The 72,089-nt window shown below is 42.0% G+C and overlaps 4 protein-coding genes across 4 annotated transcripts in view; 3 read left to right on the top strand and 1 right to left on the bottom strand.

Moving 5' to 3' along the window:
• meis2b (Meis homeobox 2b) overlaps positions 1 to 4,406 on the top strand; it is a 29,153-nt gene extending 24,747 nt beyond the window's left edge. Inside the window, exons 11-13 of the mRNA XM_080453772.1 lie at positions 122 to 211; positions 1,360 to 1,471; positions 3,319 to 4,406. Coding sequence (XP_080309898.1) covers positions 122 to 211; positions 1,360 to 1,418 — 149 coding nt within the window. The 3' untranslated portion in view covers positions 1,419 to 1,471; positions 3,319 to 4,406. The remainder of the gene's footprint in view (positions 1 to 121; positions 212 to 1,359; positions 1,472 to 3,318) is intronic.
• A 28,263-nt stretch (positions 4,407 to 32,669) lies between these two features.
• Positions 32,670 to 35,403, bottom strand: LOC308103410 (E3 ubiquitin-protein ligase TRIM21-like). The gene is made up of 2 exons (XM_080453368.1): positions 35,382 to 35,403; positions 32,670 to 34,996 (listed from the first exon to the last, which is right to left on the bottom strand). The coding sequence occupies exon 2, from the start codon at positions 34,992 to 34,994 to the stop codon at positions 33,354 to 33,356; it is 1,641 nt and encodes a 546-aa protein (XP_080309494.1). The 5' UTR covers positions 34,995 to 34,996; positions 35,382 to 35,403; the 3' UTR covers positions 32,670 to 33,353.
• A 13,389-nt stretch (positions 35,404 to 48,792) lies between these two features.
• Positions 48,793 to 53,887, top strand: actc2 (actin, alpha, cardiac muscle 2). Its single transcript, XM_080453878.1, has 8 exons — positions 48,793 to 48,841; positions 49,736 to 49,880; positions 50,051 to 50,179; positions 50,751 to 50,946; positions 51,352 to 51,513; positions 51,827 to 52,018; positions 52,155 to 52,336; positions 53,469 to 53,887. The coding sequence occupies exons 2-8, from the start codon at positions 49,752 to 49,754 to the stop codon at positions 53,610 to 53,612; spliced, it is 1,134 nt and encodes a 377-aa protein (XP_080310004.1). The 5' UTR covers positions 48,793 to 48,841; positions 49,736 to 49,751; the 3' UTR covers positions 53,613 to 53,887.
• A 3,791-nt stretch (positions 53,888 to 57,678) lies between these two features.
• Positions 57,679 to 60,722, top strand: gjd2b (gap junction protein delta 2b). Its single transcript, XM_080453239.1, has 2 exons — positions 57,679 to 57,964; positions 59,070 to 60,722. The coding sequence occupies exons 1-2, from the start codon at positions 57,894 to 57,896 to the stop codon at positions 59,899 to 59,901; spliced, it is 903 nt and encodes a 300-aa protein (XP_080309365.1). The 5' UTR covers positions 57,679 to 57,893; the 3' UTR covers positions 59,902 to 60,722.
• The last annotated feature ends 11,367 nt before the right edge of the window (positions 60,723 to 72,089 follow it).

The raw sequence follows: 72,089 nt of genomic DNA, 5'->3' as shown, positions 1-72,089 counted from the left end.
ATCATTGCCCCAGCATATGACATTTTTTATTTGACCTACAGTGGCTTCAACTGGCTTGAAATGTTATGGCCCTGCATTGGTTGGTAAAATGTAACAAAAAACTTGTTTTCTTCTCCTATAGTGAATCAGGGTTCAGCCTACAGTCCCGATGGCCAGCCAATGGCAGGCTTCGTTCTTGACGGACAACAGCATATGGGCCTTCGACCTGGCGGTGAGAAATGTCACATTTTGAGCTAACTTCCTGTTTATTGTTTATTGTTTTGGGTGGAGTTGATGTTGGAATCGTTTTGAAGAACACAATTCCAAGACATCGTTCACTCTGGTGTTGAGAAATAAAGGGCCATCCACACCAAGCACAATATTATAACCAGGTTTTGATTTGCTGGGGCTTTTGATATCCCCCCATCTGGACATTCATTTTTATGGCTGGTGAGGATATTTGTTATCCTTCTGGTCAGACTAAATTAACACATGCATTTCCTTTTGAGAAAGGTAGACTGTCTGATATGTTTGATATTCACGGTATGTTTGATAATATCACAATTTGATAATTCCATTAAAAGCGTATGTTAACCACATTAACCCTGGCAAATCGAACCCTGACTGTAAGGATAATTATGTGAGCATCCACGCTGATGTTGTCGTTATCATGCTTGGTGTGGACAGACCCCATAACCCTCATTAACAGCACCAAAGCACAGATCTACAATCTCATTTCATGTCTGTTTTCATGTTCGTTATTGTTAGAATTTTTCATTTTGTTGAGTTTTTATCCAAAGGCAAACCAAGGCAGTCTTTGTATGTGCTAAATGGGAAAAAGACTTTATTGAATTCAGAGATAATGTGGTGGTTAAGCCTCTGCTCTGAAGTCTTGCGTGCCCCTGGCCTGTGCTTGCAGTTTGCACAAGAATAAATACATTTCTTTATCAAAGCGGCTAACCAAATAAAACCTTTCTCTTGAGCAAAAGTAGGTATTAGAGAAAAAAGCAACGTCTGGTGTCCATTCACTGGATATAATACTTGTATAGTCAATATCTCTGGTAATGTTCAATGAATGCATTTGTAAAAACCTGGCTTTCTAAAGGAATAGTAGGCTACTTGTGGGTAATTTATATTATATATGAGAATATATTTTTTGTTTCCATAGACAGGTTTAGACACATTAACACAGTGTCCCTATTTTGGGCATGCCATTGTAGGCAAAAAAATCTCTTAATTTATACACATCGTACACTGGTGCTGCACAGCAAAGGTACCAGAAGCTGTGACAGTCAAGGCGAGACACAGGGGGGGACAAGTGTTTGTGACTTGTAGAATTGGAACCGCTGTCTTAACGATCTCTGTTCTTACCCATCACAGGACCAATGGGTGGCATGGGGATGAACATGGGTATGGACGGCCAGTGGCACTACATGTAAACACCCCCCCCCTCCCCCCACTCCACTGAGGCAGGCCTGACGAACAGGGTGATGTAAGTACACTGCAAAGCCCTGAGTGAACCTTTACATGAATAGGACTTTGCTGCGTAGTACAGTTCCCCTCATTATATCTCTTTTTTCTCTCTCCTCTACTCCAGTCCCATCTCTCTTTTTGTCTCACTCCCTCTCCCTCTTCATCAGTTCCCTTACTCCTCTCTCTATCACTTCACCTCCATTTCTCTCCATTCCACTGTGTCTTTCCCTCTCTTATCGCAGTCTCTTTTCGTCGCTCCATATTCGTCACTTCCTCGCCGATGCCATTTCCCCCGCTACTCTCCCTCCTCCATCCCCCCCAATTCTGTCTCCCCTCTCCCCCCATTCCTCTCCGTCATGCTGCCTCCCGCCCGGCCACTATTTTCCCTCTCGTCCCCCCCCCCCCCTCTATGGCCCCCCGATCTGATTAAGAATCTGGGTAATGCTTCCCCCCCAGCCCACGCAGGTCTCTCTCTTTCTCTCTACCTCCCACATCTCTGCTACCACCTCCTCCACCCCCACCCGGCCCCCATCACGCTCCTCCACCACCAACTGACAGTTCACAAATCAAGACGTATCGCCTGCCGGAGGCATCGGAGCACAGAGAATTTTATTTAACACCCACCCACCACTGCTCAATGAGCCACGCAGTAATGACACTTACCTTGATTAATAGAGCTCTTTATATGTAAATAGGGGGAGCTTGCATTGGTTTCGCTTTTTCACCGGGGCCAATTTTCGACCAACACCAGCGACCCCCCCCCCCCCCCTTACCACCACCCACTTCTGGAGCCCCCCCACTCCACCCTCTGATAATTCCCCTAGTTTTTGCTAATGAAATTTGAAGATAGCAGGTCTGCTGCATAAAGATATCGCACTCTAAATCTGAATAAATGCTGGCTATATAGTATATATATTTTTCTGCAGGGAGCAACTGTTTAATCCAATTATTTCTCATTGAATGATCATTGACTAGTTACAGTAATAGCTCAATAGAGCCGCATGCTTTTTCGCCCTCCCCTAATTTGATCTGCTAGACCGTATGCTGACTGAGGCAGTAAATTTTAGCCAGGACTGCATGAATGGCTGTTTGGAGTATAATATGAGAGAGTATGCCACGCGCTATAAAGTCCCAGCCATAACATTTAGCCATTACAGAAAACATGACTGAATCTGCACTATTTAATTCTGATGTGGGAATTACCTGGCTGGAGCATATGGCTTTATCACTTTTGCACTGAAGTTTATATATTTGTTATTTCAACAACACTAGGAATACAGTCAAATATCAATTAAAGAACTATATGGAGAAGGGGGCCAACCAACAGCTTAACCACTTTCAAACTGGTATCCCTATTTTGGGCATGCACGTTATCATAGGTGAAACATTTTCAATTCTTCTAGATTTCAAAACGTTTCAACGCAATTTGCGCAATTTTCAGAAATAGTGAAAATAGCAGATCAACAAGCTCGCATAGCTAATAGAACGGATTGAAACTTCGATTTTTGATACAAAGCCCTCATTTATTCAATTATGTTTGCACAAGACTGCTCTCTGTAGTATAGCCTAATCATTTGTGTCCCAGCCTCCACAAGCCATTTGTGTCCCAGCCTGTTTGTTTCAGATGTATTTTTCTGAAAATCACGTTTAAGAACCATCATTGCATTTGACCTCATACTTGGTGTAAGAAAGTGCATCTGTAGGCTATGTATGCATTTATATAACATGATATGTGTTTTATAGCCCACCATTGTTTCTTGTTTTATAGATACGCCATGGTGTGAGATTGTATGAATATCTATATTTTCTTGTTTATACAAATACATGCAAGTATTTATGACTGTTCATCTGCTTCTGATTTTCCAGGCCTCCATGGTTGGCTCAGGGAATACTTCCATCTGGCTGTGGTACCCAATAAGAAAAGTGATTACAACCACACATCATCGCAACTGTACCCACCTGACCACGCCCACTTCACCATACCCGGCCAGGAGGGAAAGCCCACTTCACTGTAGCTACCCAGCCAGGAGGGAACGCCCACATCTGCACAGACCCCGGCCACAATACAAAACTTTAACTATGGAGTGAGACTCAAAGAGGACCTGAGGCTGTCACTTGTTCAAGGACTAAAAAAAGAATCTTTTTTCCAAAAACAAACAAAAAGGACTTCCAAAAATGAACAGCGGAAGCCAAGTGTGACCTCAAAACTGCAGTTTGACACATCTTTTAGTTTTCATTTTAAATTATTTATTTATTTTTGTACAACTGTGGACCACGGGACAAGAACTTTTTTTATATTAAAAAAAAAGGAAAAAGTAAAGCTTTCCCAAAAATGTATCATTCACCCCTAGAAATTGTACATTGGAACGATTTGAAAAAAAAGGAACCGACCCTGCGCGCCTGTACAGTGCTGCGCACATCCCACAGAGACACACAAAAGACACTCTCATCCTTAAAAGAAACACTGTGGAATAATATCTTTTTAAATCTCAATAAGAGTATTCTTAATTGTTGTGGTGTATAGACTTGTGCTCTTTATTTTTTGGCTGTTTGTGTCCATGTTTTGCGCTTGTGACCACTAGATTTTAGAGTGAGAGTTTGTCACTTTGTTCATTCCATGTACTGTTGGAAAGGAATTTGCTCGCCATCTTTGCATGGCGACCAGCCGACCACCGATTTACAACCTACTACACACAGAGAAGACCAAGACTTCTAAAGCCAATTTTGTACCCAGAGTTTGTTACTTTCTGTTGTCCATGCACTGCATCAATTTCGTATAATTTTTTACTCTACTTCCATCTAAAAGAAGAAAAAAAAAACATGTTGTTCTCCTTTAAAAAAAAGGAATATGCTGGGAGAGAAAAGTTGTAAGAGATATCGGAGTGATTTTCTTTTTTCATTTTTTTGACAATGTTTCAAATAGTTTTATATAGCACCAAGAGAAGGGAAAATGATCTCTGCACTAAAACCAAAATAAAGATGGAATTAGAAAAAAAGGGAATGTTGGGAGAGTCTTTGTCAAGAGCTGCCACTGCATTGGCCATTTGAAAATAGCCGATCTACAAGCTCACAAGGCGTCATGCATGATGCTACACGTTGTGAGCTTAAAGATTGCTATTTTCTATTTTTTTTTTTTTTATATTTCAAGTCAAAAAAATCTTGTTGGGGGGGGGGGGGGGGGGTCTCTGGCACAAAATATTTTCAGAAGGTTGGGTCTACAAATATGTATTAATTTGGGGGTCCTTGACTTAAAATGTTTGAGATCCACTGATTTAAACAACATTAAGAAGCCCAACTAAGCAACTACACTTTCGAAACAAGCCCATGAAAAACTGCAACTAATACAAAAAGAAAGACTGGAAGGATTCGTCCATCCGCTGGTGGTGCTGCTATATTTTACTCGTTTTAAATTCCACAACATTTCAGTGTGAAAACAACAGGGCATTTAAAAAGCGGTCAGCGTCAAGCCGTGGAGGGAAAACAGTTTAAGCAAAAAACATTAGTTTGTACACCAGGTCACGTATACCGAGGTTTTGGTCGATACGGGATGGAATTGCAGTTGTCTCGGCTTATTCGATTGATGGTGACAGGGATGATGGATGGCCTACTCGGAATTCAAGAAACTGGATGGAGAGGAGACCCCCATGCTACCTTCTAACAAAACCTTGCTGGAACTTTGGATCGCATATATATATCGGCCCGTAACCCGTTATGATGGGGTTGCATTGTGCGTACATGTGCGCGTGCGTGAGAGAGAGAGAGAGAGAGAGAGAGAGAGAGAGAGAGAGAGAGAGAGAGAGAGAGAGAAATATGATATCGCCTAAAGCAGTGGTTCCCGTTAGACGTTTGGCCTGGGACCCAAACTAGTGAAAATGGCAGATCTACAAGCTCACAGCTTGTAGATCGGCTATTTTCACTACTTCTTCAATATTTTTATTTATTCATGAAATTATTTTGAAAAATCATTGAATTTGTTTATAATTCATGAACATTTGCATTTTTTTGGATTAAAAAAAAAAGTTTTGAAATAGGCTAATAATAATTAAAAACGAAATGTAGGAAACAAAAACTAAAGGGATATTTGTTGTGACCCATAAAAATGTGTCCACACTCCACAGCACAACCCAGTGTTTGGGAAACAGTGGCCTAAAGAATGGGGTAGGCCTAATGGAGGGGAGGGGAGAGAGAGAGAGAGAGAGAGAGAGAGAGAGAGAGAGAGAGAGAGAGAGAGAGAGAGAGAGAGAGAGGGGGGGGGGGGGCGTTATGATTTCCCAATATCTAATAATTTCGTTCCATTTCAATAAGTCTAGTTGATTTTTTAGCTTCTCCTTCGATTGAGTGGTGTTTTCGTTTCACTGGGCTTTGCTATCTGCATCTCCATGTTGTTTATAGGCTTATTATACACACACAGTCACACACACACACACACACACACACACACACACACACACACACACACACACACACACACACACACACACACACACACACACACACACACACACACACACACACACACACACACACACACACACACACACACACTAGAGCTGGCTGCATGGCTGCCGAGGGAGGGGATAGAAAAAATAAAAAGAGAGCTTGGAGCTCATTTATCAATGTCAGCGACATAACGATTGAATGCGTGCTGTATTGATGAGGGAGGAGGAGGCTGCTGGAGCACTGCTGCATGGCTCTGAATGTGCTGTTATGATCACTGATAAATATTCATTTAAATGAGTTGCAGCAAAAATTCAATTAGGCTCTATGTTAGTTAGAACTTATATTGTTTTCCCTGCCTGAATATTATTATGATTAATATTAATTAAGATTGGCTATTTGGATTATTATTATTATTATTATTATTATTATTATTATTATTATTATTATTATTATTAAGAAGAAGTAGTATAGGCCTATAGTATTAATAAACAAATGGCCACATGATGCTAAGGCCTATAGGCTATGTGGCTCTATAGGCTATACAGATACATTGTACATCCAGAATGACAGCTCTCTGTTCTACCTTCAAATAACACAAACAAAATAGTGTAATTTCCCATCAATATTCACGTAAAAAAATTGTGTTCCTTTGAGAGTAATTTTTCTTCATAAAACGCCATAAGGAACAGTTGTTGAGAGGACGTGTGATGCCATTTTGCATAATGTGTACAAAACTATAATTTTTTCCGCCCTCATGACACTCGAATTAATTATATTCAAATTGTAATTTCATGTTAACTTATAAACCATGTCGAAGCGAAAAACAATAGCAACTTCCATTCTATTTTACTTAATTTACATACCCATCATGTTTTGGGGAAATTTTCAAATTGCACATTAATAATATAGCCTAGGCCTCAATGGTATGAAAACCAAATTAAGCATATTATTTTCTGGAAAATGTGCCTAAAGCCAGGCAACTGTATAGGCTTTACAACCTTGAAGAGAACGGAAAAAAACAACCGTTTTCTTCTTTAAAAAAAAAATAAAAATAACCTGAAGCCTTTTATGAAGAGTAATGTATGTGGTATTTCAGATATTATAAACAAAGAGTGTTTTGCTGTAGTCAGTGTTGCCATGTTGGCTTATTATAAGCAACTCTGGGCTTCTTTTTCAGTAAAGTTGCTTGTAAAAATTGGTAGTTGCGGTTGCGGGTTGCAGTTTTTTTTAGGCTTGTTAGTAAACTTAGTGTACTTGTTTATTTAGGCTTGTTTCCAACTGTTTTTATTATTATTTAAACCAGTGTTTCTCAATTATTTTCATGAACATGGTTTGTGCCCATGGAGAATTTGAAAGAGTTTTTGAAAAAAGCAGATCTACAAGCTCACAATGCATCGTGAGCTTGTCGGCTATTTGAACATAGCCAATGCTTTTTAAAGTGCTCATGATGTGGCCTATTATTTGCTCCTTTTGGGCTTGTTTTCCAGACCTGGTTGCTTATGTCTCTCACAAAATATGGCAACACTACTCGCAGTGAAGATAAATGCGTTTTGATGGCTGCCGGAAACGAGCGCCTATCCAGATGAAATATGGGTCATCCCTCCTCAGCGGTGGGTAAAAGTACTCAATTGTTTTACTTAAGTAAAAGTACCAATACTGTAATGTAGACATAGCCTACTCTGTTAAGTAAAAGTCCGGAATTCAAAATTGACTTGAGATGAGATGTAGGAGTAGAAGTAAAAGTATTGAAATTGGAAATACTCCAGTAAAATATAAGTATACCGCAAAATTGTACTTGAGTACATGTACAGTACTTGAGTACATGTACTTATAGTTACTTTAATTACACCACTGTCCCACTCCCTCCTGCAGAAAGCAGCCCCCACGTGCTGCTATGCTGTTATTTTTCAGAGCACATTATATTGGCTTTATCGTGAGGACAAGACTATAACCAATGTTCTCCACTGGAATAGTTATAAGTGCTTTCCTTGGTTGTGTGTAAAAGCATGCATCTGAAAAGAGCGATACAATTTTCAAGTATTCGGCCTACATAATGTAATTACATAGCAAAGTAACAAATACAAATCTAACATTTCGTTTGGAAAGCCACATAAAAGTTCACAACACCTTATTCAAAAATGGTCTTATGGCCTATATGCCTTTATTGTTAGTGATCCTATAGCTAACAATGCAACGAACATATTAACAAGATACAGCATAAATATGTCAGACTGATTTAAAGCACAGCCAGTGTGTGTAATTATTCATCTCAGTGTTTCGAGTCTTGACATTCCCTGCAAAGATAAAATATTCATACAAGCCAAGTTCTCTTTGGGGATCTCTAGCCATAAGAAGGTTCTCTTTTCTTTTCTTATATCTTTTACGATCTGTCGTATCTTATTTGATCTTATCTCGTGATCCAGAGTAGGCCTATATACCACTTTATATCTGTTATAGCAGCATCCGTAACAGTGGTTCTCAAAGTGGGGTTCGGGGACCCCCATGGGGATCCTTGAGGAAGGGGTTCCAGGGGGTCACCAGCAAATCAATCAGTTGAACCACTTTTATATGCTTTGGCCTATATCTACAAACTCACAACTGAGCTTGGAGATCTGCTATTTTCTTTTGAAAAATCTAGGATTTTTGTTCCCGTTGAATAATCTTGATTTAACAACACAAATGTTATTGATTGATTGATTGATTGAATACTTTATTAGACAGAAATGTGAAATGCACGCGGTAGAACATAGTCAGACATTTGGGCTAAAAGGATAAAACAAAAAAAGGCCAGTTTCCATTGTGGTCCTGTGTATTCAATTCATCGACATGAAAAAGCACAAAAAAATAACACCAAAATACAATACATTCAACAAATATAAAACACTATTTGTACAAAGTAGAAAAGGGGAAAAGACGGGGTTCCTGCCTGGCACAAAATACTTTCAAACAGGGGTTCTTCAAAAACAAAATGTTTGAGAACCACTGATCTATCACTATCGGTGGTTCTCAAAACATTTGTATTATCCCTGGATATCTATTTTGTATTATCCCTGGATCTAGCATGCATCATCTCTCTCTTCTCCTCCTCCTCCTCTTTGACGAGGTTGGAGGGTAATGGGAGGTGGTGACACGGGTGGCGGTGCATTTACGGTTCTATTTTCAAACATTGTAGGCCTAGTACTTTTTACTTTTGGTACTTTAAGTATATTTCAATGCCAATGCTCCTACTTTTACTCAAGTAACATTTTGAACACGGGCCTTTTACCAGAGTATCTGCATTGCAGTATTGATACTTTTACTTAAAATGTGAGTACCTTTTCCACCACTGTCATCACCACCACACAGCCACCGCTCATCATCCTCATCATGTCTTCCTCCTGTCAAGCGCACGCCAACGTCCCAGATATTTCATGCTGACGTCATTTGTTCCATGCAGAGCATAGCATGCAGCTAGAACTCCCACTCAAGCTTCATTAGTCAGTGATGGGAGAAGTACTCAAATGTTTTTTACTTAAGTAAAAGTATCAATACCCTATTGTAGAAATAGTCTGTCACATCCAAGTACAGTATTCAAAATGTAGGCTACTTTAAAAAGTATTGGCATCAAAATATACTTAAAGTACCAAAGTAAAAGTACTCGTTATGCAGAATGCCCCATTTCACAAGTTTTCAAATGTATAAGAAACCTTTGAAAATAGCATATCTAAGCTCACAACAAGTGACTTGCTGTGAGCTTGTGGATCTGCTATTTTCAAATAGCCAAAGAAGATAGGTCTGAAGTTTTTGTAATAATAATATAAATCTACAGAGTAACTTTATCGATGAGAATGTGTATGATATTAAACTAATTCTTTGCTTGTTGGTCTACATCTGCAGGTAATGATTGCCCATGTGGGCCAGTGACAACTGGGCCAGGCCAATTGCTAATCCCATGGGGCCGGGATTATATGATATCATATCATGTTGCAATTATGGTGACAGCATTCAGAAGGCTTTCATAATTGAAGAATGATTCATATCTGATCAGGACTATTACACTGCCAAAGGACAGCCAGTAAATAAAGCAGACCGCTGCACAGCATCTCCATTAATTGTCAGCCTGGTAGTCCCAGTAGGAAGGGCACCCCTGACCTTGCAGGTAATATTGTTTGAGATTGACAGACAGGAGCCCCTAAACCTCACCTTGGGACATCTTTATATAAAAAAAAGTCAATGTCAGCATATAGGAAAATCTGCAATTTATCTCCAATTTGCTCATTTCTCGTCAAAACTATTGCAACCCACATCTTTTTCCCAGAGCAACGACGATAATGATCTGTCTGCCTTTCAGAGTGGCGCTGAAATATCACTGGGCACTTTCCAAAATGGGAGAAAAAGAGGGAAAAAAAGAGTTTCGTTGAGACGCTAAAAGGTCGTCATTTGGAGTGGTGGAAAAAGTACTCACATTCTTTACTTAAGTAAAAGTATCAATACCGCAATATAGAAATACTCCGTTATACAAGTAAAAGTCCAGAATTCTTAAATTGACTTGAGTAAAAGTACAAAAGTATTGGTATAAAAATGTACTTAAAGTACCAAAACTAAAAGTAGCCTACTAAAATATTGATAGCAGATCTACAAGCTCACAATGTTGCATGCAACACTTTTGAGCTTGTAGATTGGCTATTTTCAAATAGCCTATGTATAAAATAGGGCTAAGTGGTTAGGCCTAATGTGTGTTTTATGATATAATAATTGATAATTGCAAAGTAGCCTATAACTAGTAACTAAAGTTTTCAAATAATTGTAGTTGAGTAAAAGTACAATATTTGCCTCTGAGATGTTGTGGAGTAGGCGGCCTAGAAGTAAAAGTATTGAAAATTGGAAATACTCAAGTAAAGTAACAAATATGTCAAAATTGTGATTAAGTGCAGTAGGCTACTTGAGTACATGTACTTAGTTACTTTACACCACTGCTGGGCACTTTCCAAAATGGGAGAAAAAGAGAAGTAAAAAAAGAGTTTCGTTGAGACGCTAAAAGGTCGCCATTTGATATGGAGTGATGCAATGCAATACCCCGACTTAACGCCACTAGACATTTCAAGGTTGAGAGCAGCGAGCGTGCAGAAGAGAACTGACACATCAAACGTCAAGCGATCAGCTCCCCGAGAACCTCCATGCCATGGCCACTCTCTCAACTCTCACCCCCCTGACCCCGAACATGAATCCCCGCAAATAAAGACTGGGAGACTCGGGGGAGGCCTCCCTCAGTCCTTCTCTCTCTCTCCAGTCTCCTCCAACACATGACTTTCCTTAACGCACGTTTAAACAGCAGCAGACGGACCAGTCCGTACCGACACGGGTACAATTGGCCTGGGAATAAACAATAGTCAGTGGTGGAAAAAGTAGGCTACTATATATATATTTTTTTTTACTTAAGTAAAAGTATCAATACTGCAATGTACAAATACTCTGTTACAACTATAAAAGTCTGGAATTCGAAATTCACTTGAGTAAAAGTAGCCTACACAAGTATTGGTATCAAAATGTATAGGCTACCAAAAGTTTTCAAATGAATAAAATGTATACAAATCTTTTGAAATTTGCAGATCTACAAGCTCACAATGTCTCCCAATCTCCCATTGCCACGCATTGTGAGCTTGTAGATTGGCTATTTTCAAATGGCCAAAATGTATAGGGCTGAAGTGGTTAATATGTTTTGCAATAATAATCCAAATCCACAAAGTAGCCTAGCTAAAGTTTTCAAATAATTGCAGTGGAGTAAAAGCACAATATTTGCCTCTGAGATGTAGTGGAGTAGAAGTAAAAGTAGGCTACAGAAAATTGGAAATACAAAATACTAAATTGTAATTAAGTAGCCTACAGTACTTGGAGTTAAATGTACTTAGTTACTTATTTACACCACTGAGTATAGTTCATGCCGCTGAGTCTCAAAGAGAACATGTCGCCATTCAGGAGCGGATGTACATCATGTGTCAGATTGTGTTTGACAGCCCGGATCTAGAGGTTCTGTCACGGCCGTCCGGAGCCATTACCCACAACTCTCTCCACCTGGGATCAGATGGGCCTGGAGTGAGGAGAGAGGAGCACGTGTCAAAGATGCTTTTAAACTGGAGGGGATTAGAGATGTGCGTTGATTAGCACGTCAGCAGCAGGACACAGTGGTGGGAAAAGTACTCCAATTTTGTTTACTTAAATGAAAGTATCAATACTGCAATGTAGAAATACATATATAATCCATCCCTGAACATGACACACTGACCTGCATGGGGGGATGAATGCATGCAACACCCAGGCCTATTTGGATAGACTCAGTTGTGTAAAGTAACTAAGTACATTTACTCAAGTACTTAAAGTATAGTTTTTACGTATTTGTACTTTACTTGAGTATTTCCCAAAAATTCCAATTTCAATACTTTTACTTCTACTCCACTTGGCTACATCTCAGAGGCAAATATTGTACCTTTACTCCACTACAATTATTTTAAAACTTTAGTTAGTGGCACCTTAGAAACTGTTAAGCTGTATGGCTACTCAAATATTTTCATGTCAAGGAAAACTGATATATAGGCATATACTTAGACCACAAACCCCCCATTTTAAGTTTTTGTCTTTGCCAGTATAGGGATTCCCATAAAATAAGATGTTGTTGTTATTAGATTTAATGGCTGTTTATAGTAGGAGATATTCTCTTTCTAGATGATGAAATAATAGTGAAATTTAACAGTTTATCATTTTTGCTAGGGACTCCTGGCATTGCCTCAAATCAAAGACCCCTGGGGGTACCTGGACCCCACTTTGAGAGCCACTGTTTTAGAAGGCCAAACTTCTTTTGTCTGATTTACAATTACTTTTAGGCATTTAGCAGATGCTCTTTTCCAGAGTGACTTGTAAGTGATCTGATGGGCAACGTTTGCTCATTTGTTCCTTTTGGTCAGTCCTTCTGTACGACAGTGGTTCGGGACTCCCAGGGGGGTCCCCACGTGATTATTTTTTTTTTTTTGGGGGGGGGGGGTACCCCAGATGACAGTAAAGTGATAATTTAAGGACTTTTAAGACATTTTTAATAACCGAAAAAAAGAAAAAAAGTAAAGAAAAGTAAAGAAATGAAAAAATACCATTACTGCATCAAAGGTAATCAACAAACTATACTATAAAAACTGGTCATATTGGCCAAATTATCAAATAATATAAGAAAGAGGCAAACATTGGGGGCATGGTGGCGCAGTCGGTAGCGCTGTCGCCTCACAGCTAGAAGATCCTGGGTTTGATTCCTGCCAGGGACGCTGTGGACGCTGGGGGCGTGTCCTATCCTCTGCGTCATCAGCGCCCATACCCCAGGTGGGGTTGGCGAAAGGGCCTACTCCGTGTGCATGGAGTTTGCATGTTCTCCCCGTGTCCCCAAGGGTAGGTACTAGGTACCCTCACAAAAACATGTAATCCTGGTCGCTATACCGCCTCACCCAATGACAGCCAAGGCGCCTGATGGAGGGGAAAGGAACTGGTTGGAATAACGTGTTCCTTCCACGCGCTACGTCCTACCGGGGAAACTCCCCCCTGTCATGTGATAAGAAAGAAGGTTAGTTGGCTCTCATGCATTGAAGGAGGCATGAGCTCGGCCCTGGGCTCCCTATACTGGCGGGGGGAGTGTAGCGCCCCCCGCCCAGTGCGAGGCGTCGTGAGCTTGCAGATCGGCCATTTAAAAAAAAAAAACTATATCTAATTGAGGGGTCCCCAGTTCAAATATAATTATTTTGGGGGGTCCCCAGTTCAAATATGATTATTTTGGGCGGTCGCAGCCTGAAAAGGTTGAGAACCACTGCTCTACAACCACTCTATCCCCATGATGTCTGTCCTACAGGCCTCTGATGAGGGTCATTTACTCATAGTTGAGCTCATTTGTCCTAGTTAGAAGCTAGTTTACTCAGTTGTCTCCTCTGGTTTGACCCTTTCCCACTCTAAACATGGGACCAAATGTCAATTTTATTGTCAACACTGGTGCTTAATAGCCTACTTCCAACAGCCTTCATATGAAGTTGGTTGACAAGGCCATTAAACACATTAACCCCATGGTGTCCCTGTTTGGGGAATGTAAGTATAGGGCTTAAGTGGTTAAAAAAAGAGCACACAAAAATGGTGGTTCTTAAAGAGGTTATTCAGCGTTCTTCTTTGGAGTTGATGAGGTGCTATAATAGCTGCCTTACCCTTTATGGTTCTTTAGTGGTTCTCTTCTGGTTCTTATTTTGATACACCTCTAATGGTTCTGTAGCACCATTTGACAAAGGTTAGGTGCTATATAGCACAATCAGTATCAATATATCAATATATATACATGGAACCCAAAGTACGAGCCAAATAAACTCTTTTGGTGCTGTTTAGCACCACTATTGTTTAGTGTGAGATAAAAAAACAAGTGCCCTCTCCAAACCTTTTTGTAGCTTGTGTGTATGTATAAGATGAAAAGCTGGAAGAGAAAAAACAACAAACTTATACTCAGTTCTTTTTTTTTCACACTTACAGTATGTTAATCTTAGGATCACAAGATGGAATATTTTCATGAACACTGCTCTGATCTTTGCAATCCAGTCCTTCCTAATGGTTGCTATAAGATTTACATATGGCAATGGATATTCGCACACTAATGATGGTGATTTGTGTGAAGAAAACACTGTCCTTGCAAATGACTGGCTCTCACTATGGAAGTGGGTTAATCTTGTGCATGCTTATGTATGTGCTGAGTGTGCATGCATGCGTGCGTGTGTGCATGTGTGTGTTTGTGTGTGCGTGCGTGCATGTGTGCATGTGTGTGTTGGAGGGATGTTATGAATAATCCCACAATATCTTATTGGCCTGTGCATACAACTGCATGTTTATTGTTTTGAATGTTACTAATATCACCATATATCACCATCAGCATGGCATTATTTTTCTTCTAGCCTCACATGATTATGAGCATCACATAACATCATATCACATCAGTAACTTTCTTATTCTAAAAATGATGACATTGATTAGTTTTCTAAGAGCAACACTGTCCCCAGCCCTGGATATTTGTCTCTCTTAACCCATACTGCCACTGTCCACTCCTTTCAGTTTTTACCATAAATTCAAAGAATTTTGTGTCAGCCGAGCTGTTCCCCCCTGAAGCCCTGTCCATGTCCATCTGCCTGCTCCGGACATGTAAGTGTTTTCACTGGAACAACAAGACCCAGAGAGAGAGACACATGGGTGATTTGGACAGGCACGCCGGACAGTGAACAACGAACACTGACCGTGGCTTCAGAATCAAAGTGACACATGTCGTCCCAGGTTCTTCACCTGACATTTTTGTTTGCGCCGTTGTCCAGTCTGTGTGACAGGCATCTCACACTATTAGCACGTCTCCGTTTCCCACCACCAACACCCACTTTCACGTGGAGAGACTCACTGCTTGTTTTTGTTTTTTATCATTTACTTAAAGGACGACTTCACCCATTTTCAACCTATCTTCATATAATTGGTCCTCACTAATGCTCACTATGATATGGTTGCTATTTTTGTCTACTCTGTGTCTGTGTCTCAGAGGAGGGCTGTGGACAGTTCAGAACCCACCTACAGTGACATCATCGATCGATGGGGAATCAAAGCTAATAGAAACGGCAGGCTTTCTATTTCTGGAAAGTTAGCATGCTATAATAGAAGCCATTGTTCTCGCATAAAATAAAATACAAAAACCTACCTAACGATGATGTCACTGGTAGGCGAGTTTCGGAAGTGTTCACAGCCCTCCTATGAGGCACAGATTGAGTAGAAAACATTGGTACCATTTTATCATGAGCATTAGTGAGGACCAATTATATGAAGATAGGTTGAAAATGGGTGAAGTCGTCCTTTAAAGGGGCATGAAACACTAGGCCGATTTTGTCATTTGTTTCCCTGTACAGGTAAAAACAAATTGCAGAAGGGTAAAAACATGTCAAGCTAATAAACAATGCAGCTGCAGCTAATAAAATTTAGAATGGGTGTGTTATTGGTAGTGCCCAGAGCCATGGGTGTGCCAATGTAGACAGTAGTTAACATTATTGTCAGTGCTCGCTCGCACATTGGCACACCTAAATCTAACACATCCATTATCAATTTGATTACTGTAGCTGCAGCTGTGTTCCTTACATCACAGTTTACTATGAAATCTGTCATCTGTGAGAGGGAATAGTACACCGGCAGAGAGATTGTGAGAGAGCGAAATTGCGGTTGTATATTGGTCACCTTCATTTTACATATTTATTTAGAAAATAATTATGTTTGGCCACTTTTGGAAGAACAGCTTAAAAGTTAAGGGTGCCAACATGGTTACACATTAAACTGGATCTGTTGTATTTTAACCACATTAACCTTATATGGTGTCACAATTTTGGGCAAAGTTTCAAAAGATATAATTAAAGAAAAGTCATTTCCAAAAATAACAAAAATACCAGAGCTTACAACACATCACGTTGTGAGTCTTGTGACACGTTGTGAGTTTGTAGATCAGCTATTTTCGCTATTTTATGTACTATTTGTTAGTACTGTTGTACTAAGTAGCCTATATTGAATGACGTTGACGTTGACAACCCCATCAAAACCAACCCACCCCCCTTTCAAACGGGATGTAATACATTTCTGAATAGAACTCTTTATATGCACTTCATATTGTGTCAAAAGCTGATCTGACCAAGTTGCAACAGTATAGCCTAACAGTTAATGCGCAATTACTGAAGTTAATCTAAGGAGAAAATACTTAATGATGGGTTCACATTAGTTCAAATAGGTTAGTGGCTTCTAGCATGTAACCTAATTACTCACACATGTGGAATGGTCCGGCTTCGGAGCAAGCATTGACAAATGAGATATTCTATGTCAGCACAAATTAATGAGAAATTAAAGGTCAGAGGTCAAACCCCAACCCCTCAGAACGCACATACGATTTTGATTAGCAGGCCATTCTGTTTGGCTGTAACTGTCACAAACATTCAAGCCGTCGGGGCAATCACTGCAAGCCTGAGAGACTGGGAGGTGAGGTTTGTTTAGGCACAGTGTCGCAGGGCACGATGATGAAAAGACAAATGAATATTTCGGGGAGGGTATTTTGTTTTCATGGTTCACGACCCGTGGGTTCACAAGTGTTGACATTCATTTGAATTCCTCTTTTGAATGGCTGTGATAACATTGAAGCGGTGGTTCTCAAACTTTTTTTTATTATCTGAAGGGCCCCCATAACGCTGAGAGTGTACAAATGGAACTAAATGAAGGTGCGTGTGAGCGTGTGCGTGTGTGCGTGTGTGCGTGTGAGTGTGTTTCATATAAGGTTCAAACTTCAAGGTTTCGTTATTGTTACTTTGCAAGAGTGAAAATACTTTATTCTATTTCTGTCCTCATACATTTTGGCAGAAGTAAAAATTGACATATGACAAGGAAATAAGAAAGAAAGAAAGAGCATAATCAAAGAATAGCAGCAATATTAAGACAGTTTGTACTCTGGTCCTATAGTCGAGGTGCTTGAAGGTGCTTTGTGTTAAAAGATCTGTGTGTATGTATCCGTATATCTGTGTGTATGTCCGTGTGAATATAAAAGCTGTTGAGTAAACTCTGACAGTTTTACACACAGGCTGAGGCTGCCTTTACCACAGACAGGCAGTTGAGGGAGGGGATTAGCATTTCCAGAGATTAATATTCTTTCCCCTGGCTTGTACGTTCATATACCTGATTGTTCGAGGGAAGCAGTTGTTTAGCAATCTACTGACTTTGTCTCTGTGGCTACGACACACTTGCCTCCTGGCAGCATCTATAACCGTTTGTGGTTGGGATGGCTAGGATCTTTGATAAGCCTCTGATCTTTGCTCACACAACAACCATTGTATGTCCTGGATGGAGGGATGGGTGTGGACCCAGAGGATTTTGAAGGGTTTTGAGGGTTTATCTTGTGATCTCATCCAGATGGCATAAAGGTATGGATTCAGTGTCTGGCTCAAGGATACTTGAATAATAAAAAAATATATATCATCTTTTTTTCTTAGAATAAAGCAGCAAAGTGCTTTACAATATTGACAGTATTGCAGTCACATTTATTTATTTTTTGTATGTAACTTTTTAGATAATTTCTTGAGCAATTCTCCATTGTGGAGGATGTCACATTCTAAGATTTATCCTGCAGACAACACAACATGGAGCCAATAATTACTTCCTACACTTATACATGCACCATCAAACACTTGAACTTAGCCAAGACACTCCCACCCCCAATACTACAGAGAGAGATGAGAGCCAGAGAGGGAAGATGGAGATAGAGAATACGAGAGAGAGAATGTCTATAGACAGAGAAAAAGAATAGATGGACAACAGAAATAATCTAGAGCAAGAGCGAGACACCAACATAGAGACAAGGTTCAGCAGCACCAGGGACTTTGGTTTGGCCTGAGCTCATCTGGTTCTATGTTACGACAACAAAGTCCGGGCCTGATGGATGGTGAGGGCAGACGGAGGGAACGCGGAGGGCCTCCTCGGGGGGAGCCATGGTGGGGTTGAGGTAGGGGACACGGCTCGGGAGAAATCACTGAATCAGGCCATGTTTATAAACAGAGAACCAGTCCTCTGAACTATGCTTTCAGTCGTAGGAGGAGGGTGTATTGATAGCATGTCTGCTTTCATAGGCTATTTTTTTTCTTCTTCTTTTTTTTGGCAATTATTTTAAATATGTGAGAGTAAGTAGAGACGAGGAAGCGAGGAGTTGGCCACACGACATTGCTGTAATATGGTCATTACAGTTACTACACCAAGGTTCCTCATGATGACACCCTTTTATTAACGCTTATGTTCAAGGCTTCTCTGCCAGTACAGTCTCATATGCGTAGCAGTAAACGTTTGACGAGTTGGAACGGATTTGACCATGAGTCAGACGTCTGACAAGACGGGACACCCCGCCGCGGCGTCAACATGTTGACGAGGACAACTTGACTACCCCATCCCCCATCCAAACCTTAATCTGACTCATACCCCTTGTTTTAAGTGTTTTTAGTGGACTTATTACACGTTGGGAGAGAGAACGGCACTTCCGCATTCCAGTGTGGGCAGGACTACCGGGACGGTTGTAAAATGATGTGACGGGGGGATCCCTTCACATCAAACGGTTGCTGCATGGTCAGATGTTGCCCCAACTTGTCACAATACGACTTCAGAGTGAAAATGTGTAGTCTCTGCACAGGATAAGCCCTACAGTATACTTCATTGTACAATGAAAAGCTAAATTAGCCGATCTACAAGCGTGGTCATGATGTGACATGTTGTGAGCTTGTAGATCTGCCATTCTCACTATTATTGAACTTTTTTTCTTGGATATTTATTTATTTATTGAATAATAAAAAAAAGAGAATAAGGTTGACCAGGTTGAAAGTGGTTAAGAGAGACGTGTCGAGACATTCTGTATATAAGTCTATAATTGTTGAGGCAAACGGAGAGAAGTTTAATACGTGCAGTTTTCATCTGAGAAGTATTGGTGGTGAAGTAGTATAGAAAGTAGTAGAAAGCATATAGCAGATCAGGGAGGAACTGCCCGAGTGTCACAGGATCCAATTGATTGATTGATTGAAATTTTTATTAGGCAAAAGAATGTAAAACAACACAGTTACATTTATAATACTTTTGTCAAAGGTCCGACCAATCACCCAATAAATACAAGACTCGCATGGCATGATAATCAGATGGTCAGAAGTTCAACTTATACCATAAGGCCAAAGGTGAACAACTTAATAACAAGGTGTAACTCTACCACAATTAAACAGGCAATATCCCATGTCATGAGTATTGAACCAGCAATGCTACAATTAGGTCCATGTCTATATCACCACATCACCATTTGGACAGGACAGTGAGGTAGAAGGGATGGTTGGTGGTCCTTGAGGTGGATTTAAACCCAGGATGAGGCAGTTATGTGATCACACATGAACATAGGCCTATGCAACATTTGATGACACAAATATATACATTACAAATGGAATGTTTGTAGTTGCTATTAAAGTTAAGACAGTAAAGTTATGGAACAAAGTTTAGACCGCAAAGAATCGCCCATGGTTTTAATTAACATTTTCTGAATGGGATTGGTTATGAATTATATCTTATAATTTAAAAAAAAATCTTGTGAGCAAGCAAGTGCCATGTCTTGATTATTTTCTTGATGCTCATTTCACTGGGTGAGGAGTTAAGGGTGAAAGTTTGGGTGCCATGAAGATAAGTCTTTTTTTGGTTGTTGAAATGAGATTCCTCGTGAGAATCTCTCATGCCTTTGGCGCTCTGCGAATCTGACAGGGGAGCGCGCACGCACCACTTGGTTCAAATACTGTAGATCTTGGCTGGATTGACCGCAGAAACGCAGGACAATTGTACCGTATACTGACTCCCTCCCTCTCATAGCAAATTAGAAATGTCTTCAAAGGCCATATTGTGTGTTTGATTTATTTTTGGTGTATTTACGTTTCCGTGTCACCTTTGTGCGCCAAGCAGTGTTAAGTTGGCAACATTTTCTTTTCTTTCACTTTGTTAAACAAAGTGCCTATCGTGAGTAGGCCTTTAAGTGAAAAAAGGTTCTCACACAGGTGGGCCAAGTAAGTCGACCTTGAAATGTAGTTCAAGAGTTCAACTCTCCATTTCTCCCAAATGGGAACATTTAAAACCTTTAGTTGGGACATGGTATAAAACTCAATAAAAATAGACAGAAAAAATGGAACACATGAGCTAAGACATATCAAATGAACAATTTAAACCATGCGACAACTGAAGTCTATGATGAAAAATGGACTTTCCGCTGTGCACCTTTTGCTGAAAGCTGAAACGGAAAGCAAAATAAACCGTTGGTCTTAATGGGGTTCCTCCAAAGTGCACGCGCTGTATATTTGCTCTTGTCAGGTGAGGTCGTTTGATGCTGATTGCATCCATCACATTGAGCCGCGCGCAATTACTCTGAAAAATAAACACGCCTGCGGGCCCTTGCTCCCTGGCGTTATTGGCTGCCAGTGCATTTGATCCCAACTATTGATAATTCATCACCCGAACATCTAGTTTCATTGTAGGTTCTGTACGTTAAATAGGAGGTGAGAAAGGGCCATGCCGGCGTGCGTAAACCTGTTCACGGTTCCGACGTCAATTTGATTTTGGCGGGTTTATGGGCCGGGGCCCCCATTCTAATTGAAACTAATCAAAAACCACTGAAACAGTTCAAATGTCTAAAAAAACGAGACACACACACAAATACAAGTCATGGTCAGGTGATGAATGAGCCAGCCGCGGCCCGGGTCATCCATCACCTTCCACCGGTCGTGCCTTGGCAGCGCCAACGTGACAGGAACGGTCAAATAGCGTTTAGCACGCGGGGGGACCGGGCCTGTTTGGGGGGAGATTATTACTGTCAAGAGCCGTAATGGATTAGCTTGGACCCGCGTGGTCCAGCCAATGGCGCGCGGGCACAGCGTATTAGCATAGCTATCAGGAGTGGCCCGGCCGCGCGGCTGCAAGCAGCAGGTTGGGCTGATTGACAGATGGAGGTGGCTGGGCACCAGAGCAGACATCCAGCCAGGCAGCAAGTCTGAGGGGCCAAACAGCGAGGAGCCAATTATGTGGGGAGAGGCAGGGACATTCATCATTCAGTTAGACACCTGTCCAGCCACACAAAGGGAGAGAGAGGAGAGTCGGGAGGCTCCTCATGCTCGCATCCCCAAGACAGAGATGATGCTCATTAGATTGGACTGGAGGGGAAATAAAGCGAGGCTCACAGGTTCTTCTCATTCAGAGCACAACACAAAGGCAATGCACAGCAAGGAAATGGAAGGTGAGTGTGGTTTTGTACTTGTTGAAGGGAATGGAGGCCCCCACGTGGCTTTAACCACATGAACCCTAGCATTCTTATTCTGGGCATGTCATAATAGGAAAACATTCTGGAAAAATAGACACACAATCGGTGAAAATAGCAGATTTACAAGACCCCCTGGACCCCAATGCAGTGGGTTTAAGTGTTAATGGAGAGGTTATCATCATATAGGCATAGTGTACAAATGGACATGTGGTTCCTTCCATACAGTTAAATTAAAGACTTTCAGGACTCGGGAGCGGCCAGTGCCCAGGGGCCCTTGTTGACTACCAGGGGTCCATGGGGTCCCTGGGCTGCGAGGACAATCAATTCACTAAAATGTATACAGTATGGGTTTACGTTCAAATATGTGGGCCCCTCAGCCTATACAGTACAAGCCCCTCCTTTATGACTATCTGACTAACAGAACTAATATCTGACTAACAGAGCTGTATTTTTAAGTTTTTATTTATTTTGACATGAATATCATGTAAATAATGTAGGTTATAGACAGTAAATCCAGTATAAAATGTCTACAGGTGCTTTCTTGACCCACACATGCCTTAAACCTGAGTAGGCCTACAGTGCATTTGTGTGCCCACCTGACGTAATCCTAACCCTAATCCAAACCCTAATCCTAACCCAAACCCTAACCTCACAAAAAACTGCCTAAACCTAACCTTAACCCTAAGCCTAATCTCACAAAAAGCAATGCCTAAACTTAACCTTAAACCCTAATGTTAACCCCTAAACCTAATCATAAACCTAAATGTTGAAATGCAACGTACCTAAAATGTAACGTTTTTGTGGTCCACAAACGTTTCTGGAGAAATGTACAGTGACAACGTTTCCTCTGGTGATTAGGTTGCATAGGAAAGGCCTAAAAGGCCTCATTATTGGCCTAGGGGACTCCATGAGTCTTAATCTGTCCGTGACCTAAGTCGCAGTGCAGGCGTTAACACTGTCACAGGTAATAGATGGGAACCAGCCATGTCATGAGTAGGGGCCACATAAGACTGTTAGACTGTGTAGTTCAATGGGGAGAGCTTTGTTATAATGTGTCCAGGGTTCCCACATTGCTTATTTGGGCAAGGCAAAACCACTTAAACCCTATATACTTTGTTTACCGGTGACCCCCAGGGGTCTATACTAGGCCCCCTCCTTTTGTCCCTCTACACCAAATATCTTTGCAGAAAACAGCTGATCTACAAGCTCACAAAGAGTCACATTTTGTGACGTGATGTGAGCTTGTATATCTAGTTGTGCCGAATGTTCACCCCAGAATAGGGACGCTATAGCGTTCATGTGGTTAAGGTTTTGATTCCCTTGGCAGCCACCAATGTGACAGGAACGGTCAAATAATGACTCCACAGCACTTCTACTAGTAGGACTCTAGAAGCACTGTACTAGTCATACTAGTACAGTGCTAAAACTGGACTATATACAGCATGCTGGTGCATTGAAGAAACCAGGTAATAGGTGTGCAAAGCTGAGTTGTGTTTTCAGCACCCCCTGGTAGACAACATTTACAGACAGAATTAAATAGACACACCATCCCAATTCGCCGGCGTCTGACGGCAAATCTCGCAAACGTCCAATGTTTACTGGTGCTAGATCCTGCGAGAGTGTGTTGCTGGGACAGAGAAAGGTCGATAATAAAGTAGATTTTCTCCTGATGTGTCTCTGAAAATAGCCATTTTAGTGTAAAACATGTCTGAATATTGTGTGGCTTGTTGCGATCGGGTCCAATATTTAGTTCAGTAACCATGGAGCTAAAGAATGGTTCAGAAGCTGTGTTCACGTCACTCTCCAATTGGAATCAATAAACTCCAGCCTACTTCCCCTCTCCTAAAAAGGTGTCCGCGCACTTCACGCAGATACGGGAAATAAACTGGAGATGTCTTGGGTCCCAGGTTTCAGAAGGTGCCATGCCCGTTTCCTGTTCCAGTTCAGTGTCCCATAGCTTCGTTTGATTGGCTCATGCGGCAGGTTTGAACCGGAAACACAAAACACCTTCAAATGTGTTTCCCGAATCTGCTGCCGAGCCAATCAAACGAAGATATTGGACACTGAACTGGAACAGGAAACGGGTTGAGCCACCTTCTGAAAACTGTCACTATACAGTAATGCACAGAGCCTATGGCCTATATGTACACACACACACACACACACACACACACACACACACACACACACACACACACACACACACACACACACACAAACAGCTGCACTTGGCTTCATGCGGCTCAACCAAAAACATCCACTGAATGTTGTTAGATGGCTTTTCTTAAGTTTGTATCCCAGACATTTCGATACACATATTACCTCCTTTTAACAAGCAGAAAGCAGAAACAGCATGGGTGTGTGTTCCTCCTCGGCTCCGTTCGCCCGTCAACTGCTTTGCGGTCACGCCTCATCGGCCCTCGGCCCCTTAGCCACACTCCCTTCACTGATCACGCGCCATAAACCCCCTCCTCTCCGGTGCAGCAGCGCCGAAATTAACAAACGCTTGACATTTGCACCACGTCCAATTACTCAATATCCAAGGCTGAGCACATGTTTAATCAACATTTATATCCCCAAGGGGTGGTGAAGACCCACTCTGCATGGCCAACCCCGGCCACATTAGAGCCCGTTCCCTTGGGTTTGTGCTTGGCAAGGGGGCTGCAACTGTTTACATTCTTCCAAAACCCCAACGGAGAAAGTGTCATCCTCCTCGCTGGCCCTTTGCGTTGCACATGGCAGAGTCCAAGTCAACCTCACAGCGGGGGGTGGTGGGGGGCGTCTCTGTCTGGGAGGCTGAGCAATCGATCCATCTACCACCGAGGGGTCAAGAATACTAACCAAGATCCCCATTAACCACCAGAGGACCCCCGTAGTACATGCATCACCACACACACACACACACACACACACACACACACACACACACACACACACACACACACACACACACACACACACACACACACACACACACACACACACACACACACACACACACACACACACACACACACACACACAGACCAGCAGCAGCAGCAGCACATATCCCTCCTCAACCGTCCCAGGGTTCGGGTCAAGAGCAAGGTGGTGCACACAGCAGGAGTGGTGCAGTTCTGCTCCATAAAGCCAAGGCTAGTGACAGATCAAGTGAAGTGGAGTCGAGTGTAAAGCCTGCATGCGTTTCTTTTATCAGCGCTTTAGCATAATCGTAAAGAAAGCAAGGGGTGGAAGAGACAGAAATGAGACAGAACAACAGTGTCACGGGGTCAGATTGTGTGTGTGTGTGTGTGTGTGTGTGTGTGTGTGTGTGTGTGTGTGTGTGTGTGTGTGTGTGTGTGTGTGTGTGTGTGTGTGTGTGTGTGTGTGTGTGTGTGTGTGTGTGTGTGTGTGTGTGTGTGTGTGTGTGTGTGTGGTATACGCACGCGCACGTCTATGTTTGTGCATCTGTGCGTCTCGGCTTGTGTCCATGCGTGCATGTCCCCTGTGTGTGTGTTTGGGGGGGGGTATGCGTATGTGTATGTGTGTGTGTGTGTGTGTGTGTGTGTGTGTGTGTGTGTGTGTGTGTGTGTGTGTGTGTGTGTGTGTGTGTGTGTGTGTGTGTGTGTGTGTGTGTGTGTGCGTGCGCACGCGTGTGTGCGTGTGACAGCAGCGTGGAGACTGATTTCCCCTCACAGCGGGGGAGGCATGGAGGGCAGATGACTCCACGGCATCTGGGATGTGCTGGAGAAATGCATGAGAGACTTAACAAACATGCACGGAGGATAATGAGCTCCTTCTTCATACAGAGCTGTCACTGGCTACCGTTTATTACCATGGCCGGGAGTTAAAATAGTCATAGCATGCAGCTATACCACGGGTGTTAAATTTGTGGATTTATTCACCTACTTATCGGGGGTCCCTCGCTTAGCGAGGCAGCAACTGTGCGCGGATTTATTGCAGTTGGCTAATGTTGCGTGAAAAAGTCAACATTTGTTCTTTAATATTCATTATATATGCATCGTAATTTCATCTATTGGTTTATCATCTTTAATTTCTTCTAAAGCGCACACTGACTGAGTAAGCAGGAGATAGTGAACGAGGCAGAGCGGGATGAATGGAGAGAGAGAAATAGAGAGGGAGAGAGAGAGACAGAGAGACAGTTAGAGACAGAGTGACAGAGAGACTGAGAAAAGGTGAGATGAGGGAAAGAGAGACAGGATGAAAGATAGACAAAGAACAACGTTGAGGAGAGAGAGAGAGAGAGAGAGAGAGAGAGAGAGAGAGAGAGAGAGAGAGAGAGAGAGAGAGAGAGAGAGAGAGAGAGAGAGAGGGGGCAGACAGACAGACAGACAGACAGACAGACAGACAGACAGACAGACAGACAGACAGACAGACAGACAGACAGACAGACAGACAGACAGACAGACAGACAGACAGACAGACAGACAGACAGACAGACAGACAGACAGACAGACAGACAGACAGACAGGAAGGCAGATAGAAACAGAGAGACAGAGGCTGCACATCCAAACAGATGGACAGAGAGGCAACAGAGAGAAGGAGAGCAACCAGGCCCAGAACGTGTGCTGTGTAGGAAAAGCCCCCCGACTTCTGATCAAACAGCGGATTACATCTGTATGTGCGCCGCGGATATAAGTGGATGTGTCAGCGAATGATGGATGACCAGGGGAATGCGCCGGATCCCTGAAGTCTTATACAAGCGGCCCAATCCCCCATCCATCTGAGCCTGCCCCGCTACCTCATCTGTCAGGGAAAAACCATTTTCTGTGCACTGGTGCATGGTGCTTAAGGTTATTCCGTTTCTTTATTACAAACCAGGATGCAGTCCTCCCAATATCCCATACATACAGCAAGCCGGTAGGGATGCCATCGAAACGAATTCCGTTTTGTAGATTGATATGAGTGTTTTTAATTAAGGGAATTGTACGGGGGAGATATTCAGTTAATGGATTCCAGAACTGACATTTCACCAATTAATTCATTATTTAACTGTGTTATCAAAGGATGCGACTTACATAACCTATACTATTGTGCATGTTAGGCCCCAATTTATGTAGGGTTTAAATATGATACGGGTCATGTTTCGGGGAGATTGTGCTATGGCACAGATCGAGGCAAGCCACGCAGGGAGACAAAGACGGGGACACCGTCATCATTAATCTTAGTCAGTGGGCAAGGCTATAGCCCAATCTGCATGACCAGGGCAGTGACAAATGCCACTATTGGACTGGGGCGTCGCATCTCCCCGGCTTCATTTCCCGTTAATGTCACATCCATCACGGCCAGCCCTGTCCTGCCATGTCGAAGGAGATGAGACTGGTCGTGGGTAAGAATTAATTGTAAGGACAAGAGCAAGTTGATCCATGCGGCATTGTCCGGACATAACCCCCCCCCCCCACCTTTCACCAACACAAGTTTTTTTTCCCCTTTTTTAGTTATGAGATTTTCTGACTATCTTGGTTTCGTCTTGGGTGAATGATTACATATTTCCCCTCATAATAGAGGGGAAATAGAGTGTGTGTGTGTGTGTGTGTGTGTGTGTGTGTGTGTGTGTGTCTGTGTGCGTGTGCGTGCGTGCGTGCGTGCGTGCGTGCGTGTGTATGCAACAACTTTATTTTTTTAACTTAGTTGACATCAATGACGTGGTGACTTGCTACTGCCCTCTAGCGATGATTATATAGACAAAGAAAAAAAGACATTCTATATCTACACTACAGCAACTATAACTTCAATATACACACAAAAACATATCACCATGTTTACACATACTCGTATAACCCATCAATGCACTCTCTCTCCCTGTGTGTGTGTGTGTGTGTGTGTGTGTGTGTGTGTGTGTGTGTGTGTGTGTGTGTGTGTGTGTGTGTGTGTGTGTGTGTGTGTGTGTATATAAATATATATTTATATATAGAGTCACAAGACAAAAAATGCACAATCGCTGTTGTGGCTTTCACCGTTACATTGATGGGAGTAGAATTTGAACAGAATTGACATGCTCATTCTGTGACAAATGGGAATAATGTGCTTCTCTCTTCCTCTCCTCCCTCAAACACGCACACACGCACACACACACACACACACACACACACACACACACACACACACACACACACACACACACACACACACACACACACACACACTGCGACAAAGCGGGCCCTTTGAATGCTTTCAGAAGACTAGCACTCTGATGATACTGGGCACGTGCACATCTGAGGGAGGCTTTTTTTGACTGATTCAATCAGGCAGTTTATTGCCCCTCAGCCAAGTGCCAAGTTCTGCCCATCCTCGTGTGTTACGCCGATTAGCTGCACTTGCATGATGAGGGATGAAGGAATTTGTCATCATTTGCATCACTCTGCAGAGATGCGGTCGCCCAGAGTGATGGGTCCAAGCCTTGTCATGTCCCACGGGCAAGTTTTGCAGCACAGAATGTGTAAAAGAAAAAAAGCATTTTCACATTGTTACCCTAAACAAAACCTCCCTTTGAATTCCTCACAAAAAAAGACAACTGATTGGAGATGGTTGTCATAACAGGGTGCGATCCCTCATCATTGTGGCATTGCATTTTATTGTTGTATTCTATTATGGTAATTTATCTAATTTAGAAAACAAATAACATATATAATTCCGTGCTAATAAGAGGCACAGCCTAAAGCTGTGTCACACACGTTGATTTGACTTTTAATAAGATGTTTGGGTCTCTCGATTTTAAAAATAAATTAGCGACATAAAATTTACAATTATGTTTTATTTTTGTTAAGTTGACATAGACATACAGGGGGGTGTTGTGTGGAAGTGGAACGTCTTTAATGTAATTTTATACACTGGTACAAACAAAACCAGTCGTGGAAAAAAACGCCCACATATTATTACCTCACTCTTTATTATATATATATATATTATATAATTAGGAAATGTAACGTTTCAAATTTGTTTGTAAATAATCTTTTCTGCAGGCAATTTTTTGTAGCCATTTCAAATCTAGAAAGAAAGATAGAAAGAAAGACAGACACACACAACGAGAAAATGTTTAAGAAAACAGAAAGAAGTGCAATGATATTTAATTTTAGAGTGAGTCTGCAAGTTGATTTTCATATTGTATAGGCCCTGCATAACATTTTCCCCATTTATTTAAATTAAATTGTAGCCTACCTCTAGTGTGCTCTTGCCTCTTGCCTCTGTGGTCTGACAGAGCAGCTTTGAGTTTAGCCGTGACCCCGTGCCCCTTGACCTTACTGACGTCACGTCACCAACCAAGGAGCACAGCTGGTTGACGCCCAGTCGTTTAATTCCCAGTAGCTTCGCAAGTTTTAATGCGCCGCCAACGTTCATGCAGAATCACTATTATCGCAATTCGCTCTGGTCCAAATTAGGTTAGAAGGAGTTCAGGAGAACTCCTTCTAACGCTATATGAACCAGAGCTATATTCTAGCTTATTCTTGTTGAAGCTTACTAAAAGATATATTCAAGGAAAGCATGAACACTCTTGACTTTAAGTGTATTGTCTTCGTAAGCCTGGCCCTGAAGTTATATCCTACGAGTCTAGGCTCCTGTCGCTTCAGATGACACTGTCTGCAGAGTGTAGATGACATACTAACTACATTACACCTGAAAGGCTGCAACTGGTAAGTGAAGGTCTCAAACACGTTAGCAGATATTAAGCTACTGTCAGTGGTGGAAAAGGTAGCTACTCGCATGTTTTACTTAAGTAAAAGTATTGTGTGTGTGTGTGTGTGTGTGTGTGTGTGTGTGTGTGTGTGTGTGTGTGTGTGTGTGTGTGTGTGTGTGTGTGTGTGTGTGTGTGTGTGTGTGTGTGTGTGTGTGTGTGCGCGCGCGTGCGGTGTGTGGTGTGTGTGTGTGTGTGTTCATTCAATTAATTCATAGGTTTTATATTCTATACTCTGTACTATGCCTCTGTAGCCTATTTTATTTTTGGATGCAACAAATAGTTTATCCTGCCTCAGTAGGCCTACAATAACCCAGGGACAGTTCTATTCTATTGTAGGTAGTCTATGGTGACTCATTCATAGCCTGGTAAACCCCCCTCCCTCCGGAAATCTCATTTGCATAAACAAAATGTGTGTCGCAAGCTTCTTCCATTTGACAAGAGTCAGGTTAGGTCATTCATTACCACTAGTGGTTCTCAAACTTTTAAATGTCAAGGACCCCTATAACTGTGAGTGTGTATGCTACAATGGAACCAAATGAGGGTCCATTTGGTTATGGGTCAATTTGGTTCCACTTGTACACTCTCAGAAGGAGTTACAGACCTTATAAGGGTATATTTGGAACCTCCTTAAGGACCCCAGAGAGTCCCTGAACCCCACTTTGAGAAGCATGGGCCTACACCAATGTATGTGATGCCGTTTTTGTACATTTATTAGGTTTATTTCATACACTTTTTTACTTACTGTATGTACATTTACATATTACTTGATTAAATCACTTTTCTAGTATTATTATATTGGACATTGTCAGCATATTCGGGCAAGGTTTCAGGACCACATTGGAAACAAGTGTATACTGTAAACTTGTATCTTTTACCAAAATCAAATCAAATCAAGTGTGCAACATCAACATTTTACACACATGCATGTAACAAAAACACTCTTTGATAATAATGTCCTTTGTCCTGCATAATGCAAGCTTTGTTGAGGGTGCTTGTACTGTTGTATATATTTTTGTTCATTATTGATGGTGGTCATTTTGTGTGATGTCTTTACCCTGCTGTATCTGCACGCTCTTGCCCTGTAAATGTATATCTTAGCTGCTGTGCTGTCTTTCCCCCACAGGATCAACAAAATGTCTTATCTAAATTAAATCTTGGTGAAAGGGCCTTTCTGTGTGGAGTTTGCATGTTCTCCCCGTGTCTCCTAGCGGTCGGTACCCTCACAAAAACATGCAGTAATCCTGGTCACTATACTGCCTCCCCCTGGCCAGCCGGGGCGCCTGATGGAGGGGAAGGGAACTGGTTGGAATAACGTGTTCCTTCCACGCGCTACGTCCAACCAGGGAAACTCTCCCCTGTCAGGTGACAAGAAGGTCAGTTGGCTCTCATGCATTGAAGGAGGCATGAGCTCGGCCCTGGCCTCCCTAGGTTGGCAGAGAGAAGGTAGTGCCCAGGATTACATAGACAATTGGCACTGTGTGTAAAAAATAGCGTTACAAAATCGTGGGATAAAAATTTAAGATAAATTAAATCTTGAATCGCGATATGCAACTTGACCTCAACTTGTTGCACAAGTTGCACATGGCTATGTCTGCAATGCATTAAATCATCAAGTTTAATGCAGTTTACAAATAAACTCTATTTAAACAGACTATACATTGTGATTTTGTGGGATCTTCCTCTAGTGAAGACAGGATTCTGTGAGAGTCCTTGTGTCACACACATCAGTGAAATCAACATATGTCTTCTTAATTGCAATGAACTTTATTTGCAAGAACTGTATGTTTTGTATCACAGTCAATCAGTCATGTTAAATTGATTAATAATAACAAAAGTTGGCCATGAAAAATACACGTTCCCCTATGTAGACTGGTTGTCTCCTGCTGAATGTGTGCACTTACCTGATGAGAGGAGCAAATGAGAGAGGTGCTATTGGACTACCTTAACAGACACTGCTTTGTGGTATTCTACAATCATATATATCTGCTTCAGTTTCAGCAATGTTTCATATTGAATGTTTTCGACCCACTGACTGCAATGAGGAACACAGTGGCCCCATCATGCAGCTGACCGCAAATGAGTCCATACAGTGATAAAACGTAAAACAGAATTTCTACTACTACTAGAGGACCGTCATAATATAACTTGACTACACCATTGCACTATGCCAGCCCTGAAAAGAAAGTGCAAAATCACACACTTTCAACACTGTTGCACAGGCTTGTAGTGCTGCTGTTTTACCACAAGGTGGCACCATCTTCCTACTTTGGATTTACTGTAATGCATTGAGATAGCATGCAGACAGAAATTTGTCCAGAGATTTTTTAACATACCAATTATGGTGCATATCTGAAGTGTGAATTACAAGATTAAAATGATTAGTAGCCTATTATTCATCATTAAACATTAAACATTTATTTATTTATTTAATTTAGTGACACAGCATCATCTCGCTATGTTGCTCCCTGACTCATTGCAAGTGCATATTTTATAGGTCAGCTGGTGATTACAGGGTAATTTAATCTGTGACATTGCTGTGGTGTGTGTGCATGTAGACTAATCCTATGAGAGCTCTTTCCTGACCTGTGCAGCTTTTGGTTTGATTGGGTGTTAGAGAGACTACCGTAGCCTATAGACCCCATGCCGCACTCACCGTGTCGCCCAATGTGCATCTACACTGTAAAAATCTCAGTGTTAACTCTGATTATCTACATGCACTGCAAGTAGATTACTGGTCCATTTGGTTCCATTTGTGCGCTCTCACAGTTACAAATGGATAAAATTACACTGAGGATTTTTTACTGTGTATTGTGGCTTCCCGATGAGCAGTGGAAATGAATCAGTGGTTATAGTTTAAGTGAGGACAAGTTATGGACACAATTAAGGTTAACAGGTTCTTACCCAAAAAGCACTGGGGCAGGGAAGTATGCCTGCACATTATAAACTGTACTGTACTACTGTAACTGTATTGACAGGGAAGAAGTAGGCCTAGTAGGGCTACACATGATAAACTACTACTGTAAGTTTATTGACAGGGAAGAAGTAGGCCTACACATGATAAACTACTACTGTAAGTTTACTCACAGGGAAGAAGTAGGCCTACACATGATAAACTACTACTGTAACTGCAGTGACAGGGTTCATTTAATGCTTTTGCAAAAGGTACAGAGTTATACAATAATGCTAAAAGGCATACATTATAAACTATACAGTACCACCATAACTGTAGTGGCATGCATTTGTAGAATGAAATCAAGAGGCAAAACAGAATACATTCACATGCATTTTCTGCTAGAATTTAACAACTTATTGTATGTTTTTATACATTAAATTATGCAAGTTAAATGCACCCTAGAACTAAATACTTTGTATATACCGTTGGTACATAATGCATCATATAAAAAAGAAATGTCACAAAAACACCTCATGCCAAAGTAAAGATGTATTACATTCCCAACGCATTAACGGATGTGTACATTTTGATTTAAATTGAAATGGACCGATTATTATAAGTTTACATCATTGTTATTGTTACTTCTCAGTCGTAATGTGATTATTTATCTAGGCATTGTTTTGTGCCTTCATATATCATATATGTAGGTTATGCTGGTTACTTATGTAATGGATAATTTGAACCACATGAACCCTAGCGTCCCTATTATGGGGTGAACGAAAATAGCAGATCTACAAGATCACAACGCATCGCAACACTGCATTGTGAGCTTGTAGATCGGCTATTTTCAGCTTTGGTGTTTTTTTTGGAGATTTGGTGTAAAAGTATAAAGGAGAGGGCCTTTAAGTGGGAAACGGGCAAGTCTAAAGCAGTGCTTAATCTTACAGTAGGCCTACAGTATGCAAACTCATTAGCACAATCAATAATGACACAATTATATACATAGCAATAATATTAGTAAATATTCTGCAGGTGAACTAAGCTAAGCTTGGTCGATGTACAGGAGTTATGATTAAGGGGCCACTGTTTGCCCCGTCTTGGTTGTCTTCGGGGCAGAAGTAAGGAAACAGTTTCTCTTTAAAGTGTTGGCCAGTGAAAGAATAGATATGAGATTTAAAATCCACATCATAGAAAGAGACCTGTCCCTTATCATAATCCACAAAGATTCCCACTTTCTGGGGTTTCTCTCTCAGGGACAGTTTAAACACACGTGTGTCATATGCTAGATATTTGCCCTCCTCCAGCACTAAGGCCCAGAACCCATTTCCAACTGACAAGCTTATGTCTTCCTTTCTCTCGATAGACTCTCTCGCCACTCCTAAAATCCACTTAGTCTTTCCCTTTACCTGAACCTCGTAGTAAAACTTCCCTGACGTGAAGCCTTCCTTTGACATCACTTCAAAACACACCTCGAATCTCTTTTCATTGTCGGGGCGATTCAGAGGCGTTGCCGCATGCCTCACTTCTTTTCCATCCCGGGACAGGATGAGGCCGCAGTGTACGGTGTCTGGGTCAAGGGTCACATCCACCGCATATTCCTTAATCCTCTTCAGTCTGATGCCGGGGAGCTGTTCCATTTCCTGATCCAGTGTCGCTTGCAGCCGCGACACGGCTGCTCTCAAAGAGGCAACGGACGGATTCCGTTCAACAACGTTGCTCTTCTGCTCCTTGTTTGTCAGAGTGGTCAGGCGTGACAGGAGCAGGATAAGGCCATAGTGATCTTCAGAGTGTGCGAGTTGCTCCAGCTCAATGCATTCCCTCTCAAGCTCTGCGATTTCCATCTTCAGTTCTTTGATGAAGCCCTCTGCTTGTTGCTCTGCTAATTTACACCTCTCCTTGATCACCTCGACGAGCTCTGCCTGGCTTTTCTCAAGGGAGTGTATCAGGTCAGTGAAAACCTGCACGCTCTCGGCCATCTCCCTCTCAGCTTCCCTTTTGTTGGCATCGGTTGAGCGTTCGACCTCACAGATCCTCTGAGACCCTGCGAGGATCATATCCTGCACTTTTGCCACAGTCTCAGGCAGCGTTGCAAGTTTGGATTCATATTCTTCCTCAAGCGATACAATTTGGTGACCTTTGTGGTCTGTCTTAATGCAAACAACACAAATACAAGTCTGGTCTGTCCTGCAGTAGAGTTCAGCGAGCCTGCTGTGCTTCTTACACATTCTGTCTTCCAGACCCGATACAGGGTCTATTAAGGTGTGGCTCTTGAGGCTTGCAACTCTCTGGTGAGGCTCCAGATGTGTCTCACAGAAAGAAGTCAGACATATCAGACAAGACTTAACGGCCTTGAGCTGCGTTTCAGAGCAGAAATCACAAAGCACACCACAGCACACTTCATCAGCACATGAGTTTGGAACTGAGGGCTCAACTTGAGCTGACTTCTTAAAGTGAACAACTAACTCTGACATTGCACTATTAACTTGTATTTCGGGTCTGGTGAAAAACTTCTTCTTACACATAGGACACTGGCAAATGTCATTGCTGTCCCAGAAGTGTTGAATACACGCCTTGCAGAAGTTGTGTCCACATGATGTTGAGACCGGCTCGGTGAACACATCCAGACATATAGGACATATAAACTGCTCATCTGAGAAAGAAATGCTGGCAGTTGCCATATCTGGATAGAAAGAAGTAAAAACATACAATTATGATATGCAAGAGTTAGGGGCGCAGACCCCCATCTCAAAATATTTTGTTCCAGGAACTCCCAGAAGCAAAGATTTGAGTTAAAACATTTCGCTTAAAAATATATATATATTCAAAGATTTGCACAAAATTGCAAGCAGATCTACAAGCTAATAGTGCGGCATGAAGTGACACGCTATGAGCTTGTATCTGCTATTTTTGAATAGCCAAAGTATAAAATAATGGTTAAAGTGGTTGAACTCTAAAGTGACCCGGTTTTAATGGGTTAAACAAAATATAGTCTGAAAACAAGTACAGCAAACATATAAAGAATATTATATATATATGATCTAACATTTGACAAACGTTTGCCTTACCTTGGCTGTGTAACTGTGGTGTACAGACAACTTGTTCTGGAAATGTAACTTTCAGTTTCGTTTCAGCATAAGTGTGACAACACTGGAGACTACTTCCTGGCCTGGTAGTCAAGGAAAAGTTAACTGTTTGGACTCCCCGCTGGTTCATGCTCAGAGTGACCAATAGACACTTGCATTGTGTCTATATGTGACTTTTATCAGAATCAGAATGTATTCTATTTGCACATCCAAGGAATTTGTTTATGTGAGGTTGGTCTATTACACTAAAGCAACACTATAGAAACACTTACTAATTATTGTATTATGTACACTTGTATTTACTAAAAATAGGTTAAAATAAGCTTCAAACTATATACAATATTTAATATACAATGAATTTACACTGTAGACTGTACAGGCTGGTACAGCATCATAAGTATGAATAATTACATATTATCATGTTGAAAGTGCATGCAGAGTATAGTGGCCTAGCATACACTCTACAATGCACTTGTATGAATAATGAATTCATATTGAGAGTTAAAGAAATTGGAATGCAGTGATAATCTATTTTTATAGAAAATCATGAATATAGACACTCACTTACTTAATTAATTAGATATTTAAGTAATAACACTGTGTAGCAACACTGTGTGCAGTTTATTCATAATGGCTGATGATGTTTATGAAGAGATCAAGATCAGTAATCGGTTCACTTCAAAAATATAAATTCCAAATTATCCCTAATTCCCTTCAGTTAGCCTGTGGAAAACTACACAGTAAGAATTCTGCAGTAGTTTAGAGTAGACAAGGGAAAATAAAATACAGATGTAGACACAGGTTTAACTATGTGGATTACAGACCGGGTCAGAAGGCTGCCACTAGGGGCTGACCGGGTGCAATAATTGCTGTGGACCCCTACTCATGCAATTGTATCCCCGATAACCTGGAACCCCTATTTTGTGGTATGTTAATATAGGCGAAACTTTTTTTTTTTTTTTAAATGTAAAAAAAATAATATATATATATATATATATATATATATATATATATATATATATATATATATATATATATATATATATTATATACATAAAAGATGTATACATGGGGGTCCTTGACTGGTTGTGATTGGTTACCTAAAGGAGTGATTGCCAAACGTTTAGCCTTGGAGCGCCCCTTACATCTGACAAAAACTGAGACCTCTCACTGTTATTACTATACTTCATATGGTGTTAAATTTGGGAGTTTGGGACTGATATCACACCTGGAAACTCACAACACACACACACACACACACACACACACACACACACACACACACACACACACACACACACACACACACACACACACACACACACACACACACACACACACACACACACACACACACACACACACACACACACACAGAAATGAATGCATTTGGTTTTGACACGGTCAATCGCATGCAGTACTGCCTTTTGCATCAGATAATATTTTATATGCACAGGGAATGTCAGTCCTGCACTGTTCCATTTCACTTGATGTGGGCCTTGTTGCCAGTCCATGCTGCACTATGCACTCACATATCATTATTTGTTATTACTATACTGTTAATATTGTGAACTCTACAGGTGCGTTCACTGTAGTTGTTGAACAAAGTGATTATAATCTGGCATATTGCTCAACTCCTTGTCTACCATTGATTGAAGCATTAAGGCCACTCAAATACTGTATGTCAACCTTATTTCCAGTTCCTTATATGGATATAAATTAAACTGAAAGCCAAGCACTTCCGCCTTCAAGCTGTAGCCTATCAAATTATTTATAGTGCTTATTAGAGGGTCTTAACCATTCAGAATCCTGCTGAAATATGGTGGTAAAGTCATTTTAGCCACTAGGTTAAGCACTGTCCAGACTGCACAGAAGGTTTTAATCTCTGCAGTACAAAACATTGGCGATGAACTACATGGCAAATCAAGGGCATGGCACCCTGTTATCTCCAGGACATGATCCAACCCCATACCCCTTACCGCTCAGATCAGCTAACACAGGAAGTCTGTTTTTATTCCCTCCCTAAAACACCCTGGCCAAGCTGTGGAACAAACTCCCCCTCAGTCAGGACTGCAGACTCACTCGCTCCCCATTTTCCACTGCAGTCTGAAAATGATCCCTTCAGACTCCCACCTCACCCCCATCACTCCTCTTGCCTTGCATCTGTTCTTGTCACCTATGTTTTGATAAGTATAAATACACATGTGTTTTTTGTTATTTAGATCAGTGGTTCTCAAACTGTGGGTCGGGACCCCCAGGGGGGTCCCCACATGATTTTTGGAGTTTTAATGCAGTTCAAATATGAATATTTTGGGGGGTCGCGGCCTAAAAAGGTTGAGAAACACTGATATAGATGACTTGTGTTTTTTTACTTCACAACAAATAACAAGAATGTTATTTAGACAGATGCTAGTTTTGATGTTTACCATGGTATCCTAGTTTCTTTGAAGCACAACGTGTTTTTCTTTGCACTTCTACTTGACCATTAGCCTACCCTGTCTTTTGTTGATAATCTCACACTTGTAAATTGCTCTGAATAAGGGTGTCTGCTGCCTAAATTGTCACTAATTTGATGGATTAATCACTTGAACCTTTTTTTTTCAATGACTGAATACTTTTATTAACAGTTTGCAAATAATACAGTGGTATTATACAATGATGCTAAAAGGATAACACAAAAAGCCCTAAGGGCTTGTTTCCATTGTGGTCCTGTGTATTCAATTCATCAAGCTTTACTTAACATAATTGACCGGGGGGCCCCAGGCCAGGGGTCTATACTTGGCCTTTACCCCCTCGACATCAAATTTCTTTGCCGGCAATAGCCGATCTACAAGCTCATGTCACATTGTGGAACGTTGTGAGCCTGTAGATCTCCTATACTGTTATTTTGCCAAATGTTCACCTCTATTATGACATGCCCATAATAGGGACGCTAGGCTTTGTGTGGTTAAGGAGTTAAGTTTCTCCACAGTAACATTTAGACCATTGATTAGGCTCCAGAAAGGTCACGTAGCCACCTTGGTACACCTTGGAAGCTCTCCAAGTCTTTTTTTGTTGACACGGTTGTCTGTCTGTCTATTTTGACAGACATTACCCAACCCGAAAGAAAGACATGGCAATCGGACCTTGACGAAAATAACTTCAGACTTTTGGGGGACAGCAGGGCCATGCATTTATTATGAGTCTGGTAAAGAATATCACACAAACATCAGAGAGCATCAGAGCTTGGTGGCTTTGAGCAGGGTTCACCTGAAGTGCAGTTCTCAGCAGAACTGGGCTTTGTTTGGTTTAAAATAATGCTATGATGCAATGATGGTCAACCCTCTCTTGCATGATGAATGGGCTGAATGACTGAATATTAAGGATTTATCTCCCCTTTTTTTTTTACACGACAAGCAATTTTGCTTTTTGCTCCCGATGGCAGTTGTGGCCTACTGTAATCCCATCACATGAAGACACAGCCTCACTTATGCTTGTTGCATAATAATGATGTAAGAAGCAATTTAGGAGCTTTGCGTCCGAAAGAGGAATGAATGGGGAAGTGTTGACTTAACTCAACCGGTCCATTTGGGTCCATTTTTACGCTGTCGGAGTAGAGTAGTATCTCGAGACTGACTGTTGACTCACACAACTTTCAAATGCTTCCGTCATACATCGGAAGCGCTGAAACGGTTTTAACCCATTAAGACCTGAGGCTGATTCTACAAATGTCTTCAAAAACAGTTTTCTGAAAAAATTATGTTTCTATATCAGTGTTTCTTGCACAAGGATTGTCATGTCAAATTATATGTATTTGACCACAGACTTCCATCTCAAAATATTTTGTTCCAGGAACCCCCAGGAGCAAAGATTTGAGTAAAACATTTTCAATTTTAAAAAAAGTATTTGTTCAACGATTTACACATATTTATGGGGTGGAATGAAGGTCTGTGTAAACCTCTCCCACAATGATAGAACCCTACTGGCCAACTAAGTGCTCAAGCCACCTGGCTGAGCCACCAGGGTGCGCTGTGTTCTCTGCTGTTTCACAGTACAACTGTGGTTCTCAAAGTGGGCTCCAGGGACCCTCTTGGTTCCTTGAGGGGGTTTACAAAGGAGAATGGTACAGGTCTGTAACTCTGAGTAAAAATGTAACTAAATGGACCCTTATATGGGTCAGAGTTACGGGGGTCCTTGAAAAAAAAATCTTGAGAACCACTGCAAGACTCTCCTCCTAACCACTCACCCTCTTCTCCATGTTGGTGTGTTCATTTCACACAGGCATTCCCGACATGGTAAGTGGTAGGTACCCCCACCCCCACAGCCAGCGTCTGACAGGTTACAGGTCTTTTTAACTATTGTGTGTGGGCTTAGGAAGTATTAATAGCAGTTAAGTGTGTGTGTGTGTGTGTGTGTGTGTGTGTGTGTGTGTGTGTGTGTGTGTGTGTGTGTGTGTGTGTGTGTGTGTGTGTGTGTGTGTGTGTGTGTGTGTGTGTGTGTGTGTGTGTGTGTGTGTGTGTGTGTGTGTGTGTGTGTGTGTGTGTGTGTGTGTGTGTGTGTGTGTGTGTGTGTGCGTGCACGCCTAGTAATGAGTGAGTCGTGAATATGTGTGTGTGTGGGAGGGAGGGAGGGTGAGTGTGTGTGTGCAAGTGGGAGAGAGGGACAAGATCTCCGAGACCTGGATAAGAATCCCAAGCATCTGTGTGTGTGTGTCTGTTGGCAGCTCAGCTTGGGCAGGGGGTGGGGGTTAGAAACCAAGGAAGGAGTTTTTAGGAAGTAGCCATGGATTCCCTAGGGCCCTATAGGGCAGAGTTTGGCCCTTGTTTGGAAGTTGCTCGGGTCTTCTTGTGTTTCAAGGTCACAGTCTACACAGGAAATGCTATACCAGAGGAATGGCTTTAACGTGACACAGCAAAAGGGATGTGTCAGCCTACAGCCAGCTCATAATGCGCCCTGTCCCCAGCATCACCAAAGTGGGTTATGTTGTCACAGGCCACTGCTACCCCCCATGTTGTCACGGGCCACTGCTACCCCCCTATGTTGTCACGGGCCACTGCTACCTCATCTTGTCACAGGCCTCTGCAACCTGCTGTTGCTCATTACCTTGCTTGGCCAGAGGGAGGCGATGAACCACAAATCCATTTGTATATGAGGTCTGTGACTGTGCATCATCAAGCATTGAGGCTGTACTGTAGTGTACATACTGTTCTTACTGCACACCCAGCTTGGACACAAATTACAAATTAGGTGGTTATGCCATCTTTGGAATGTTGACCTATAATATCTGTCAACCACATTAACCCTGGTGTCCGTCTTTTGGGCACATCGATCATTCGATCTGTTGCTGTCAGAGTAAGTGAAAGGTCACAGTTCGGACCTTTTGGTTTTGATCTACATTCACAGAAAAAGCTGATTTCAGCCTGAATTTAGAGAAAGGCTTTTAGACAACAAAATGTGTTGTCTAATATGTTAAATCTTTTGTTGCCATTGTTTGTCTGTGAAATGTGTTTTGAATAGTAGGTGACAGAAGTAATTGGTGTTCTCTAAATGCTGTGAATCATTTGCACCTTGTAGTGTTTCTCTACATACTACCCAGTACCCAGTGTTAATTTATCCTTTTGTAACTGAGTACAAATGGTCCATTTGGTTACATTTCTAACACCCCATCTAAAAAATTCTCCCACCTCTTTACCAGTTTGAGAATCACCCTTTGTACTGTGATGTTGTCGTAGATGACTTAACCAAAAGGCTAATCCTCTTTCAGGTCGGTGCTGGTCCTCATGGTGAATACACACTATCATTCTCAGTGTTTTAAACTGTTGATACACCCTTATGGGTCCATTTGGTTACATTTGTACGCTCTCAATAGTTACAAATTGATAAATCATTCAATTTATCAATCAAATGTGCCTCTGTGTGCTGTCTGAGGCAGTGTTTCTGGGTACATTGCGATACCCTGCTAGGATTCTCAGAAACCTTTGAATTATCCTTTCTTTGTGTAAGAAATTGGATATGAGCAATTTATCCCACAATCTTAAAATCAGTTAAAACAAACAAAAAATATTTTATTTGCCATATATATTGATTACAACAAATTGCCATTAACCTATATACGTCAGCCACAAAAAAAAGGCAGAAGCACCAAACATTGCCAGTATCGGGAATCATATTTTCTGCTGGGGAAGGGGGTACTCAGCTGAAATAATATTGTCGTGGGGACATACATAGGCTATCCACAGGTTTCCAGTGTCCCATGGAGCATTGAGGGAAGTATGGGCAACACTTCCTGTTGTCATTGATGCCCATAATTCCCTAGGAAACTTGTGGATAGTGAAGAAAGTTTGAGAACCACTTGGGGTCTAGAGGGTTGGACCAGAGCGCAGGCAGACTCACTGTGCCTGTCACTCAATGACAGCTGCCACTGATGAGATTTGCCCGCCCACTTCTGTTCTGATCTCCCAGAAGTCACGCCAGGCAACGGCAGGTGTGACAGTGTTAGGTCCTGTTCTTTGTTTGTCTCGGAACACTCACGTAGAGCCCCACACAACTGTGTGTGTGTGTGTGTGTGTGTGTGTGTGTGTGTGTGTGTGTGTGTGTGTGTGTGTGTGTGTGTGTGTGTGTGTGTGTGTGTGTGTGTGTGTGTGTGTGTGTGTGTGTGAGTGTGAGTGTGACCACTAAATTGAACAGTGATCCAATGTTTTATAATTTGTTTCAAGAAACGTTTGTGCTGAAAAATATTGAAGACAATATTCGCAGGATGAATGCATGAAAAGGGGCTTTTCTGCAAAGGCTGCCACTGTAATGTGGCCCGTCACCCATGAATGTGACCATGTCCCCTCACTCATGAATGTGACCAAGACCTGTCACTTATTAAAATGGTGCTTTACTTTCTTGTTTAAAAAAAAAAAGATTTGTGGAAGTACTTAAATACCTTGGCTATAATGACGTGCCCAAAAATAAGGACACCAAGTTCAAAGTGGATAATGTGACCATGTCCCCTGACATATGAAGGATACCAAGATCTAAAAGATCATCAAATATTTATATGTTTTCAAGTAGCTTTTCTCTGTCGTGGCATTCCCTGATAAACTCCCACATAAACTCATATTACCAAGTGGGTATTTTGATTTAGAGCACTTAGATTACGAACTCATGCATAGTATGTTGATGTTCTTTCTTGTGCAAGTTGGAACAGTGTTTCTAGAACACGAATAAGAAGAACACGTCAAAATCCGACACTAATCTCTGGTGTTTTTGTGGTGCGCTGTACTCTTTATAATTCTCGATTCTCAAAGCTGGGATTCGTTGGTGGAACGGTGCGTTAAATGCATAATCCTGCATAGCATGAAGAGTACAGCGCAGCATTTTATGTCACAGACTTGTCTGAGCAGGACAACAGCAGCTAGATCAAAGTCCATTTCTAATTTAGGTGCAGCAGAGCAAGTAAGGAAATCCATTTAGTAGCACAGTCCAAGCCTGTATCGACTGTAAAACTCTAGTCTCAATGGCAGCAGGGCATAAATATAGAAAAATTGTTCATCTTCTGTTTCAGACTTTCAGTCAGATATCAGTAGAATCTGCTCATTGACCACCGTGCACTTAAAAGTTATGTGATGAATCATGGCCACTGTCACACACAACTGCAATTCTGTATTGTTTTTTATTATCATGAAATATATGAGGTCATTTATGTGTTTAGTGAGAAGTGAGAGGCTGAACCCTGATTCAACGTTGATTTTGAAAATAAACAGAATCAATCTTTTCTTCTTTCTTGAAATCTTTACTTTTTGGAGATATTTAATTTATGAACTGTCTGTCCAAAAAAAGCAGATCTACAATCTCACAACCCATCACATTGCGTTGCGTTTTGAGCTTGTAGATTGGCCATTTCCGCTATTTGTCATACGACAAAATATTAGGGCTTAGGTGTTTAAGTGAACACATGTATGTACAATATCATCATCATCATCATCATTCGAGTGCCCTCGAGATCTGCGACACAAGCTGCTTCCACTGGTCTCTGTTGCTCATTGCCACCCCAAGTTCATTCACAGTCAGTCCTGTATCTCTACTCAGAACATCTGGAAATGTGAGTGGTCTGGTTCCTCTTGATGGGCAGGGTAGTCTCCACAGAAGAATATCCGAAATGACCTGGTCTTTTGCTCTGTGACAATGTCCAGCAAAGCGGAGTCTTCTTTGTGCCACAACAACTGAGATGGAGGGGATGCCACCATAAATCTGAGCTTTAGTGGGATGGTTCCTCCATGAAAGGTTCTGGACACGCATGAGGAGTCTTGTGTATGTTCCGTCCAGACGATCCCGTAGCTCCTTATTCATTGTCCATGTTTCGGCACCATACAGAAGGATACTTTCCACACAGGCTTTGAAAAGGTTGATCTTGGTGGTTCTTGAGATGTCTGACTGCCATATTTGATGTAGCTTATTGCAAGCACTCCAGGCCTGACCTTTCCTAGTCAGGAAGTCCTTTCTGCTACTGACTACATACGATCCAAGGTACTTGAAATCCTCACTTTCTTTGATGTCACTGCCGTTTATGGAGCAGATGGTTGGGTGATCAGAGTCTTCATTCAGAAGCAGGCATTCTGTCTTTTTGGCGTTCAGCAAAAGGCCCACTTTGGCTGCTGACACTTCTAGTGATGTTAAAAGCTCTTGAGCCGAGGATATGTGTTCAGCTATCAATGCGATGTCATCCGCGTAGTCAAGGTCAGTCAGCCACTTCTGACCTTGACGACCAGATCTTCTGCCTATTGTGAGACCTTTGGAGGCGATGGTGTCTAAGGCTTGCCTGAGGACGTAGTCAACGACAATGACAAAGAGAAAAGGAGCAAGTGTGTCACCCTGAAGGATGCCTGTGGTTGTCTGGAATTCCTTTGTTGGTCCGTCAATGCTCTGCACAAAGCAGACAGGGTTCTCATACATCACTGCTATTGCTTTCACCATTTCTTCTGGTAATCCATAGTTGAGCAGTATATGCATCATAGCTTTCCTGTTCACGCTATCGAATGCTTTACAAAAATCTACAAAAATGATGGAGGCTTTCTTCTTTGATACCCGAATTTCTTCGATGATTCTCCTTAGAGCAAGGATCTGTGGTAGAGTTGATCTTTTCTTACGGAAACCGTTTTGGTTCCTACGGAGAACTGGGTCGATATGAGGTGTTATCCGGTTAAGCAGAAGAGAGTTGTAGATTTTGGAAGCAATGGCTGACAAGCATATACCTCTGTAGTTCCCAGGCTGCTGGAGATCGCCTTTCTTGGGTAAAGGTATGAGGCTAGATATGGAGAAGGCGGTGGGTTTGTTGCCCTTGCGTGTTTCGTTGCAGAACATGAGGAGCTCTTCATGAAATAGTTCATGCTTCCATATAAAGGCATGAATACCGTCCGGTCCAGGTGTTTTTGACTTGCCGATTCCTTTGATGATGGACTGCATACAGAGTGTGTGTGGTTATGCATGGCATTTCTGTACAGTCACAAACTCCCATTAGGTCTGATAAAGATCTGTTCTATCTACTCTCTTTCATACAAAGACACAGTGGACATTGGAACTTGTGTACTCTCCAGAACAGGTCTGTTTACACAACACAGGCGTTGGGTGGAACTGAATTGACATTGATAGAATCCTTGATGACAGGAGTAGATCAATCCTGCCTGCTCGATATGCACATGGGAAGAAGAGGGTCCGAGAGCACTGGAGAGAAAGGTTAAAAGCCAGGGATAACATCAATCCCCGTCCCTCCCTAGGGATTCCCTTCCAGTGACGGAAACATACACAGGGAATAAACAAAGGAGATCACTGATGGTGGATCTGAGTCCAGTCCACACCAGCGAAACTAAAGTAAAATTCTCAGTGTCTGAAAGTGTAAATATTGATACATTTTTACATTTTTAGGGTCATAATCCGAATTCCCACCAGTATCTTCCTACAGTGACTTCTCTTGTAATGTTTTTTTCTTCCAGTGGTGCTTTCTTGCTTTCGTTCTTTCTTTCTGCACTACTAGGTGAGTCAATCTATGAAAAAAATGCACTTAACCCCCAAATTTTTTTACTAATGATACTAAAGGTTTTTCAATGGATTCTGGTAGTACTTGTCATGCTAAATAACATACAAAAAGTTTACCAAAATATACCTCCCAGAAAGTCGCTATTTTCAAGATGCCGTCCCAGATGGCTGCGGGGAGCTTAAAATGGCTATATCTCAAATGGAAATTTTTTTACAAAGGATTTTTCAACTGATTCTGGTACCTCTAGACATGCTTATGAACATACTAAAAATGGGAAAATACACCTGCCGGAAAGGCTTAATTTTCAAGATGGCGTCCAAAATGGCAGCCGGGAGCTTAAAATCTCAATTTATTGTGGTACCGTTACACATTCAAAAAATCTGGAAAAAATACCTTCAGATGATACTGATTTCACCATTTAAATCAGTTGCATTATGGATACCTACGTTACACCTATCAAGACATGCCCAGACGCAGGGGTAGGTCTGCAATCAAGGCAGCTATCTGCCTCTGCAATCAAGGCAGCACTATTTAAGCCTCAGTTTCATTCTAGTCATTGCTAGATTGCATGCACAGGGAGATCGTAAGGGCCTTTATTTCAGATCAGACAAGTCGAAAGCTGATGGCAGTTTTAAAGTGTATGCCATAGTGTATGCCAAGTGTATACCATAAACAATTTAAAAGGGGCGGCAGTGGCTCAGGGGTAGAGTGGCCGGGTAGAGTGAACTGGAAACCGCAAGTTCCCAGTTCGATCCCGGGTTCCCCCAGAGTTGGTGTCGAAGTGTCCTTGAGCAAGACACTGAACCCCTAATTGCTCCCGATGAGCAGGTTGGTGCCTTGCATGGTTTCCTCCGCCATCGGTGTATGTGTGTGTGAATGGGTGAATGTAATGCACAATCTATGTAAAGCGCTTTGGATAAAAGCGCTATACAAATGCACCATTTAAAAGAAGTACTCAGACGTGATATGTGTTCTCGGTTGATGTTCATTCATGCTGTGACTGGCTGTGGCACGAGTTCTCGGATCTTCGGGGTTGGCAAAAAGACTGCTTTCCAGAAGCTTGCAAAAGGGGATCCTGTCCTTCGGTCTTGTGCTAATGGATTCACTATCCCAAACCAGACCATAGAAGTGATCGATGACCTTGGGTGCCAGGTAATGGCTGTCCTCTATGGTGGAAAGTGCACAGATTCGCTTGCAACAATGCGATATAACACTTTCACCAAGAATGTTGTCTCAGCTTCATCACTGTAACGCCTGAACGTGTGCCACCAACTGAATCTGCTACCAGATCATGGTCTGGATGGGAACAGAAGATGGTATGGATGCCCTGAACTGGGGGTGGAACATGCAGGACAATAGATTTGTTCCACTCATGTCAACAATGAATGTTGGTCCAGACAGTCTCTTGAAGGTCATTCATTGTAACTGTTCCACTGCCTGCAAGACACTCAAAATATGAACTACCTTGTACTACTGTCTGTGGACCCTGTCAACTTCAGGAATGTGACAATCCACATAACAAGTTTCTTCCAGAGGATGATGATGAATGAATGAATACCACCATAAGTATGGCATTTATTGTGTAAATCCTCGCAGCCATCTGGGACGCCATCTTGAAAATGGCGGCTTTCTGGGAGGTATATTTTGGTAAACTTTTAGTATGTTATTAGCATGCCAAATACTACCAGAATCCATTGAAAAACCTTTAGTATAAATGTTTTGGGGGTTAAACTATATATTGACTCACCTATACAGTATGTGCCTCCTTAAAAGAATTTATGAACTGTCTGCTTTTTTTCAGAACTGCTATCTGCTACCTTTTCTGAATATCTTCTTTCTTTCTGAACTATCTACTTTCTTTCGTCCTTTCTGAATGATCTGCTTTTGTTCTTTCGGAAACTATCTGCTTCTTCCGTTTTCCATTTCCTGGTTCCTCTGGACCTCAAACATATCAAATGATGAACTGTATTGCTTCATTTGATTCCTATAATAGTGGATATAAAGGCATCATCTCACCTATTTGTTCCTCGCTTTGATAAAAAACAAAAACAGCTGCTGTTTCACACACACACACACACACACACACACACACACACACACACACACACACACACACACACACACACACACACACACACACACACACACACACACACACACACACCCTGAGCAGGAGACCCCCAGCACAGCTGAGGTGACAGATGCTCAAAGAGAGAATGTGGGTGGGCTCTGTCTAAAACACTGGTGTCTGTGGATTACCTCACCCACTCATTTGGTTATGTGACTCATAGCCAACGGTCACAGGGGAGGAGGGGGGGGGGGTCAAGCCTGTCTGTGCTCGCCACAGTAACAGGAATCCATTTACACCTACAGTATTATAGAGAAAATAAATAAGTATTAAGTACCTAGATACTTAGGACTAATACAGAAACAACAGTGCTGTGGAATGTGAAACTGACAAAATAAATTCACATGAATTAAGATTTCTTGTTTTCAATTTGGCAACATCCATTTTTGGGAAGACATTTGTTCTCTGATTGTCAGTGAGTCATCCCTATTTTGGCCATGCCATTATAGGCCAGAAGTCAAAACAAAGTAAAATCAAATCAAAACGTCAAGGACTTTGAATATTTTCAAAAACAGCGATGCATTGCAGACTGGCTATTAGCTACATATATAAGTATGTAGGGCATAAGTAGTTAAAACGGATTATTATCATTGCATACTTTTTAACTGTTACTGTTTATGTTTGTGATGGCTCATAACTATAGTAATATACTGTATTCAGCATTGTGAATGCCTACACTCAGAGATCATTTTAGTGGACATAGCCTATATATTTGAGCCCAAATCCTTATAATCAGAGCATGTGACATGCTACAAGGGCAGTGGTTGACCTTGAGTGGTGTCTAATAAAGGGATATATCACTAATTAACAATAAAATGACAGGAGAGTTCATCCCATAAGTCTATGTACATTCCACTCTGCAAAAGATTCACTCACAGGCGACAACTATACTCCCAGTCCACTTCTCTGGCATGACATTAGCCAGATGCTTGAAACCTTATCCCACAAACAACATTTGCTTTCGGGTCCGCCCGCTCCTACTGGGGTGTTGAAAATAGAGAAATACCTCTTCGCACCATCACAAACCCACCCACCACCCTTCCTCCGCCATGGACCCTTTCCATACATGGGCGTCAAGGAGGCTCGTGCTGGGAGGGGCCTCCCCACTTCTCTGCTCTTTGCGCTCTCTTCCATTCATGGAGACTCGGCTCAATGGCACAGGGGGGGGCACCAAATAAGGAAGAGGGGCGCGTCTGGAGTAGAGGCGTCAACATGTGTGGAGGAGGCCTATAAATTGGTGTCGGCCCTCTGTATTCTCTACCACACTACTGCCACTACTTCTCGAGACAGGAACATACTCTTGGTGCTGATCTGGTGAGTAGCATAATTGATGCAAGCTAACAACTTAATACACTATCTGCTGAGGAGAAGCCCACTGGACTACCTGGAGACGCAAACATGGAATTAACTTCTATTTGGAACTTTTGATATGTTTGGGGTTTTTTTAACGTTTGAATATCAGGTTTTTCCCAGTAGACTACTATGGATGGATTAGGTTACTGACAAATAGACATCAGTCTATTCCTATCCTACCTATAGTATAAGGACTATTGCAGCGTTTCTTTTTTTCCCCACTTTATCAGTAAAAGCTGGGTATTTTCACTGTTGCCCTAACCCTATTCTGGGCGACCACCATTCGGCCAAAATAGCAGATCTTGTAAGCGCATAACCATCACAATTTGACATGTTGTGTGCTTGTAGATCTGCTATATGCAGTGAAGAGATTGGGTGCAGAGGGAAAAAGGAAGGGGGCCTTGAATAGAGCCCTGGGATACTCCAGTCAACCACAGCAAGTATAGGTTTAAGTGGTTAAAGTAGGTTAGATTACTTTTACATTCTAACCATTTCTTTACAGTGAATGTGACGGGGTATAGGACGTATGTTAACGTTTGATTGCTTGCAAACAAAATGTTTGTGCTGTAAACTATCTATGATTTGAGATATGCCTACGTTGGTGATTAAGCTTATTTGCTAGAAGCATAATATTGTTAATTTCTGGGCTCATTGAGTAGCGAGTGTCCAGGTAGACAACAATCTCATCAGCTGTAGTAGGCCCCCACAAACAAGCAGGGCTTGCTTAGTGATTCCGACTGTAGCAGTCATTTTACATGTTTAAGATAATCTATACTTTGTTGTTCATATTAACTCTGTTTTAAGATTTGTGCTATACAAATAAATTAACAAAGATAATGCATCTTGTCCCAACAGAAACCTATCTGACATCATGTGTGACGATGATGAGACTACCGCTCTTGTGTGCGACAACGGCTCCGGGCTGGTGAAGGCTGGCTTTGCCGGAGATGACGCTCCTCGCGCCGTGTTCCCCTCCATCGTGGGTCGCCCCCGTCACCAGGTATGTCTTTGCACAAACTTGGCCTATGAGTGATTCAAAGTTGTTGATTTATATGTCGACGTAGGAAAAGAGTTTGATATCTCATACGAATTATAGTATGGGTCACATATTTGAGGCTTTAGATGTCCCTCTCTGGTTTGTTGTAAGACATCTCTCTTCTCTCTCCAAAGGGTGTCATGGTGGGTATGGGGCAGAAGGACTCCTACGTGGGTGATGAGGCCCAGAGCAAAAGAGGTATCCTGACCCTGAAGTACCCCATCGAGCACGGCATCATCACTAACTGGGATGATATGGAGAAGGTGAGCATCGGGGGTATATTGCACTGACGCTGCACCGAAAATAGCAGATCTACAAGCTCACAAAGCATCACACCGCAATGCGCTGTGTGTTACTTTGTAGATCTGCTATTTCTAGCTCACAACATCGTCATAGGAAGTATAAATCACGGTTAGGCCCAAGTCTTTTTTGTTGACACAGTTGTATGTCTGCACTTTGACAGACGCTACCCCACCGAAAGAAAGATATGTCAATCAGACGTCAACGAAAATAACTTCAGACTTTAGAGGAAAAGCAGGGCCATGCATTTATTATGAGTCTGATAAAAATATCACTCTGTAATATAAATCATGCTTAGAAGTCCTAGGAATCTGGCGCTCTGTAGTCAGATCCTTAGTACATTTTCCTGTGATCCTAAAGGATCATATATGGACTCATTCCATCTTGGGAATAAGGACAAGAGCTGTGAAGAACATGAATCAATAGGCGACGATTGGCTAATTTTAACCTCATGATAAGGTGCTTTATTTAGCTTTTTTGCTTATTATTGTTATTTTGCTTAATAGCCTTTCTCTGCCTCTCTCCACTCCTCAGATCTGGCATCACACCTTCTACAACGAGCTGCGTGTTGCCCCTGAAGAGCACCCCACCCTCCTCACAGAGGCCCCCCTCAACCCCAAGGCCAACAGGGAGAAGATGACCCAGATCATGTTCGAGACCTTCAACGTCCCGGCTATGTATGTGGCCATTCAGGCTGTGCTGTCTCTCTACGCCTCCGGTCGTACCACAGGTGAGACCAGATGCTCCAACTGTATGATTTATATTATTCAGGCTTGAGGCCATGGCTTTTTTGTCCACTCATCCAGAGCAGCTATAATATAAGCTGTTCTTGCATAGTCTTTATAATGCAGTGTAGTTAGTCCTAGTTAGGTCAAAGTTGTAATTTCTGCTACAATGTTAAGGAACCAAAACTCTTGTGTACTCAAACTTAACATTGAATGTTGAGTTTTATTGCATGAAAACATTTATCATCATCTCATGCAGAATCATTCATCCTAAGCAATTGGAGTACAGTTTCCTGGGCTTTAGAGTTGAATTTGATGAAGACCTATCATTATCATTCTGAACTGTTCAGAGTGAACGGAACTTGCTGCTGTCGATAGAGCTGACATAACGATGTGTCCTCTTTCAATAGGTATTGTTCTGGACTCTGGTGATGGTGTGACCCACAATGTGCCCATCTATGAGGGTTATGCTCTGCCCCACGCCATCATGCGTCTGGATCTCGCTGGTCGCGACCTCACTGACTACCTGATGAAGATTCTGACTGAGCGCGGCTATTCCTTTGTCACCACTGGTAAGTACATAACAGCTTTACTACAAACTATTTGAGCCTTTTGTTTAGTGTTTAAGGCCCCTTCATGTAATTATCCAGTATCCATGTAGCATCTACAGTATATTGCCATTTACCCACATGTACCCTAGCATCCCTATTCTGGGCATGTCATAATAAGTGAACATAGGCAAAATTGGAAAAACATACAGTATGGCAAAAACGGATGAGCCTATGGCAAAAAGGTATTGAGCATACATAAATGAGTCATGTGAAATTATTCGCTGCGTCTGTCATAAACAAAACCATTAAACACTCTTATGACCTTCCTTGACAGCTGAGCGTGAGATTGTCCGTGACATCAAGGAGAAGCTGTGCTACGTGGCTCTGGACTTTGAGAACGAGATGGCCACCGCCGCCTCTTCCTCCTCCCTGGAGAAGAGCTACGAGCTGCCCGACGGCCAGGTCATCACCATCGGCAACGAGCGTTTCCGCTGCCCCGAGACCCTGTTCCAGCCTTCCTTCATCGGTGGGTGGCTTGTGTTGTGTTTTGCACCCTGCTGCCAAACAAAACATCCTTTGAACTGAACCGAGAACAAACCCATCACACCGCATCACATCAATATATTTCTTTCCTCACAATACTTCCCTTCTTCTACCTACAGGCATGGAGTCTGCCGGTATCCATGAGACTACCTACAACAGCATCATGAAGTGTGACATCGACATCCGTAAGGACCTGTATGCCAACAACGTGCTGTCCGGTGGTACCACCATGTACCCTGGTATCGCTGACCGCATGCAGAAGGAGATCACTGCTCTGGCCCCGTCCACCATGAAGATCAAGGTGTGTGGGTTTGTCACTGCTGTGAACCAATTACTTACTGAAAGCTAGGAGGTTAATGCTATGCTAGCACAACTAGAATCACAGTAACTTTATTCACTGAGTGTTTTTGCCAATCATTTTAGAGATGCTTATTTAAGGGTCCTCTTTGATTTTTAAAGCTGCAAATCAGAACTTATTTTAATGAACAAAACATTATTTTAATGACATGAAACCTAGCATCCCTATTCTGGGGTGAACATTCTGCAAAAATGACAGATTTACAAGCTCAAAATGTGTTGCAATGCAAGAGCTTGTAGATCAGCTATTTTTGGCAGAGATATTTGTTGTATCGAGAAAAAGGAAGGGACCAAGTATATACAGGTGTATAACCTTTATTTAACCAGTAAAAATACATTGAGAAAAAGTATCTTTTGCAAGAATGCAACTTCAAACTTCAAAACGGGAACAGCTTGTGGCGAGAACTTCCGCTGTGTAATCTTTTTAAAAGTCTTAAATGAGATCAAGGAGTCTGGATTGAAGGTCGTTCCAAGCCCATGGGCCAAAATAGAATAGGCTTCTTTTGACAGCCTCAGTTCGCAAAGAGGGCACAATAGAGCACACTAGTACAGCCATGCATTTGATCTGAGGTTGAGTGAGTTACATGAAGTTAAAGATGACCAATCAGCTAGTGAATACAACATGCAATGATGGGTCCTGAATCTGAAGTGAAGCATTACAGAAAGTATAAGTTTAGCTAATATGGTGGGACAAACAAATCTATAAACAGTGTCACCATAATCTAGCTTAGACAAAACAAAGTCCAGCAATAGAATTGTATGCCTTTCATGCAGGAGACTCGGGTTCAATACCTGAGTAGGACATGGAAGTTATGGATTGCAGCTTTAAGTCTAATTTCTACTTCGTCGTGCAATGGTGTTGCTCATCGAAAATAACAGATTTTCAAGCTAGTAACGCTATGCATTGTGTACAAATCTGTTATTTACAAGACTTATTATATGTCAGACGTTATGACTAGTTTGCTGATAAAATGCTCAACGACGACAGTGAATTTCACAATGGCAAGGCTATGGCTGCTTGTTGGACAACAAACCTCCTGCCCTTTCCTCAATCTCCCTCTCTCTCTTCCCCACAGATCATCGCTCCCCCTGAGCGTAAATACTCTGTCTGGATCGGCGGTTCCATCCTGGCCTCTCTCTCCACCTTCCAGCAGATGTGGATCAGCAAGCAGGAGTACGATGAGGCCGGCCCCTCCATTGTGCACAGGAAGTGTTTCTAAACGACAACCGAATACTTTACCCAACCGAACTCTTTACATTACCTCCGCTTGCAGATATGGATCTGAGAATGATAGACGTCCAGGCAGCCTTTCCTTTATGATGATTGTTGTTTTGTTGTTGTTGTTGTTGTTGTTGTTGTTGTACAGTTTATGTTTACACACAAGTGCAATTTATTATGCTGTATGTGGTTATTCTTTTGAGAAAAATGAAATGATTTTTACATGGATATTTATTGGTTTGTAAAATAAACAAGAACCAGGACCTTAAATCCTAAGCAAGTTGTCAAGTCGTCTGTTAAGTTGGTGATTTGTGGTTCGGGCATTTGAGCTAAATGCTTAAGCAAGGTAGCCTACTTAAGCACCAGATTCTCAGTGGAGTTGCTCAATGTTCAAGTGTTCAACACCTTTATTCCTATACATAAGTATATTTCTATATATTTTGAAACGTAAAAGTCAAATATACTGTATACTGTTTTTTTTTCTTCTCTGTGTGCGTCATAGAGGTGTGCACTACGTAACTTTTTCTTCTTTTTCTACCCCGGAATTGAATCCTTTTTCCTGAGCTGACATTTTTACCATTGAGCTAATCGAGCCGGGCCTGCTTGCTCGGGGGATAAATTGAATCTTGACCATCAGGTCAAAATTCTTGTCAGATGTCTAGGCCATGTCCTTTGACACGATCTAAATGTCTCAATAGAAGAGATGGGAGACAAAATACAACCACCCCAATTGTTCTATTGTATTACTCTTACCATACAGATTGGACAAATTTAAAATGTATTCATTAAAAAAGTGACATAGTGAGGCTTTAACCACCATTGCTGTGGGGGCAGTAGCATGCCGCTTGGACACGGGGTCTGATCAGCTTCGGTCGGGTCGCCTGGAGGAGGGTGTCTGTTGCAAGACCCGAAACATCCAGTGACTCCAGGAAACCACACTGATGATGTGCATACGTTTGTGCATCAGTAGATGTTTTATGGAGTGAGTTTTTTATTTGTTAAAATGAGTGTTAAATAGCTCTATATTCTGAACCACATTGTTCAGTAACATGGGTCTCCATGTCTCTCCAGCTCTTTAGTAAACGGAAGATAAATGCCCAGGTAGGGATATCATTTTTATGCATTTTGAGAACTCATAGGATAAGGGGATAAACAAGTATAGGATAAACAAGTGAAATTGCAAAAAAAAAAGACCAGACAAAATAGGAATTGGAACACTGCAAAATTGAAGCAGATACAATTCTTACTACTAAATGATCTTTGGCATTCTCTCTTCTCATTGAATAAAATTGGTTTGACAACCTCAAAATGTATTTTCTGTTTATTAAAGGCCTGGAGAGATCAAATTAAACTCTATTTATATAGCACATTTTCAACAACCAAGGTCGAACCAAAGTGCTGAACACGAACAAATTAAAAAACAGGTAAACAGAGCAGAAGAAAACTAATTAAGGCAAAAGAAAATAATTAAAGGAAGGCAAACCAGTTAAACGAATCACAAGAATGAAACAAAACAGCATATCAAAGTATACAGCATCAAGGTATACACATGCAAGGGCATACATACATGGTCAAGCAGCATTAGAGGCCACGGAGAAAAAATGGGTCTTTAATAGAGATTTAAAGACCTCCAAGGACTGAGCAGAGCGAATGTGATGGGGAGATGGCGAGACCCTGATTAATCGGAACATATAGAGCTTTCACTTTTAAACACAAACATTTTCTTTTTACAAAAGAATATCACTTAAACTTCCTCCAAAAAAAATGCCACAATAGACGATCTAAAGCTCACAATGTTTTGCAAAGCGATATTCGTGAGCTTGTAGAGCTTGGCTATTTTCAGTGTAAAGACCTGAGGCCGATTCTACGAAAGCCTTCTACAACAGTAGTTATCATAGAATTTTTCATGCCATGGACCCCCAAAATGATATGTATTTGGCCGCGGATCTGAAAATGTTTTGTGCCAGGGACCCCTAGAAGAGTGGATTTGTCTAAATTATTGATCCAAATCTTTCAAACACACATGTTTTTCCCCCCAAAAAATAGCAGATATACAAGCTCGCAGCTGTGAGCTTGTACATCTGCTATTTTTGAGAACCGCTGTTCTAAACCACTGTTCTAAAGTTTTCTGAAAAACATGTTGCTATAGGCCTATATATATATATATATAGCTAAAATCTAAAATGACACAGATGCTTTCCCGGTGTTAATAAGTTAAAACAGTTGACGGGGGTACCTGGGACATCCTTAAAGGGGCACTTCCCCGATTCTCAACCTTGTCTTATGATTGGAGCTGGGCAAACCTGGCTAAAAAAAGGCTGCGGTTTATTAGTAATCCCCATTGATTATGTAGTCAGGTTTCTGAACTGCCCAGAGTCCACCTCTGAGACACAGAGCCAGTTGACAGAAATAGTACCATCTTATAATGAGCATTAGTCAGGACCAATCAATGATTTTTCAACCTTGTCTTCATATTATATTATAATACGAAGACAAGGTTGAAAGTCATTGAATTGCTTTTTTATAATCTAATAGGAATTTAGTTTAAATTAGACGGCTAATTAAAAATAGAACAACAATAGTGGTGCAGTGTGGCACTGTGTCATGTTAAGTTCTATATTTGGAAACTTTAAGCCGGGTTTCGAAGAAACACAGTAAAGAGATTAGGGGGCTATCCTGGAGCTCACACACACACAGCTGACGTGTGTGTGTGTGTGTGTGTGTGTGTGTGTGTGTGTGTGTGTGTGTGTGTGTGTGTGTGTGTGTGTGTGTGTGTGTGTGTGTGTGTGTGTGTGTGTGTGTGTGTGTGTGTGTGTGTGTGTGTGTGTCTAACATTTCTTTATCAATATTTCACTCCCTTCATAATTATCACTCCATCTTCACCTGTCAGTTTCTCCTTTCATATCCCTATCTTTTGCTCTCTCTCTCTCTCTCTCTCTCTCTCTCTCTCTCTCTCTCTCTCTCTCTCTCTCTCTCTCTCTCTCTCTCTCTCTCTGACACACACACACACACACACACACACACACACACACACACACACACACACACACACACACACACACACACACACACACACACACACACACACACACACACACACACACTGCAATATCAGCATCCTCTATTCCAGCATTCATTATGTGTCTACCCGGCCGACCCTGATGAAGGCCATATTGTGCCGAAAAAACTTCACTTCATAATTGCTTCATCATGAGCAACTTAATGTGTTGTTGCTCTGCCCCGGGTACCATATGTTCCTTCCTCCAATCTTCCACCTGGAAGGTAATCCCAAAAGACACCCCCCCCCTCCCCCAGTGGTGGAAAAAGTACTAAATTGTTGTACTTAAGTAAAAGTATCAATACTGCTATGTTGAAATACTCTGTTACAAGTAAAAGTCTGGTATTCAGAATTTGTTCAAAAGTACAAAAGTATTGGCATCAAAATATACTCAAAGTACCAAAAGTAAAAGTACTCATTACGCAGAATGTCCAATTTCAAGTTTTCAAAAATCTATAAAAATCTTTAGAAAATAGCAGATCTACAAGCTCACAACGTTGCATTGCGAGCTTGTAGATCTGCTATTTTCAAATAGCGAAATATAGATTAAGTGGTTAATGTATTTTTAGTAGTAATACAAATCTAAATCTAAAAAGTAACTAGAGTTTCAAATAATTATAGTGGAGTAAAAAGTACAATATTTACCTCAGAGATATAGTGGAGTAGAAGTAGAAGGATAGAAAATTGGAAATACTCCACTAAAGTTAAAAAAAAATACCTCAAAATTGTACTTAAGTACAGTAGCCTACTTGAGTAAATGTACTTAGTTACTTTCCACCCACTGCCCTCCCCCCCTTCCCGGCATCATCAACCAACCTGTGTGCGTGTGACGCAACGCACGTCTGTCTACTTATAAAGCGGGATTAGCGCTCACCCAGCAACACTCTCCTCCGCCCTCCATTCACACAACCTGCCTGCCTGCCTGACTGACTGTCTTCCAGTCGGGGATCGAAAATAGGAAGGGCTTTCTACTAATCAGGACCTAGAAGTTCAAGTGTTCTGGTTCAGGACTGAGCTTCTACTTGTAACCAGAGGTACAAAGGGCAGCATCAAGCCGGTAACACACCAAGGAGGCGGAGAGAGACCGCAGGCAGCGGAGCTATCAATGCGTTCAAAAGATATTCCGTCGAAGGAGGAATAGACGCGGGGAATAATAATATATTCCCTGCTTTCCCTTCTTTATTTTTTTGCTCCGAGGCGCCAGCATTTTCCGAATGAACCATCATGGGGGAGTGGACCATACTCGAGCGTCTCTTGGAGGCTGCTGTCCAGCAGCACTCGACTATGATCGGAAGGTAAGAGCAGAGGTGAAGTGAAAAAGTTACCTGTATGCAGGATAGTGCGCACTATAGGGACATCTGGGCACCTCGATGGAAAATTGGCTAAAATTGTCCAAAATGTAAAAAAAAAAATATATTTGAAAAATGGTAAGTAATGTAATGTATACATGATGTGAACACGCACGGTACATCATCATCAGACTTAATTGTATCCTTCAGAATCTTGTTATGCCCCAAAATGACTGGATATAGAGGTTTTGTAGCAATTGTTGAAATATTAGACCTTAATTGTCGAATGTTAAAGTATGTTCTAATCATGTATACTTTACTTTACTTAAAAACATTTTCAAAATATATTACATTTTTTTTAACCATTTTGGACAAAATAGACACTTTTGCATCGAGGTGCCCAGATGTCCCTATAGTGCCCACCTATCCTGTTACCAGTTACCTACATGATTGTGTCCTGAGCATCAGAGAGAAATAAGCCTCTGCATGCACAATGTATAACTAACGGTCACGATGGCCAATTTATGTTAAGGGAAACACATTGTGTTCATATTTCATTGTCATGTTGGAAGACACCCGGAAATGTTGTAATAAAACATTTTGAGGAATTGTTCAAACCCATTAAATGTAGAGTAATTGCTCTGTATGTGTGTGGGGAAAGCATGCTTTCATTTCAGTGCAGGCTGGTGGATTTCAGCACTGGACAGCTCCCAAGTAGCCTACTAACTGCTTTCTCTCCACTCGGGGGACCACAGCTTCGCATTGCCTAATTGAGCTAGTTTAGAACCCCTTAAACCCTATGCTATACATAGCAAACAGTACCATGAGTTGTACCTTTTTTCCCTCTACACCAAATCTCTTCACAAAAAACAAATGACGATTTGCAAGCCCTGTGATCTTGTAGATTGTCTATTTTGGGTGAATGCCCTCCAAATGCTAGGGATCAAGTGGTCAAAGATGATGCCATCAAACAGCCCCCATGCAAAGCTATAAAAAAAAAAGAAAAAAAGCACATGTCATTTTTTCAAAGATGATGCACATCAAACAGCCCCCATGCAAAGCAAAACAAAAAAAACACATGTGATTTTTGAAATCTGCTTCTTGCTTTTAGGATCCTGCTAACAGTGGTGGTGATATTCCGGATCCTCATCGTGGCGATTGTCGGTGAGACGGTCTACGATGACGAGCAGACCATGTTCGTGTGCAACACACTGCAGCCGGGCTGCAACCAGGCGTGCTACGACAAGGCGTTCCCAATCTCCCACATCAGATACTGGGTGTTTCAGATCATCATGGTGTGCTGTCCCAGCCTCTGCTTCATCACGTACTCTGTGCATCAGTCCGCCAAGAACAAGGAGCGGAGGTTCTCCACCGTCTTCCTGTCCCTGGATAAGGACCAGGACAAGGACCAGGACACGTCCAACAGCAAAAGGGTCAATGTTAACGGAGTGCTTCAGAACTCGGAGAACTTCAACAAGGACGCGGATCAGGACGATGTGAAGGACATGCCTAGCTCTTTGCTGAGGAACTCTCGGTCCAAGATGAGGCGACAGGAGGGCATCTCCCGGTTCTACATCATACAGGTGGTGTTCAGAAACGGGCTGGAGATCGGCTTTCTGGTCGGTCAATACTTCCTCTATGGATTCAACGTCCCCGCCGTGTATGAGTGCGATCGCTACCCGTGCATTAAAGATGTAGAATGCTACGTTTCCAGGCCCACCGAGAAGACTGTGTTCCTGGTGTTCATGTTCGCGGTGAGCGGCATCTGCGTGCTGCTGAACCTGGCTGAACTGAACCACCTAGGCTGGAGAAAGATTAAAGCGGCCGTCAGAGGAGTGCGGGCACGGAGGAAGTCTATTTATGAGATCCGCAACAAGGACTTACCGAGAATGAGCATGCCTAATTTTGGCCGCACTCAGTCGAGTGACTCTGCCTATGTGTAATCGCCTATGCAAAGTCCAGAATGTTCATTCATCTCTTTAAAGTGTGGAAATGGACCTGTATTGTTTATGCACACTCCAAAGTTAAATAGCAATCTGCAGGGCAGATGTATAGGATGAATGATCAATGTGGAGGGACATTTATCTCAACGACCTCGACAAGAGGGATTTGGTTGGGTATTGATTTTATTTTTTTAATTTATTTTTATTTTATGGACAACCACGACAAAGAAACCAAAATGACCAAGCGTCTTTGTCGTATTTAACGAGAACAAGGCACTGATGTAACTTTAGTGTTTTATTCATTCGTCTTATAAAGTGCTTCTTAAAAGCATACAATCATATTTGAATTTAAGTGTTTAGATGTTCCCATCCCTGTCTTCCTCTCTCTCCCCCTCTCTCTCTCCCTCTCTCTCTCTCTCTCTCTCTCTCTCTCTCTCTCTCTCTCTCTCTCTCTCTCTCTCTCTCTCTCTCTCTCTCTCTCTCTCTCTCTCTCTCTCTCTCTCTCTCTCCCCGTGTGTGTCTGCTGTTCACGTGTACACTGCGTTTGTTCTTGCACTACTAAGCCAAAACGATAGGCCTATTTATACTTGCAACAGTGATGTAATGACATTCCACTCAGACAACACTTACAGTATGCCATAGTGAAAACACACCGTCTGGTGAATTTAAATAGAACACATTCATGCAGTAAATAACTGTCATTTAGCATCTATCACATTAGTGATGTCATTGTATTGGGTTGCCTGTGCTTACACCATTGTCCTTAACCCAAGTGATCACTCATTCACTTTAGCTAACAAGCATGAGCAGCAAATGCTGCAAACACCTCAGTTCTTTATTGTATATGTTTCTTTTCGTTATAGTTCTTTTGGTTTGTTTGTTTGTTCTAGACAACCATGCGCCCATTTCTTTCATCTGTGTTGTTTTTCTCTTGTTTTTGTGTCATCAAGTGCCATATATGTACATAATGTATATTATATTATACAGTATATCTATAAAATATTACAACTTTTATCCAGAAATATGACTTCCAAGAAATGGAATGCAATCATCAAGTTTTTTTTATTTAATTGCAACACAAAAGACCAAACCTTCATGGCATAGGCTGAATCAGAGTTATTGATGGACTCCAATCTTAATCGCATAAATAAGGCATACATTTGAATTTCATTGGCAAAAAGGCAAAATCTTTCTGCCATTGGTGCTACCACTTCCAAGAGGAACTACTCAATTAACTACTTTCAACCTGGCATCCATATTTTGGGCAAGTCATTAGGCAGAAAAAAAAATGTCATAAGTAGAAGAAATAGCAATACAAGCTCACAATGCATCATGAGCTTGTAGATCAGCTATTTTCGCTATTTGCCATATGACCAAGTATATACTGGAGGGCTTAAGTGGTGTGACTGTAAAACAACACTGACATGGGTCTATAATAAAAATGGATATCATATAAATGAGACACTAAAGGTGTGCAGTTAATTCTTCAAAATCCCAGCAAGTCTCTGATTGTTTAAAGCACAGAACTGGAAGCAGAATGACAGTTCTGCACTTTGGACCAGAACCATAATTCTAATTCTGGATCATTTCTACACTCCTGTGGTTGACTGTTTCATAAAACCTGTAGCGTACTTAATAGTCACAAAGCAAAAACAAGCCACTCTTATTTTGAAATAAGATTTTTTTCCTTCCCCATAGGCCAATTTGTCATATTCTTTATGGATTCAAAGATTTTAATGTCCAAACAATCTTGCCCATTGGCTTTGTTAGCCCACGTCTTTGAATCAACATGGAATCTTCTTCTTTTTCCACTTTTTTCACCCCCATTTAGGAACCATAGACGTCGTAAACCACAGCATCTTTGAGCCTCTGTCAGCCCAAGGCCAGTGTGCTGGCACACAGTAGTCTGCACACTGTAAAAGTAACTTGCTCCCAGTCAATGGTTTATTATAAATAATAAACTATTGACTGGAAGCAATTTACTGTACCTCTACAGTGTGTGGACTCTATTTATTTTGACTAGCCTTAATCAATTTGTCCTGCACCTGCTTTATAGTGGATGTGCTCTTTTTCTTTAACATCTTTTTAAACCTTTCACACACCTTCAGCACGGGTGGCGTGTGTGTGTGTGTGTGTGTGTGTGTGTGTGTGTGTGTGTGTGTGTGTGTGTGTGTGTGTGTGGGTGTGGGTGTGGTATCCTATCAGATTAGGTCATGGTTAACCAGCAGAGGTCGACTGCAAGGTCACAGAGCATTGCATGGTCAAACAGGAAAAGCATATTTATGAGTGTGTGTGTATACGTGCTGAGGGGATACAGTATGTCCATGTGGGTGTCTATCTATAAAAGTGTGGTTGTGTGTGTGAGATCACACACAAGCATAATTATTCAATTGTGTGCGTGTGTGTGTGTGTTCGCACCTGTGGGATTCCTTGCATACGCATGTGCATGTGTGAGTGTGTAGGACATGTGACACACAGGGGACAGTGGTACAGCGGTGTGGGTGGCCAGGAAATGCTGCCAAGAGCATGACTCTGCAACTCCAGGTGAAAAAAAATCGAAGACCTAAGGCCCTGGAATATCAATCTCAAATTCAGCTGGGAGTTTACTTTCTCCCCTCAGACACAGAAAGAAGCTGCGCTGGCTGCCTCTTTCTCTCTCTCTGTAACTATAAATATCATCTGGGATGCTTTTATCCAAAGGACCGACATCTACGCATAGGTAACGAATTCCATATACCTGTCGGTTTTTGTCACTCTCTCACCACAAGTAACAGAACCCTCTAAAGTCTGATTTATACGTGGGTTAGCTGAAAATAGACGATTTACAAGCTCACAAGCTCATGTGGCTTGTGAAGAATGCGTCCAATATTCATTTCAGCAACTATAGGGCAAAGGAATCGGTCATAATCTTTGCTCATGGTCACTTCTCTATTGGATTTAGGAGACTAATGCCCTGCTTCTCGTCTCCTAAAGCCATGTGACACAGATACAGGAAATCAATCAAACATGGTGTGTCTTGGTTTCATCCTCTCCATCTTTGGCAACGCGAACTGTTGTGGGCTTGTAAATCTGCTATTTTCGGTGCACGACACCAACGAGCAACTAAGTATAAATCCCCCTGTAATTAGCCAGTGTTGGTTCCATGTTCTCCCCAGTTGAACCCCATAGTTAAGTGCACAATGCACACAGTACACCCTGCCCTCGGTGCTGCCTTCACAAGTACGGCACGTGACGCTACCCGTCTCCTCTTGACACCAAGCTTTAATGCAATTCATCCAGCTCTCGAAACATGAATACTAATTCCCACGCCTTGGTGAAGTGGGACCGGGGAGGGGGAGCGGTTAGCGATTAAAAAGCCACAGATGAATATGACAGGGTGAGAGAATTAACTGAGGAGAGAAACAGTAGTCTTTGCAGCTTAGGCATATAGGCCCGCGCGGGAAGATTGGATTATAGGTTTCTAATATTTCCCTTTGTAACCTTCACGAGAGGTTCTCTGATAACACACCGCCGGGTCAGAGTATGGTAACAGTAGTTTCTTCTATAAATAGCCCCCAGCCAGTGAGTCAGCCACTGACTGAACTTCTTTTCTCCGTGCAGCTTAATACTGAGCATCGTCTGCTTGTACATTACCAACAATGTGCGATTTAGAATGCTGTGGATTCATTCTGCCAATCTGTCCAGTACTGTTTTGTATTGTTTTTTTTCTGTTTTGTTTTGATTTGATTGGATTGGATGTAGCTACACATAGGTGCAGGTATAAGTATAAGATTACCTACTTGCTGCTTCTGCTTTTGAAAAAGATTTGATTATGTTCAGATGAACAGTATAATACTATGTTGTGTGCTGTTATCTGTTTAATCCCCAAGCCAGAGACGGCAATGGATAATAAAATCTGTTATTTTAATTTATTCTGTTGTATTGTTTTCTGTCCATTCCACACGTCATATCACATACAGCTTGTGTGTGTGTGTGTGTGTGTGTGTGTGTGTGTGTGTGTGTGTGTGTGTGTGTGTGTGTGTGTGTGTGTGTGTGTGTGTGTGTGTGTGTGTGTGTGTGTGTGTGTGTGTGTGTGTGTGTGTGTGTGTGTGTGTGTGTGTGTGTGTGTGTGTGTGTGTGTGTGTGTGTGTGTGTGTGTGTGTGTGTGTGTGTCCTTATCCAGAGTATTTATTTGACTCTGAGAGTATAAAAATATAAACATAGACCTTTAACGGTCTGGTCTGTATGTGTACACATACAAACCAGACAGTGCCACTCAGAGCTCCTTCAGTTACTGTACATAGCCGCTCCTCATAAATATTCATATTCCAGTGGCAAACAGTCTTCTCCTATGATCAATGGGCTGTGTTTCAAACAAGCCTTGGAGGATAATGTCTGGATTGACTGCTTTAACTACACTATTGACCTTGTGCACTTTTCCTTAACCATGGAGTTATTTGTCAATACAAGCAGTCTTTACTCACCTTTATGCCTCATGTATTATTAATTTATTCAAGGTTAGGACCCGCTTTAGCTAACACCATGACATTAGCTAGGGTCCAGTCTGGGATCTCTACAATTGTGAGTATATTGTATAAAATAATGAGACAACATGACAACCGGTTACATATAAATATATATATCTATGCTGTCGAGCAGAAACCAGCTATGTCCAAAATATTAACTTTTCAGGAAATGAATTTGTTTTAGAACAATGCAATACTTCCTCAAGTGGAGTTAGGAGGTTTTTGACCATTAATATGGAGATAGGGTTTCATTCCGTCTGACTTTGTCATTCTAATCAATGGGGAACAAACCACCTACTGTAACTCAACAAGTTTGAGTTAGGTGGTTTGTCCGACAGTTTGAGGATCCAATGGAGTTGGGAGGTTTAGTCAGAAGCACTTTTAATGCGTTTCATTGGTTCAATATTTTTTGTAAAACCCACACACAGACGTAAAGGGTGTTCAATAGCACTTATTTATTTAAAAAAATGCAAGTTGAAAAATTGAGTTGGCTGCGACGATATGGTGTTTACTGTTTTCTTATATAGTCCAAACTGCATTTACATTGTCAGCTCATATGAAGGAGGAGCGGTTCTCTGTCTGGTCAACTTCATCTCTGATGGGGACTCAGTCCTGTTTCTGTTCACACTATAGTTAGTTCATTGTTAGGGTTGGCACAGGCGTTCTGTCTACAACAACCCTAGAGGAATAAAATACAATGACAAAGGATGAACCTGGAGCGCTTTGCGTTCACAATGCGCAGTGTTAAGCGCAACACAATGCAGACCATCCATCGACTGAATCCTGGTCTGAGTCCACTTAAGAGGCTGAAAACACCGATTGCGAAAACACCAATATTCCATGATCAATTCATTAAACCAGTTGACATTTCAGTTTACATTGCATTTATAATTTTTTCAAAGGTTGTAATCAACAGCAATGTGAAGTAAACTTTTTTCACATGAAGCTCTTGATCTTTGCTGGCATTGGTATTCTAGAGGCTAGGCGAGGAGGCCTGTCAAAAGATCACAGAGTGGAAGTATTAATATTTGCAGTGAAAGTGACATCCATCCTCAGTGACTATTGACTATATGTCTTTGAGCAAGGCACTCAACCCTGGCACCGTCAGTGGATGATCCGCCCCGGTGTGAATGGATGTAACTGAAAACATTAAGAGCATTTCTTGCAGAAGAACAGCATGCATGCTCATTCAACCTGAAGGAAGATTAAGAAAGGATGTCAACAACTCTCTCTCCCTCATCCGTTTTTTGCTGTCACTGCACCTTTTACCATCTAACAAAGCAGAAGCCTCATGGCAGAAAATACGAACTGAACCGGGTTCTTCATCAAAGGATGTTTTCACTGGCCTCTTATCCAGCATCATTATGAGCCACACAGGGAAATAGAATGGTAGCATTTATAGGCTTCCATACGATCAGCATCTAATTTCCTCAGGTAGACATACATCAAAGAGAGCAGCATTATCCCTCCTTCCAGAGTGATGGGTGTATCTTCCTGCACTGTACCTGTCCATCCCCTTCCAGGAGGGATGAGAGAGGCTCATCCTCTCGTCTGGAGCAGATTAAGGCTTCAAAGGCCCCATCCGGCCATGGGGAACAGGAGCAGGGCCCTTCTGATGTTGAGTGCTTCTGTGATGTGGTCAAATGTACGATATAAGCAGAAGACAGGAGGGAAGAAAACACTCACAGCGTTAAAAAGGCATCAATTCATATTTATGAGAAGGCTTTTTATTTTGTGACTAAGAATAGAATCCTAGGTCAGAATGGTGTAGTAGGGGTTGTGCTCGGCCACTGGGTCAGGACCCGAAACTGCGTGGCAAGAATCTACCGTGGGTTGTTTGTTCTAAGTAAGGCACTGAATCAATACGGTACGAAAATAACCTTGCAAATCCTATGTTAAAATGTACTTAAGGGAAGACCAGGCTGGCGGACGGGCCATCAGACCATGTTGTCACACTCATGTCACTATGACCCAGCCATAACCATATAAGGAGTTCCCAAGATTGATGTACAAAGAAAATTCTCACACACACACACACACACACACACACACACACACACACACACACACACACACACACACACACACACACACACACACACACACACACACACACACACACACACACACACACACACACACACACACACACAATGATGTGAAATGATGTTGAATTATCTACAGACTGACAAGTAAAAAAAGAAACAAATTCAACCAAATGCATCTTTTGCAGTATATTGTCTTTGTGCTTCCTGCATAGATCAGTGAAGAGAATAAATGCTGGACTTGACACAAACAGCTTTAGACAGAGAAATGTGCATGAAAAGAAAACATGTGTGGTTTGTGGTCTATTGTATCATTACATATCACAGTGATTATTTCATTGAACAAGGCACATTCAAAACTAAGCAAGGCACACCACACCAGAAAAACAGTAATACCGGTATATTTTAAATTACATTAAATATATTCACACCCATTCTTTTGAGAGACAGGACAGGCAACCTTGCCAGCTCGTATCATGTACCTGCATGTTGGAGCTCTCATATGGTCCTTGACTTTTGGACCATAACTTTCCACTGGGTACAATGACGTGTCCAATGTTTGTTTGTAAAGTGGGAGACTATATATGACAACTGCAGCTATAGTGACTCACAGTTTCAGAATGAAGGGTTCTGGGGCTTTGCTTGTTCTTCTGTTCTCTCTGACCAACGCTGGGGCTCAGGAAGGGGGAGATACCCCAACACCTAACATTTGGGATGAGCTAAAAGATCTAAGAAACATGGTGCATCGCCTTATTAAATTCACAAACTCCGTCACAAGAATACTCATAGTGCTGCCCTCACATACTACAGTATGCTTCTAGTTCATGTTAAATGCTTTGTTTTTAAAGCATCTTTGAGTAGAAAAGCACTCTATAAGTTTGTTTTATTATTTTTATTATTATTATTTAAATCCTGCCTCCAACAGAAAATAGCAACAGTTCATTTTTACAACTTTGCTTGCTGAAGCTGATACAGTAATTGGATGTATGTTGCTATACTGCACTACATTTGATTGGTACCGTATATTGGTATATTATGCTCTTATAATATTATAAACAGTTTGATTGTGCTCCTGTGTTGACAGACAAACCAAAGGTGGCCTTCTCTGTTGGTTTGACTAATTCTGGAACAGTTGGAGCGTTTAATGTTGACACCACTCTGGTCTACACAAAGGTCTTCACTAACATCGGCAAGGCATACAATCCAATTACAGGTACTGTGGGTGGTGATTAAGTCATGTCAATGAACAGAATCAAGCTTTCAACAACTAATGCCACTACTTACATATATATCAGGCTATATTAGACCAAAAAATATGTGTATTTCTTTTCCCTCTATACACCAAAAATAGCCGATCTAGGTAAGGAGCCCGTCGCACTGCCTTGTGAGCTTGTAGATTGGCATTTTTTGGCCAATGCTCCCCCCAGAATATGGATGCCATAGTTCAAGGGGTTAATGCTAGTGCTACCAAAGTGTTACCATGATCGAAGCATGACATTTTCAACCATATGGTAGGATTCACTCAGCTGTATTAAATGTGTTATGACGTGTGTGTGTGTGTGTGTGTGTGTGTGTGTGTGTGTGTGTGTGTGTGTGTGTGTGTGTGTGTGTGTGTGCGTGCGTGTTCTCTCATGTCTCTCAGGTGTCTTCACAGCAAGCATGAAAGGAGTTTATCTCTTCAGATTTACTGCATCTAGCGCTCCATCACATACGATATATATCCAACTGTATAAAAATGGCCAGAGACTCATTGACATGCAGGGATACAATAATATTGGTGGACATTATCAGTATGTATCTAATGGAATCATTGTAGAGCTGGAAGAGGGGGACGTAGTTTTCATGCGTTTACCTGCTGGGACGAGGCTCTATGATAACCAAGGCAACTTCAACATGTTCAGTGGTTTTTTGGTCTATCCAATGTAACACTGGTATTGGTACCATACCATCACTTTAAAGAGATGAGTGTCTGGTAGGCCCCCATAATTCTTTCATTCATCCTGTCAATAAATGCATTTTCAAAAGTAGTGTTGTCTGTCTATTGTATGTTTTGCTGATTATTTTAAAGACTATAATAGAATAGAATATCTAGAAGGCCCAGTGATGATGTGTTCCATGTTATGGCACATGTTGTATGTGAGAAAAACAACATCCATGTGTATCACAGAATATTCAATAACTGGACTATAAGAAGCGTTCAGGTTGTTGACTCATCCAGTTGATGCCCCTATCACATGAGTAAATTGTTTTTTATGGCGTGGCTCTGTAGGAGGCTATTTTACAACAATAATAATCTAAGAGAATACCAGCGCTCACGGAACTGTCCTTTAAGGCACTTTTATTTATCATCAGTTGGCATGGTGGTACACTGCAGAACAGGGAGAATAACGTATGTGATTTGGCATCATGCCTTCATCAGTGTTCTGTAGGGGCTAGCCATCTATAATATGATTTGTCAGTGTTTGTCCGGAGCTTTTTCCACATGTTTAAACTTTTTGAAATATTTAACTTTAATTGTAAGTCAATGTGGCTCGAATCAGTCTGAAACCTTGCCTAAATTGGGAGTCATACGTCAGAGACGCCATGTTCTACCCACTGAGCACGGAATCCAGGGCAGTGTTAATTGTGCCGTGTTATTTTTGCTTAAATTGTTACCATGTCGTACCTGTACCTTTTGCTGGCCTAGCATACATCACTTTAATGATCAGAGCCGGCATGGGGACAGTGCCCATGATATTAAACATTTATGGAGTCATACTGCTGGCAGGGAACAGGAATTAGAGCGGCAGCCATTAAAAAGCCCTCTCACCCTGTGTCTGTCCTGGTACACACTCCGACTGCAGCCCATCCTTTCTGCAGACACTACTGAACTGAAAGACAAATTGTAACACAAAGCTGCACTCAAACATCTAGCATTCTATCCACCCTTCTAATGGCTGAAATGGGAAGAAGATTATTATTTTTCTGAAGCCGTGTAATAATGCAGCATGCATTCATGCAAGAAAAAAGGAATTATTACAATGGCTATTATCTTTATGCCTTATAGTTCTACGCCAGTGTCTCACATCATAGCTGATCATAGCTGATCTACAAGTTCACAACTGTGTTGTCAGCTTGCAGATCTGCTATTTTCAGTGCAAGACACCAGTGAGGAACCAAGTATTTTGGGCATAGACAGTGATGATAAATGGCATCTCTCAAAGAAGTCAAACATGATCACCTCAGCCTGTCTGACATAACAAATACTGTCATCTGCACTCTCACTAGTCTCTGCGTCTGATGTGAACATGTCTCTGTGGTGTTAGCTGTTAGGCTTTTATTGTGATAGAGCTAACAGGATGATGAGACCGGATGTTGATGTACGAATGCTCATTCTACTACCAAATGACATGGAAAGTACAAGTGTTAATAAAGTAACCAACATGCTCTAAACCGTCTGTATTACTTTGCGCTTACCACGACATGGTGTCAGAACGTGGGCAGCGGTAAAGAGCTAGTTTGAAGTTGGAGAGACAGTTTTTTTTGTTTTTTTGAAAAGTTAACGTCTGCTAGCGGCGAGATGGAAGGCGACGCACCGGCAGCACAGCCTGTACAACCTCCCCAGCTACAGGCTAATGCTAACGTTCCTCCGAGCGCTACGTTCAACATCCAACCACCTGAAGCATTCGACTTTGCAAAGCCTCAGGACTGGGAGCGATGGATACGCAGGTTCGAGAGATTCAGACTGGCCAGCAACCTCCATCTTAGCACAGAAGCTAACCAGGTGAACACGCTGATCTACTGCATGGGGGATGAAGCAGACGACATCCTACGCGGTCATGATTTGTCCGACGCACAGAGACAGCAGTACACTTCGGTAAAAGCCACACTTGAAACGTACTTTGTGCCTAGAAAGAACGTGATATATGAGAGGGCAAGATTCAATCAGAGAATGCAGCAACCAAACGAGGCTGTAGACGCTTTCATTACTGCATTGTATGCCCTAGCAGAAAACTGCAAATACGGAGCACTCCGCGACGAGCTAATAAGAGACCGGCTCGTAGTGGGGTTGAGAGACACCAGTCTAGCCGAGAGGATGCAGCTAGACAAGGATTTGACGCTCGAAAAAGCAGTCAATATGGCCAGACAGTCCGAAGTGATTAAAAGGCAGCAAACAGACCTCAGAGGAGGGAGTAGAATGGACATTGATGCAGTAACAAAAGGCAGAAGACAAAAACCATTCACCCCAAAGTCCCCTCATCAACCAATGCACCCATCAACAAAACCACAGCCATCATCTGATCGCCAGTCATGCTACAGATGTGGAAAGTCCCCTGGTCATGCAAATGCACAGTGCCCAGCCAGAGAGGTAACATGTCATGCATGTGGAAAGAGAGGTCATTACAGTAAAGTATGTAGATCTACCAAAGCAGTACATGCGGTAGAAACAGAAAGTTGCTATGATGATGATGATGACACTCCCTTGTTCCTAGGCTCAGTAGATGCAGGTTTAGACCCATGGTATGCTGATTTGACTATAAGGGACCATAAGGTCAGGTTTAAGATAGACACAGGAGCTGATGTCTCAGTTATTCCAGCCCAGACCTACTATAGACAAAAAAGACAGTTCGGATCTATCCCAATCAGAAACCATGGATGGACAGCGGAGTACGTGCACATCTGCATGAACGGGACGCTGGTTTCAAATCTGGCGACGTGGAAACGCGCAACACGACGCGCGCGGCCCTAAACAGCGCCATCAGGAAGGCGAAAAAGGCCTACACAAAAAAGATGCAAGACAAACTCAGCAGTGGCGACATCAGGAGCACATGGCAGGCAGTACACACCTTGACAGACTGCAAAACAAGAACCAGAAGCGAGGTGAACCCGCCTGCCTCCCTCCCCAACGAACTGAACACTTTCTACGGCCGGTTTGAGATCAGCTCCAACCGCGGCAGCCAAGCGGGGCCATCAGCAGCACCAGCAGAGGAGAACCCTCCTCTAACCATCTCGGAGAGAGAAGTGCGTACAGCCTTCACACGGGTCAACATCCACAAGGCAGCCGGACCTGATGGGATTCCAGGCCGGGTCCTTAAGACATGTGCAGACCAGCTGGCGGGTGTCTTCGCTGACATCTTTAACCTCTCCCTCTCCCTGGCTGTGGTCCCTGCAGGGTTCAAAATGTCAACCATTGTGCCCATTCCCAAAAAGGCCAAAGTGACATGCCTGAACGACTGGAGACCTGTTGCTCTCACCCCGATCGTCAGCAAGTGTTTCGAGAAACTGGTGAGGGAATACATCAGCTCCACGCTACCTGCCTCGCTGGATCCGTGGCAGTATGCATACCGCAAAAACAGATCCACCGACGACGCTATTGCCATGGCTCTCCACACCGTCCTCTCGCACATGGACAACAAGCTGCTGAAGGACAAATATGTACGTATGCTGTTCGTGGACTACAGCTCAGCATTCAACACCATTGTCCCAGCAATACTTGACAAAAAGCTCAGACACCTAGGGCTACACCCAAGCATGTGCGACTGGATACAGGACTTCTTGTCCAACCGACATCAGGTGGTGAGAATGGGCAGCATCACATCCGACCCCCTGACCCTCAACACCGGAGCACCCCAGGGATGCGTGCTGAGCCCTCTCCTCT

This window comes from Gymnoscopelus braueri, assembly GCF_963280865.1.
Source record: "Gymnoscopelus braueri genome assembly, chromosome: 16".
Classification (NCBI taxonomy): Eukaryota; Metazoa; Chordata; class Actinopteri; order Myctophiformes; family Myctophidae; genus Gymnoscopelus; species Gymnoscopelus braueri.
Note: the sequence above shows the minus strand (reverse complement) of the source record. Positions and strands in the feature narration are given on the sequence as shown.

Coding starts and splice junctions, on each gene's coding strand:
- gjd2b (XM_080453239.1), top strand. CDS start 57,894: ATGGGGGAGTGGACCATACTCGAGCGTCTCTTGGAGGCTGCTGTCCAG. Junction 57,965..59,069: donor CACTCGACTATGATCGGAAG/GTAAGAGCAGAG, acceptor TCTTGCTTTTAG/GATCCTGCTAACAGTGGTGG.
- actc2 (XM_080453878.1), top strand. CDS start 49,752: ATGTGTGACGATGATGAGACTACCGCTCTTGTGTGCGACAACGGCTCC. Junction 50,947..51,351: donor CGCCTCCGGTCGTACCACAG/GTGAGACCAGAT, acceptor CTCTTTCAATAG/GTATTGTTCTGGACTCTGGT. Junction 52,337..53,468: donor CGTCCACCATGAAGATCAAG/GTGTGTGGGTTT, acceptor TCTTCCCCACAG/ATCATCGCTCCCCCTGAGCG.
- LOC308103410 (XM_080453368.1), bottom strand. CDS start 34,994: ATGGCAACTGCCAGCATTTCTTTCTCAGATGAGCAGTTTATATGTCCT.